This window comes from Adiantum capillus-veneris, chromosome 2 (assembly GCF_014529385.1).
Source record: "Adiantum capillus-veneris isolate H3 chromosome 2, ASM1452938v2, whole genome shotgun sequence".
In the NCBI taxonomy this organism is placed as follows: domain Eukaryota; kingdom Viridiplantae; phylum Streptophyta; class Polypodiopsida; order Polypodiales; family Pteridaceae; genus Adiantum; species Adiantum capillus-veneris.
In genome coordinates, this window is record NC_140932.1 from 66,481,102 (window position 1) to 66,553,190 (window position 72,089).

General features: G+C 41.6%; 1 protein-coding gene across 1 annotated transcript; it reads left to right on the forward strand.

The window, feature by feature from the left end:
- The first annotated feature begins 34,249 nt into the window (after positions 1 to 34,249).
- LOC147462907 (linoleate 9S-lipoxygenase-like) lies at positions 34,250 to 44,754 on the forward strand. The gene is made up of 9 exons (XM_086485998.1): positions 34,250 to 34,868; positions 36,126 to 36,406; positions 37,593 to 37,833; positions 38,995 to 39,285; positions 40,980 to 41,065; positions 41,158 to 41,265; positions 42,383 to 42,687; positions 42,941 to 43,204; positions 43,388 to 44,754. Exons 1-9 carry the CDS (start codon positions 34,511 to 34,513, stop codon positions 44,148 to 44,150), a joined length of 2,697 nt encoding a protein of 898 aa, XP_086342124.1. The 5' UTR covers positions 34,250 to 34,510; the 3' UTR covers positions 44,151 to 44,754.
- Positions 44,755 to 72,089: the final 27,335 nt, after the last annotated feature.

Consider the following 72,089-nt stretch of genomic DNA (forward strand, 5'->3'; position numbering starts at 1 on the left):
CCTAACCAAATTTTTGATCCACTTTTGAAGACTAAGGATTACTATGGAAGTGATCCCATAGATCAGAATGGGAAATTTTTGATAGGTGGAGTGGATCAAAATCAGATGTCTACACTTGTTGATTCAAATTTTAGCATTCAACAAGAATTTTGCAGAGGGCAAACTTCAATATCGGTCAAAGAGGCTTTGTAGATCTCTGACTTGATTTCAAAACATCTTTCAACTATTCAGGGAAACTGTTTCAAAGAGGAAGATGATCCAAAAACAATGTCTGAAGGACTTGATTTAAATTTTGATGTGATGCAACAAACTCCAAGGTTTCTTCATTTTGCAATGCAAGGTCCAATTAGTAAGCCAGATGAAGGTATGTTCACTGATTTTGAAGCTTATTTATCTCAAATGGAAGATCAAACATGTTTTCTTGAATGCAAAAAGGAGCATACTGAGGTGCAAGGTGTTGATTCAGACTTTTTTGAAGTGTTTATGGAGTTCCTAGCAACTGAAAATGATTGTGAAAGTACTCAGATTGAGGAGGAGTTTATTGATTTATTTGTTTTGCCTCCAAATTCAGATTTATATGATGTTTTTGTGGAAGAACTTGAGCAAACTAATGTGGGTTTGCCAAATTTGAGTGAAGATGATGTTGATATTTAGTTTTATAGTTCTGAATCAATTCAGATTGAGCCACAAGAAGATCAGATTGGCTATTTACTGAATCTGAAAATTCAAGAAAATGGGTTTTTGGCGCCTAACGCAATTTTTTAGCAATGTATCCGTGTTCTATGGTGCTGCAGATGATGAAAAAGCATTGTTTGATGATTGCAAGATGTTTTTTCACCTTGAGCCAATTTTAGGTCACTATGAAATAAAATCTGATTTGTTGGATGTATTATTTGCTGCAAATTGGTGGCTAAAGTAGATTATGGAGATGTATCTCAGTTGTTTGAGCTTGTTCTCAAAGTTAGATTTTGCAGATATTCAGTATTTTGGAGATTTTCAAGATCAGATTTCTATGTCTGAAGTGCATATTGCTTATTTTCTCAATGCGGAAGTTGCAAATCAAATTTTACAAATGCCAGATATTGAGGGTGATGACTCAATGATCTATATTTCATATTGTTCACATCAAATTTTGCAAATTGATGATCAGATTCAAAGAGGAGAGGATATTCAGGTTTTGAAGCCTAAATTGTAAAACTTTGATTTTGAAGAATGCTCGATGAAGATGGTGTCTACTCGTTTCTCGTTGAGTAGCAATGTGCTTGTTTCTTTGTGGTTTTACAAGTATATTTTTTATGATTTGGGATGGTTGTATCTCTTTATGATGTTCTCTCAACCTTGGCACTATGCTATATATTGGCTCACATATACCTCATTTACCTATGTACTCCAAAGTTTCATGAAATCGCACATTGATGTAATCCATTGGGGAAATTTTCGGCGGTGTTTATTTTTTCTTTGTGATGTATTTTGTGTACCTTGGTTTAAGTACCAGGCACTACACTTCATATCATATGAAGATGCTAGCACTGAGTTTGTCATGGTGCTATATGGTGTATTTGTATATCTTGGATTAGGTTCCAGGCACTATACTTTATGCTATGTAGTACCTAGGGATTTTCAAGAAAATGGGATAAGGCATTTGACTTTGATCAAAGGATGTGTGGATCCAAGTCGGATTTCTGAGAAATCCACCACCGGGACATGCCATGTGTTGATAGGCACACTAGTATGTCAGTTATTTGGTCAATCGAATATAGTTTGTTGGTTAGTCGGATGTTACTTAATCAGATGTTGGTCAGTCGGATGTTACTCAGTCAAATGTTGGTAGGTCGGATGTTGGTTTGTCAGATTATGGTGAGCCGGATTCCAGTTTACTGTTGAATCAGATACTGCTAAATCAGATATTGCTGATGAATCACATATTGTTGAGTCTGATATTTACTGAGTCAAATTTGTTGCTAAGTCTGATATTTGTCTGAAGTCAGATTTCTGTTGAATCGGATTTGTGATTAGTCAGATCTATACTGAGTCGGATTTGTGCTGAGTCAGATATTTTGCCAAGAACTTCTTTTGGGTAGTTACTACTGTTTCAAGTTGGATACTTTAGAGGAAGAGGCTACACCTTGGAAAGGGGGATTTGTGGTCATGTAGCTATGTGTATTCTGGTGATGAATCAATCAATCAATGCTCAATCTGACATCATATGTGTGAGTTCTGATATGCTTGAAGTGTTTCTTGAGTTGTTTCTCTATGAGCAATGGTTTTTTTGAACTACTTTCTTCATGTGTTGCTGAACCCCAACACATTCGCTGACAAAAACCTAGGATCCATCATCTTTGCCCAACCCTTTAGTTGAGCATTCATGCTCCAAAAAACACCATTTGTGAGTTAAAAGCATGATAAAAAAACATGGTCCAAACTGACTTTACTTGAGGACAAAAATATCTACAAAGCTATGTACAAAAACCAGTCAAACGCATCCCATCATGGAGACCCTACTGGATCAAATGGGAACTTGCTGGACTCCCAAAGCTTGGAGGGTCCTCCTCTTGGATCACAGGACACCAGTACCCAAAATAAAAGCAATAACCTGCCATTAGGAAGAGAATGGGGTCTAGGAGGGCCTCTTTATTTGGCAGTTTAACGTTACTTTTGTAATTGGACACTCAAATGTTTTGAGACACTAAAGTGTCCTGTTTTTCTAGCAACTTGTCATAATTATTTGGTGAATCTAGAAAAAAATTCATAGGTCACGTTCATATCTTAGGTCAACTATGAGGTGAAGGACATAGCCAAATTTTACTTTTGCCAAAATTAATACCAAATTAAGATTATATTGATAAGTTTTAAGATGAAAAATCATAGAAATTTAGTGCAATTTTAACAAAATTTTCGTAAATTGAATATAACTTCTCATCAAAATAAGATTTTGCATAGATTTCAAGGTGTATGGATAGGAAAAAACTTATTATAGCAAGAAATTGAGCTTCATAACTTAGTTATGAGACTAGTTTTTTGTTATAATCAAAAGACCAATATCTTGAAAATGCTGACAAAGAGAAAAATTTTGGTTTTTCAAGGCCTCTTTCATTAACATGATGAGGTTATGGGACAAAACCTAAGGTGTATAATGTATCTATAGGTCAATACCCATCAACTAAGCATTTTTCAAGGGTTCAAACTCATAGGCATTTTGTAATTAAGGGCATTAAAAAAAAAATGTAGTGCACAATTTCTTGCAAAAAAACCATTGCTATAAAAAACTAATGAAAGTGTGTATATAAATCTCCCAATTGTGTCCATATGAGGTATTTGTATACAAATAAGTCAGATGAACGAAAAAATCCAAAAGTGCACTTTATTTTAAGGCTTATCTTTGATAAATATAAAATCATAATTACAACATGCACAATTTTTTGGAAACGCCATTAATCACCAAATGTGGATTGCATAACCATTAAAAATTATCACCTTATGTAATGGAGTCATAGATCTCGTATATATGCATCATAAAACATTGTAAATTTAGATGAACTAAATGTTTTTTGTGATCGTTAATTGAATTTGTGAACGTTGCATATTTGACCCACGGGACTTTCTATATTTAATTCTAGTCACAAAGGATTTTTTTCTCACATGACAATTGCAAAAATATCAAACACATATATAAGTAGTTACCATGGATTATTGCATGTACCCTGTTCATTTTTTTCTTAGGCGAGAGTACGAGTTTTAATGAAACATTGAATGCTATTTTGCGTAGTTTCTTTTCATGAGTGTAGTTACTATTGAGGTTATGATCAAAAGTGAGGGATTATAATTTCTATGAGTACTTTGAATAACATTATATAAGTTTGCAAAAGCATTTCTTGAGATGTGTTCTAGATTTCATGTACCATTTTATTTAAATTCACAAAAAAAGGACACTAACTGTCCTTTTTGGTACCAAACTAGTGTTAAGGAAGTCAAACCTTTAGTAGTAAGAAAGTAATCAAAGGATAGTTTTTGAATTCAAACATGCAAAACGACTAGTTTATTTGAATTCAAACTTTTGATCTCCCAAAATGGAATTTAAAATCTAGCAGGTAAAACCATATCATGTAGCATATCGACGTCATAAAATCGTCCACCTCCTTTTGGGGGGGCGAAAAGTGCACCCTTTGACCATTCTTACACATCTCTTACACACCCACCATTCTTGTACACATGGCATACACCTATTCATCAAAATTATAATCACCTCCATAAGCTCATGAAAAATAAAGAGGCCCTCCTTCACCCCATCCTCTTCCTAATGATCCACTGCGATCCCAAATAGTAGGCACATGCTTTTTCGAAGTACATCTACCAATAAAAGGCTGGCAACAAAAGCACGTCAACAAAGAAGAACTTTTGTCCACCTCAACTTTAAAACCTGTAGTTAAAAGGCCATAATAAGTTGAAGGAGTACGAGCGGAAGTGTGACGCGAGAGAGAGTGCTAACAGAAGAGCACAACGATATGGTGAACTCGCTCTACTGTAATGTGTAGAGCATAGTAAGTTCTTATTAGGTTTTTACAAACGAATATGTGTACATACCTGGCGGCCCACCCACTTACCTGGGCGACCACATTGGGCTTTATACCCCAACAACCTCCCACTTAAAGTCCAATGTGGTACTTTAAGTGTGAGAGAAGCTACTATACAAGCTAATATACAAGAGATGTAGAGAAGTGATGTACTACCCTACACCTAACTGCTTGCGAAAATGCGCAAAGCTCTCTGAGGGAAGTCCTTTTGTAAGTAGATCAGCAGGATTTTCTGTGGTGTGAACTTTGACAAGCTGAAGTTGCTTATCCTCGAGCATTTCCCTGATGAAATGATACTTCACATCCACATGCTTTGTCTTTGAGTGATAAACTGGATTGCGAGCCAATTGTATAGCACTTTGACTATCACAATATAACACAGGCATCTCTTCTTTGATTCCCAAATTTGTTACTAGTCGATTAAGCCAAATTGATTCTTTGCATGCCTCTGATGATGCAACATATTCAGCCTCTGTATTAGACTGAGTAACACAATATTGTAATCTAGAATGCCATGATACTGCTCCACCAGCCAATGTAAAGACATACCCTGACATAGACCTTCGGTTGTCTAAGTCACCTGCATAATCTGAGTTTGTAAAACCCTTTACACTTAGCTCCTGACTCCCATAGCATATACGCATACTCTTTGTAGCTTTCAGGTATCTCAATATGCCTTTCACTGCCTCCCAATGTTTCTTGCTTGGGTTTGACATGTATCGACTTACTACTCCCACTGCAAATGCAATGTCTGGGCGAGTAGCAATCATTGGATACATTAAACTACCCACTGCAGACGCATATGGAATCTTATCCATTTCAGCCTGTTTTTCCTCAGACACGGGACAATCTTGTTTGCTAAGTTTCACATATGGTGGCAATGGAACACTCGATGACTTTCCCTTCTCCATATTGAAACGTTGCAAAACCTTGTCAATATACTCTGTTTGAGATAACCAAATCAACTTCTTTGATCTGTCTCTCTCAATGCGCATACCAAGTATATGACTTGCCTCACCCATGTCTTTCATGTCAAACGATTTTGCCATCTTTGACTTCAAAGCTAAAATTTCTTCCAAGTGCTTGCCAGCAATCAACATGTCATCCACATACAAAATAAGGATCAGCCAACTGCCATCCTTAGCCTTCTTTGTATATAGACAGTGATCGAACTCACTACGTTTGTAGCCTTGAGAAAGCATAAACTTGTGGAACTTATGGTACCATGCCCTCGGTGATTGTTTTAAGCCATAAAGACTCTTTAACAACTGGCATACCAAATCTTCCTTGCCTTTCTCAACAAACCCTTCTGGCTGCTGCATGTAAATTTCCACATCTAAATCACCATGCAAGAACACTGTCTTGACTTCCATTTGGTGCAACACCAAATCTAATATGGCAACCAATGCAAGAAAGCATCTCAATGTAGTCATCTTGACCACTAGAGAGAAGACTTCATCAAAGTCAATGCCTTGTTCTTGCTTAAAGCCCTTGGCAACAAGCCTTGCTTTGTACGTTGGCTGACTATCATGAGCGGTGATCTTATACCTGTAAACCCATTTACAAGGTAGAGCCTTTTTTCCCTGTGGTAATTTAACTAGCTTCCATGTCTGGTTTTTATGCAGAGTTGTCATCTCTGACTACATGGCCAAGTGCCAATTCCCGGAGTCCTTCATTTTCACTGCTTCCTTGTAACATGAAGGCTCATTGCAATCAGTCAACATGACATAGTTCATAGATGGAACAAACCTATCAGGAGGTCATGTGATACGTCCAGATCTACGCACAATAGGTGGCTCATGCTCAACCACAACCTGTGGTTCCAATCTATCCTGTCCTTGCTCCTCTTGAGCCTTGACATTTTGTCTTGCATGTGCAGGTCCATCTTCTTGGAAGACAACTCTTCTAATCTCCTCAACCCTCTCTGGTTTAGAATGATATTTGGATTCATTAAAGTGAACATCATTGCTGCGGACAACCTTTCTGGATTCGGGATCCCAAAGTCTGTACCCCATCTCACCAGAATTACCATAGCCTAGAAAGATGCACTTTCTACTCTTTGGCTCAAGTTTGTTCCTAAATTCCTTTGGAACGTGAGTATATGCCTCACAGCCAAAGACTCTGAGATGCTTGTATGAGGGAATTTTTCCTGACCATACCATCTCTGGCACTGAATCCTTCTGCAAAACCTTGCTAGGAGATCTATTTACAAGATGAACAGCTGTTGATACAGCTTCAGCCCAAAACCCATTTGGCAGCTGTGCATTAGACAACATACTTATGACCTTCTCTTGTATGGTCCTATTCATCCTCTCAGCAACACCATTTTGAGGAGGATTGTAAGGAGCAGTAAGTTCACATTTTATACCTTTTGACTCACAAAAGTCCTGAAAGGCCTTTGAAACATACTCTCCACCATTGTCAGTGCGTAAGCATTTAAGCTTCTTGCCACTCTCATTCTCCACAAGTGTCACAAACGTTTTGAAAACACTAAACGCTTCATCCTTGTGCTTGAGAAAGTAAACCCATACTTTCCTCGAGTAATCATCTATAAATGTCTTAAAGTAAGAAGCTCCCCCTAGAGATAGGTTAGGCATAGGTCCACACAAATCACTATGAACAAGTGCCAACTATGTATCTCTTCTACTGCTTCTATGCTTATGTGGCTGCTGTGTTTGCTTACCATACAGACAATGTTCACAGAATTCAAAATCATTAAATGAAAATCCAGGCAAATAACCAGAACGAGACAAGATTTCCATTCCCTTCTTGGACATATGTCCTAACCGGCTATGCCACAAAGAAACGTTCGGCTACTCGGTTACATTGATTACATTTTTAGAGACATTTGATACATAAATCATGTAAAGTCCTCCAGACTTTACTCCATGTGCTACTGTCATAGAACCCTTGGATATCTTCCACATGTTCTGTCCAAAAGTGGTGACGTAGCCAGCATCATCAAGTAAACCTGTGCTGATCAAGCTCTTTGTAATTGCGGGAACATGTCTCACATTCTTTAGCGTGAAAGAAGAGCCATTCTGAAACTTCAATTGAACATCTCCAATACCTAAGATCTCACATGTCTGCCCATTGCCTAACCGAACATGATCTTTAGTGGTCACATAAGAAGTAAACCACTCCTTGTTTGGAGACACATGAAGTGATGCCCCTGAGTCTATAATCCAGTCACTCAGTGGATTTTCATCAGATGCTATAAGAAGAGCTGAGTCCATTGTATTCTTCAAGAAGTAGATGTCTCCTGACATTAGACTGTCATCCTCTGCAACAATGTTTCACATTTATTTCTTGAATATTCACTAAGGACTTGTTCTTCTCACCATGGTCTTCAGCTTTCTCTTTGCCTTTTTCTGCTTTCCATTCTCTGTAGTCTCTTTTCATGTGACCCTTCTTGCCACAATGGTAGCATTCTATGTCACTCTTGCCTTTAGCACTGCGGGACTTGCTACGAGACTGATTCCTCTTTCCACCTTTGTACTTTTCTTTGGTCCTTCCCCTGACAACTAAGGCTGTTCCTTTGCCTTTGTCCATTGTCTTTCTATTGGTTTCTTCAGTAAGCAAACTTCCTTCTACACCTGCTATGTTCAAACCATCTGGAGGTGCAGAATTACTCAAAGCTGTGCGAAAAGTGTCCCAACTTTCCGGCAATGTGATCAACAGGAACATAGCTCTAACAGGTTCATCAAACTTGACACCTTGAGCTGACAACTGACTATAGATTGTGTTGAATTCATTCAGATGATTGGACATAGGTGTCTCTTCTTTCATCTTCAAGTCAACAAGCTTCTTAAGCCAGTATACCTGTGAAGCTGCACTCTGCTTCTCATAAAGATCACTCAGCTTTAACCATGCTTGATAAGCCGACATCTCGTCTGCTACATTGAAGTAAACGCTTTCTGCCAAAGTCAGCATAATGGTAGAAAGTGCCAATTCATCCATTTCGCTCCATTCATCTTCGTCCATATCTTCTGGTTTTATCCCCTTGAGCTTTATAGGTTTTATCTGCTTCTTTTGTACCAACACGGGCCAAATTTGCTGCTTCCACAATGGGAAATTGGTTCCATCCAGCTTCTTGATATTGTAAAGAGCAGTGTCCTATGATCCACCAGCCATAGCTACGCTTCACAGTAGTTTACTTTCCTGGGAAAAATTCGGCAGAATTTCCCCTGTAAACTGACCTCTGAACCAATATCAACCTGTCAAATGAACCAAGAAAGCTTCAGATTCTGCATAAATTTCGGCAGAGTCTCCTTTGTAAAATTGCTCTGGTGTACTAAAAATAGACAAAAAAAAAGCTCAAAAAACACTGTCTCTCTGACACTGTAAGTTGCAGGTAAACCTGTCCTGCACCTGTACTGTCTCTGACTGTCCTGTCACTGTCCTATAAGCATAGATTGTGACAATGCCTCAACGGCAGTAAAGCAAAGATGCAATCCCAACTGTCTAACTCACAGTCAATACATCCTAGCTGCCTATCTAAGGGTGCTCAAGGGATCGCTCCAAGACCTGTATCACCGAAAGGATCTCAACATTCAAGAATTCCCGAGCTCAATAAAACCTCACTCGACCCTCAACAAAGGTTGCAGTAAATCTCACAGTACATAGACTTCCCACAAAGTCATACATCCACAAATTTTCCACTATATGCTGTAACCGCTACGGCGGTTGTTTGCTGCGTGACTCACAGCCAGCAAACCCTCAACAGACATACATCATCTCTGACAATACATCCCATGTGGAAGTACCTGTAATGTCAGGATGAAATCTGGAATCTCAAGCAGCAAACACAAGCTACCTGATGAACTAGTGGATGTCGCCTAGAGTTTGTGTGTAGATGCGCCTGTGTCGTATGTGACACGCCTCCAAGAACTGTGAACCGTCCTTCGATGTGTAGACAGCCACAAATCAACACTCTAGGAGTGTCGATATCCTGAGCACCTGCAGTCGTAGGCAGAAAACCCCAAATTTGCACAGTCGGATCTGCATCCGTCGAGACCACGTAGTCGAAAATGGCCTGCGCAGAACTTTGTCAAAGCCGAATGGTAACCGAGATGACCTCAGAATGAAATTCTGAGCACACCAAGCTCCCACGAGATTTGGGGCCATGTCTTCGCCTGTCGAGTTTCACTCCAATCTGAGTTGGTGACTCTAGCCTCCTGCAGTGTTGCCCCGAGCCTCGATCTGAGCTCTGATACCAGTTGAAGGAGTACGAGCGGAAGTGCGACGCGAGAGAGAGTGAGAGAAGAAGAGCACGACGATATGGTGAACTCGCTCTACTGTAATGTGTAGAGCATAGTGAGTTCTTATTAGGTTTTTACAAAAGAATATGTGTACATACCTGGCGGCCCGCCCACTTACCTGGGCGACCACATTGGGCTTTATACCCCAACAACCCCACCCCTTGCATAGATAAATCACTTCGATATGCCACAAATTTTGCTTCTATCTCTTGCAAGTCATCCTCAAAAACTTGCTCTCTAATCAAAATTGATGCACAATCCAACCATACCTCTTCCTCCAATAGGGACTCACCATCACAAGTAAACCTGTGCTGATCAAGTAAACCTGTGCTGATCAAGCTCTTTGTAATTTCGGGAACATGTCTCACATTCTTCAGCGTGAAAGAAGAGCCATCTGAAACTTCAATTGAACATCTCCAACACCTAAGATCTCACATGTCTGCCCATTGCCTAGCCGAACATGATCTTTAGTGGTCACATAAGAGGTAAACCACTCCTTGTTTGGAGACACATGAAGTGATGCCCCTGAGTCTATAATCCAGTCACTCATTGCATTTCCATCAGATGCTGTAAGAAGAGCTGAGTCCATTGTATTCTTCAAGAAGTAGATGTCTCCTGACACTAGACTGTAATCCTCTGCAACAGTTTTTGTCATATTTATTTCTTGAATCTTCACTGAGGACTTGTTCTTCTCAGCATGGTCTTCAGCTTTCTCTTTGCCTTTTTCTGCATTCCATTCTCTGCAGTCTCTTTTCATGTTACCCTTCTTGCCACAATGGTAGCATTCTATGTCACTCTTGCCTTTAGCACTGCGGGACTTGCTACGAGACTGATTCCTCTTTCCACCTTTGTACTTTTCTTTGGTCCTTCCCTTGACAACTAAGGCTGTTCCTTTGCCTTTGTCCATTGTCTTTCTATTGGTTTCTTTAGTAAGCAGACTTCCTTCTACACCTGCTATGGTCAAACCATCTGGAGGTGTAGAATTACTCAAAGCTGTGCGAAAAGTGTCCCAACTTTCCAGCAATGTGATCAACACGAACATAGCTCTAACAGGTTCACCAAACTTGACACCTTGAAATGACAACTAACTGTAGATGGTGTTGAATTCATTCAGATGATTGGACATAGGTGTCCCTTCTTTCATCTTCAAGTCAACGAGCTTCTTAAGCCAGTATACCTATGAAGCTGCACTCTGCTTCTCATAAAGATCACTCAGCTTTAACCATGCTTGATAAGCCGACATCTCGTCTGCTACATTGAAGTAAACGCTTTCTGCCAAAGTCAGCATAATGGTAGAAAGTGCCAATTCATCCATTTCGCTCCATTCATCTTCGTCCATATCTTCTGGTTTTATCCCCTTGAGCTTTATAGGTTTTATCTTCTTCTTTTGTACCAACACGTGCCAAATCTGCTTCTTCCACAATGGGAAATTGGTTCCATCCAGCTTCTTGATATTGTAAAGAGCAGTGTCTTGTGATCCATCCATAGCTACGCTTCACAGTAGTTTACTTTCCTAGGAAAAATTCGGCAGAGTTTCCCCTGTAAACTGACCTCTGAACCAATATCAACCTGTCAAATGAACCAAGAAAGCTTCAGATTATGCATAAATTTTGGCAGAGTCTCCTTTGTAAAATGGCTCTGGTGTACTCAAAAAACAGCTCAAAAAACCAGAGTCTCTCTAACACTGTGAGCTGTGGGTAAACTTGTCCTGCACCTGTACTATCTCTCACTGTCCTGTAAGCATAGACTGCGACAATGCCTCAACGGCAGTAAAGCAAAGATGCAATCCCAATTGTCTAACTCACAGTCAATACATCCTAACTGCCTATCTAAGGGTGCTCGAGGGATCGCTCCAAGACCTGTATCACCGAAAGGATCTCAACATTCGAGAATCCCTCAGCTCAATAAAACCTCACTCGACCCTCAACAAAGGCTGCAGTAAATATGACAGTACATAGACTTCCCACAAAGTCATACATCCACAAATTTCCCACTATATGTTGTAACCGCTGCGTCGGTTGTTTGCTGCGTGACTCACAGCCAGCAAACCCTCAACAGACATACATCATCTCTTACAATACATCCCATGTGGAAGTACCTGCAATGTCAGGATGAAATCTGGAATATCAATTAGCAAACACAAGCTACCTGATGAACTAGTGGATGTCGCCTACAGTCTGTGTGTAGATGCGCCCGTGTCGTATGTGACACGCCTCCAAGAACTGTGAGCCGTCCTTCGATGTGTAGACAACCACAAATCAGCACTCTGGGAGTGCCAATATCCTTAGCACCTGCAATCATAGGCCGAAAACCCCAAATTTGCAGAGTCGGATCTGCACCCGCCAAGACCACGTAGTCAAAAATGGCCTGCGCAGAACTTTGTCGAAGCCGAACGGTGGTCGAGATGATCTCAGAATGAAATTCTGAGAACACCACGCCCTTTGGGCTCTCACACAGGAATTGGGGCCGTGTCTTCGCCTGTCGAATCTCACTCCAATCTGAGCAGGTGACTCTGGCTACCTGCAAATGCTGCCTCGAGCCTCGATCTGAGCTCTGATACTAGTTGAAGGAGTACGAGCGGAAGTGTGACGCAAGAGAGAGTGCGAACAGAAGAGCACGACGATATGGTGAACTCGCTCTACTGAATGTGTAGAGCATAGTGAGTTATTATTAGGTTTTTACAAAAGAATATGTGTACCTACCTGGCGGCCCGCCCACTTACCTGGGCGACCACATTGGGCTTTATACCCCAACATAAGTTTTTTCAGAAGCACTATCCCCCTTGAAACATACCATATGTATCAGAGAGACCTCTTTTCGATTGATTACCTTGACTTCATCAGTGTCTAGAGAGGTGTCTTTTAAAATTGGCTACTGCATCGCTTGTTCCTCTGATCCAAGGACACTAGACAAGCCTCTCATAGCTCTGATCGTGTCAAGAGCCTTGTTGACATAAACCTTTTGGGAAGGGTCAATTGGAACATCTAGATCATCAAAACCCCATTCATCATCCAAACACTGGTTCTCCTCAGCATCGAACACATTTAGAGCTTTTGAATCTGCACCAAGAGTGACCAAGTACTCATCCAGCAAGATCATCAACAAACACCACATCCTCCTAGGTAGAGATTTATTCATTATAGCTTCAATATCTATCACCACCTGATCCTCGCCAACGGATGATTGCCCAACCCTTTGCGCTGGAAGAGCTTATACCACCGGGCAAACCAATGCTTCCTCTCCTAGGTGCACTTGCTCGTACATCACATCATCAACAGCGTAAGACATGAAATCATCCCATACCTTCTCAGACTCCAAGTCAGCATCGCCATCACACAGAGGGAAACTTTTCTCGTTCTTGACACATGACAATCCACACTCCAAAGCTGCATCTCCATCTGTTCCCCCAGAGTCTGCTACGGGAGACACCTCTCCATGGCAAGATGTCGACTCTAGAACCTGATACACCTCTGCATGCTGCTCATGGCAAGGTTGCCCACCCTCTTGTTCTATCAAACCAGCACCCATCACCCAATACCACTTTGAAGTCTTCACGTGAATTGGGTACACTATTTGGATATATACCCTCCTGTGCATTGTCTTCCTCTTCTACAGTGTGCACTCCATTGATGCCGGGTGCATCTAGAAGCTCATCGGAGATTTCAAACTCATCAGCACTAACGGAGCTTCTGTCACTTCAATTAGTCATTGCAGATTCACTTGCATATCCGATGTTGCTCGTAGAACTCACAATTAAAGATATACTCTGCAGAGGTGGTCGATCCCATGAACCTCTTTTGATCTTCACAAAAGGCTATAAGTAGAGCCAACTTTATCTTGTAGTGGAATTGGAGCTAATCTCTTTAGAGAGTTGATTCCAGTGTTAGAATGTAGAGCTATTGGTAAGTCATCCGTTCAGTCAGTGAAACTGGAATAGAGAGTGGAGACTGGACTAAAATAGTTATCTGAACTGAAATAGTATACTGAGTTGAGAAACAGACTGAACATGGTTATTGAAGGTGCCGTGGAAAGCATGTGCGAGTGCAAGTGTGAGAACAGAGAGAGAGAGACCTACTTTGGGTGGAGAAAAGAGCAACGTTATCGTATTGCAGCTCCTTATTATGTTGTGTATTAAAGAATAAGTGTATAATGGTTAAGTTAGTAGATGGGTTAGTAGTAAGTGGGATGTCCGGCCAGTTGGCCTGAATCTCAACAAACTCCCACTTGAAGGCCAACGCAGCCCAAGTGACCTGGTATATACAACCGTGAAGCAATCTAGTGGCTTCAACCTATACCCATCAACTCACTGCAATGTGTAAACCACTCTAGAGCTAAGCCTTTTGTTAAAGCATCTGTTGGGTTGTCGTCAGTGTGTACCTTGACCAAATCAATGAGCTTTTTGGCCAAGAAATCTCTCACGAGATGATACCTGACTTCAATGTGCTCCGATTTGGAGTGAAACACGGGATTCCTTGCCAATGCAAGAGCACTCTGACTATCACAATATATCACTGGAGTCTCATCAATGCCAAGATTTTTGACCAAGCGAGATAACCATACAGCCTCTTTACTTGCATCCGACAATGCAACGTACTCTGCTTCTTGATCGTTTCGACATGCAGAAGGGGAAGGCTTTCAGTACTCCATTGCCTGCATATTTGAAACTTAGCAAGAACCACTATCCCAAATCTATTGAGGAAAAAGCTACAATGGCTAATATTCCTTATGCTTTAGCTTGTGGTAGGCTCATGTATGTCATGGTGGCTACAAGACCTGACATTGCACATGCAGTGGGAGTTGTCAACAGATTTATGTCTAACCCTGGTAAAAAGAATTGGGATGTTGTCAACTCGATTCTCAGATACTTGTGTGGCACTAGAGATAGACAATTATGCTATGGTCGTGCAGTGTCATCCACTCAAGAATTTGTAGATAGTGATTATGCAGGCTGTGTTGATAGTCGTAAATCAACAACATATTGGATTTACACATTTGCTCGTTCTACTATTTCTTGGAGATCCAGGCTTCAAGACTGTACATCTATTTATACCCCAGAGGCAGAGTATGTTGCATTGAGTGATGCATGCAAATAAGCTATTTGGCTTGCTCGCCTAGTGAAAGATCTTGGATTGGAGTAGCATACACCAATTTTTCATTGTGATAGTCAGAGTGCTATTGCCTTGGCTAGCAGTCCATCGAAACACATTGATGTGCGTTATCACTTCAGTCGTGAATGCCTGGCAAACAAGACCCTTGATCTACTGAAGATTCCTACGTCAAAGAACACATCGGATGCACTCACTAAAAGTCTCTCCAACCATCAATTTTAGCACCGTCGTGAAATGATGGGCATTGGGTGAACAATGGTTCTCTTCCATTCTTGTGGTCTCCCACATTGGCCATCAAGTGGGAGAATGTTAGGTTTAATGGCCATGTGACCGACTGGCCATCACTAACTGCTACTAACCCTAACTGTACAGCTATACACTTGTATGAGCCACTAACACTAAGTACAATATTAATTGTGCTTTATTGTATAAAATATAGAAGAAAGAATGGGGGCACAGAGTGTGTGTCGACTCTCCCCCTCTAACCTATGTGTGTGTGTGTGTCTATGGTGGTGTGTGTGTGAGTGTGTGCGTGTATTCTCCTTCCTCTTCCACTGTGCTCCCAGATCCTCTCCTTCATTCCTTGCCCACCTTCAAACTTCAGTAAAGAGACCACATTCACCAAAGGATCACCAAGCGCGGTTACAACAACCTCGTCCACTGGCTCCACCTCCAAATATTGTAGAAGTGCAAGAAACATATTCACGAACTTCAAAGCCGCACACACGAGCAAATTATGTACTGACAATCATCTTTGGAGGAGACTAGGCACATGATCTAACCCTTGGAGCCCCAATCGAGATGCTATTTCGAAAGGCTTGTGTAGAGTTAATTTTGAGCACGCTCTATCATTCACAACACACTGAAAATGAGATTCCGGTTGGAGCTTTAGAAGAGGTGAGAGCGCTTTTGCGCTTTCCACCAATAAGATTTTATCCCTCGGTGGAAGCATCACCATCTTGGTGACTCGCTCACTTGTAGGCTAAAAATGATCTACATGACTGCCACCTTTAACACTCAGAGAACAATCCCGAGCATGCTCAATCTTTGAAGCTTCCAATTGGATGCACCTTGAAGCTACTTTTATACCTACATGGACATTACATATGTAGCCAAGTATAAGATTGTCTAGCTCTCATATGAACTGGCTGACAAAAACCTAGGATCTATCAATGTATTTTTATTGGCCCACCATGAAAGTGGACATACAAGAGTATGTCAAAAGTGGACATACAAGAGAATGTGTGGTATGACAAAAGACAAGATATGATAGAGGGAAGTAACCTGGATTACTCCAGCCATTGCCAATCCCTAATTCGTCATGGGAGAGTATATCCATGGATTTTGTCTTTGGATTACCCAAGTATATCCCTGGGAATACAGGAATATGGACAATAGGTGACAGGTTTAGTAAGCAAGCACATTTTATTCTTGTCAAAAAGATTATTAAGGCACACCAAATGGAAACCCTATTCATATCACAAATTTTCAAACACCATGGATTGACAACATCCCTCGTGTTAGATAGAGATCCTAGAATGACCAGTAAATTTTGGAAATTTCTCTTTGAAAATCTAGGTACAATGTTGAATTTGTCTTCGGCCTATCACCCACAAACGGATGGCCAAAGTGAGATAGCTAACCTTACAATTCTCGATCTATTAAAGATATATGTAACAAAAGTAGATCAATGCTGACAATGGGAGAAGTACCTACCCCTTGTAGATTATGAATACAATAAAACTATCCATACTACTACAGAAAGGCACCTTTTGAGATCATAGAGGGAAGACCAAAAATTCCCTTGTTACTTAAAGTACATGGAAAGATCTTTGTTGTCGATGAGTATAGCCGAGACCTACAAGAATCTTTCCAAAAGATTAAGGAGGCTATATCCATCTATCAACAAAGGCAAAAGTATGTTGCTAACAAGCACAAATGGGCCTTAATGTACAAAGAAAACTATTGGGTCTTACTTAAAATTCTCAAGGCTCAATTGAGGAAAACTATGGGCAAAAATCCTACGGGCCACCAAAAGTATTATGGTAAATTAGCAAGAAGATACTATGGTCCTTTCCAAATTTTAAAACCAATTAAAGATATGGCCTATCGACTCATGTTGCCCAATGATTGGCTCATACAATGCTTTTCATGTGAGCCTACTCAAGCCTTACAAAGGAGAGCCACCAAGAGAACCAATTATTGAAGACCCCCCCGAGATAGAAGATCAAGAAGAGGTGCTACAACCCAAAGCTATCCTTCAACATGAGGACAAGGTACTACACCAAGGTAATATTATTCGATAATATCTTATTAAGTTCAAAAATTATGCTTTTGAAGATGCTAGATGTATGCAAGGAATACATCTTAAGGATAGTATGAACCTTGTCAATGCTTACAATGCTACATTAGAGTAAGAAAATGTAAATGTTTCTTTTAAATGATCATTGTTTTTGTCTTATAAGACTAGATCTCTATTTTTATTGTGCACAAATTTAAGTAGTATGGATGCTTAGAATCATGTTTGTGTTGATGGCGTCTCTCAAACACCAAGTAGAATGTGTTACTCTACTTTGGAACTATGATATGAACTAAAGAGAAGACATGCTTGCGGCAGCTAAGTCTCCCAAGCACCAAGGACTATCGTTTCAAGGGAAAGGTAATGTCATAAAATATAATGTCTATCTTTATCCAAATGATTTTCTCATGTTGAACTGATCATTTAATATGGGAAGGTAAAAGGGAAACAAGAGCTAGAACATAGAAATGTGTTTTTAGACGAGGCTCAGCACGGGGTCCAAAGGGAGATGGTTACATCTCTGCAAGTGCTCAAAAGGAGATGGTCCAATGAAGAAAAATGTGTTAATAATGGAGCTTAAAAGACCTTAGGGTTAGCTCCATTAAAGACCTCCAAAGGTTAGTGTTAAAAATCCTTAGACCTAGAACCTTCAGGTTTGGCAAGCTAGGCATGTGCTTGAGGTGTTCAAGTCAAAGATGAGCCCTAATTAGGGGCATGAGAGAAAACACACACACACACACACACACACACACTTAAAGCAATCCCACGACTCAAGAGGCATTAAGGCCACATGTCAGGCCCCTAGCAATATTGCCCTCATAAGGTGCCTGAACCCTATTGAATGACCTATAGGAAGGTCCAATGAGAATTTAGATTCACTTAAAAAATTAAGATCTTTCTCTTAAAAATGGAAAAGGAGGACATTTGTCCAAATGCTAGAATTTGAAAAGTTAAGGTCTTTCTCTTAAAAATGGAAAAGGAGGATATTTGTCCAAATGCTACAATTTAAAAAGTTAATGTCTTTCTCTAAAAAAGGAAAAGCACACATTTGTCTAAATTCTACAATTAACTAAACTAAGGTCTTTCTCTTTTTTCTTCTTTTTTTCAAAATTCACAATTGTCACTAAATTATATTGATCAACCCAAAAAATTACAAGATCTTGCCATGCTCGTGCCGAGCCATGACATCATCGAGAGATCATAATTACATCGGCTCTATCAGGGGAGCCACCCCTAACAGCCCGCCCCCTTATCCTTGATACAGGGCATAGGTAATCCTAGACCAATCATCCAAGTTTTGCTTGCACCTGAGCGTCCATATAATTAGCACTTTGCTTTCTTGTAGAATTTAAGCTTGCCACCTCAGGATCTCCTTCAAACACACGGCGGTTCCTTGTCTGCCATATATTATGTAAGAAGAAGTATCTGACAATTTGAGTGCTAGTAACGAGGGCAGGACTTCCCAAATTCTTACCTCCAAGGAATAAATTAATCATGAAAAAACCAATTTTCCATGTCCTTTGGGCCCACTTGTATATTTTCCCTGCAAGGCCTGTGATAGTAGTTGGGCATTCCATGAATAGGGGAGCCAGATCTTGCTAGCCAACCTGCACCCCAAGCATCGATATGTACCAATCCCTCTCTCCCGAATCTTCACCCCCGTCAGTAGAGCACCCCAAATTACCTTCCACAAAAATAGCTTCATGTGTTGCGGAACCTTTGGTTTCCCGATGTTCTCCATTACTTTCTCCCACCTTTGCTCCGACCATTGTTTTTTCCATATCTTGTTACGGGGGCCATACCAATTTTTCTGGTGCACCATTGTATGATATATGCCTTTAGAATGGGGTTTCCATAAGAGACTACTTCCGGGCCATTTCCAGGCATTCTAGTCAAACTGCGATTCACAGATTGGCATCACTACATTGTCAAGCTCTTTCATCACTTAGTTGATGAGCAAACCCTCCAAGCCATTAATTTGGTACTGGGTTACCAAAAGGTCAATAGTTTTCCAACTCTTGCTGTCACTATCCCAAAAGAGTCCAAGTCGATTCAAACCCTTATTATTCAGTTTCCTGGCTTTTTCTATCCAATAGGAACTTTGTGGCGGATCTACAACTTTGGAAAGCCATGGGGACCAATGCAAAATGGAGTTCTTGAAGTATCTGGTTTCTTCCCCCCACTTTAGGACTCCTGCTGGTCTATTGCCTTTCCTTACCAATTTCCCTGAGCTGTCCCCCAGACTTACGGTAGACCACATCGGGCCTAATAGTTTGTCATGGACCTCTACCCCTCTCCACTTTCCACCTTTAGACCCAAGTTTAGTTGCCAGATTCATACCAGACTTTTGCTAGTACTTGGAGACTGATGACCCAAGGAAATCCTAAAGTTGTCATGTTTGATGCATTATGCACATTGCTGTTGCAAGAGTCACTTTCCAGAAAAAACAGGACTAGGTAGCGTGCAGTTGAACAAGCTTTTATTCCTTCTCAAAGAAAGGGTGGTAACAGCAATGCAGCACTTCTTATGGTTCTGCTGCGAGTGGCAAAACTTATGTTCCTAATGCTTCTGCTAGCAGCAATTTGTCTAGAAATTCTGGTGATAAGGGAAAAAAGAAGATGCGTTGCCATTATTGTAAAGCTAATGATCATTTGATCAAGCAGTATCCTAAGCTGAAGGCCAAAGAGGCTAAGAAGAAAGAGGGTGGTTCCACTACAAATGCTGGCTCCACTACATATGTAGCCATTGTTGAGTCTTCTGTGAAAGGAGATTGTGATGCTGATGTTGATGCAGAATGGGCTTTTAACGTAGAGTGCACTTACAATCTTGTTGTCCATGATGCATGCTTGTCAATTGCTGCAGATTCACATGTCTGGTATTTCGACAGTGGTGATACAAAGCACATTACCTCACATCGTAAATTGTTCACCTCTCTTGAGTCTGTCCCTCATGGGAATTTAGTCACTTGTGCCAACAATTCCTCTTATCCAATTCAAGGAGTTGGAAAGATTGTGCTTACTGCAGCAAATGGCAGTTCTTTCACACTTGTTGATGCACTTTATGTACCTGGGATCAAGAAGAATCTTTTGTCTATATCTGGTGACTTGTTAGACTTGGACTTGTAGTCAAATTTGTGGATGACAGATGTACAGTTCATGATCTCAATTTTGGTGATGAAATTGTTGCATCTGGCCTTTCGTGCAGTGGGCTGTATAATCTCACTTTGTATGACAAGTGTGGACAAAATTTTGCAAATGCATTTGCAGATTCAAGGGCTATTTCAGATGCAAAACTTTGGCATGCACGTTTTGGTCATCTGAATTTTGCCAGTTTGTTGCGTTTGCAGAAATCTGATATGTTGCTTCTTTGCCGCCTCTTGAAGCACATGTCAAACATGTTTGTGAAGGTTGTATTTTGGGTAAAATACAGCATTCTAAGTTTCCAAAGGATGGTTCAGTTAGGGCCACATGCAAGTTGTAGCTTGTGCATAGTGATGTTTGTGGGCCCATGCAAACTCCGTCCTTGGGCAATTACTTGTGCTTTGTGACTTTCATTGATGATTACTCCAGGCATGCATGGGTATTTTCGCTTAAATCAAAGTCCAAAGTCGTTATGTGCTTCAAACAGTTTCTGGCTATGGCTGAAAATGTATCCAAATGTACTATGGGAACCCACCCATTCCGATCAAGGGGGGGAGTATATGTCTCATGAATTTAATGCATTTCTGTCTAGTCATGGGATAAAACACCAATGTACAGTGCGTTATACACCTTAGCAGAATGGTGTTGTTGAGAGGAAAAACAGGTCACTTACGGAAATGATACGATGTATGGTCAAAAGTCAAGCTTTGCCGCATTCTTTTTGGCTTGAGGCCATCATGTGTTCCACTTATGTACTTAACAGGGTTTCCTATGAAAGCTTTGCAGTCTATTACTCCATATGAAGCATGGCATGATAGAAAGCTTGCTATTGAGCACATGCGTGTTTTTGGCTGTTTGGCATATGCTTTGGTGCCACAAACATAGCGCAGAAAATTGGATGATAAGGCTATCAAATGTATTTTTGTTGGTTATAGTGCTAAAAGCAAAGGTTATAGGTTGTATCATCCGCAAACAAAGCCTATTTTGGTTGCACAAGATGTAGTGTTTGTGGAAGATTCTGTTCAGCCCTTGATGTCATGTAGTAGAGACGGTAATGTAAGCTCACAAGACATTTATGATACTTGTTGCCTCTTTTCAGTGGTGAACATACGAATGTAAATTCCAATAAGGCAAATGTACAGCCTATGGGGTCTCATAAAATTCTATAGATGAGCTTATTACTGATGTAGATGAACATTATGTACTTGATGAGGAAAGGGCTGAAAATGAGCAGGCTAGAGGTATGCCAAAATGGCTGGTGCATACATTGCGTGACAGTAAATTGGATGCACCTTTGTCTAGTCGTACTCGTTCAGGCTCTTGCCATGCATCTTATGCATCAAATTGTTATGCTTTGGTTGTGTCTAGCTTCCATGATGTTGAGGAACCTCTGTCTTTTGATGAAGCACAAAATTCAGAAAATTGGATGGCTGCCATGCAATCAAAATATGATGCACTTATAGAAAATGACACATGGACTTTATGTGATTTGCCTCTTGGCAAAAAGGCCATTGGTACAAAGTGGGTTTACAAGTTGAAGCGCAATCCGGATGGTGAGATCGATCGCCATAAGGCTTGACTTGTTGCAAAGGGTTATGCACAGCAAAAAGGCATAAATTATGAAGAGAATTTTTCTCCCACTTGTCGTATGACTACTGTGCGTTTTCTATGTGCATTGGCAGCTCATTTTGGTTAGGATATATATCAATCAGACATTGTTACTGCTTTCTTGAATGGTGACATATTTGAGGAAGTTTATGTAACGTAGCCTCACGGTTTTGTTAAGAAAGGACAAGAGGACAAAGTGTGCAGATGTAAGAAGGTTTTGTATGGGTTGAAGCAATCTCCTCGTGCTTGGTATGAGAAAGCTGACACTTATTTGGTCAAACAAGGCTTTTGTAACAATCCAACAGAAAGCACATTGTATGCATGAGGGTGATGTACTTCTTATTGTGGTTCTTTATGTCAATGATTTGCTAATCACTGGACCAAATGAGAGACATATTGCTGAATTTAAGGCTGATTTGAATGCTACTTTCAAGATGAAAGATTTGGGGTTATTGCATCATTACTTGGGTTTACAGTTTAAGCAGTGTGATGGTGGTATTGCCTTGTTTCAGAAAAGTTACATAGAGACATTGCTATGTAAGTTTGGACTTGAGGATTGCAAACCTATTGCCACTCCCATGAAAACAGGTTTGAAGTTGAGTCTACATGATGCTGGTGATCCTGTTGATGTCACTCTTTACCATACTACTATTGGCTGCTTCATTTATGTATGCAACACGAGGCCGGATATTCAGTTTGCAGTCTCACAGGTCAGCAGATTATGCATAGCCCAGGGTCTCAGCATTGGCAGGCTGTCAAGAGGATTTTCCGCTACCTTAGTGGCACTTTACATCTTGGATTTTTTTATTCCAAGGGTGGATCATTGCTACCAGACGAGTGTCCACAAGCGGTTTTTGTTTCATGCTTGGTAGTTCATGTATATCATGGTTGAGCAAAAAGCAACCTACTGTGGCCACTTAGAGTTGTGACTACAAGGCAATCTTTGCAGCTACGATTGAGTGTGTATGGCTCAGCCGCCTTATGGCTAATTTGAGTGTTGGACAGGACACTGCCAACACTATCTACACTGACAGTCAGAGCGCATTGGCAGTTGTGAGGAACCCAGTTTTTCATGCTCGCATAAAGAAAATTGAGGTGCATTACCACTATGTCAGGGAGAGGCTCTCAGTAGGAGAGATCACCTTGGCTTATGTGCCAACACAGGACAACCTTGCAGATCTTTTCACAAAGGCATTGTCTCGTGAGAAGCTCGAAGCTTTCCGCAAAGCTTTAGGCTTACTCCTCTTTGTGGACTGATGATGTTCTTAGGGCATGGCACTTCCCTTTACTCATTTGCCAGCTCTCGTTCACTGCATCACTCTAGGGGGGATTTGTTACCATATACATGTGGTAGTGATGTGTGTGAACACACTAGTACCACCGAGGTATTTTTTCCCTCTTTAGGAGGTTTTTTCCCCCGTGCATTGTATATACGCCCATCACTCTAGGGCTATCTATCTTTCCATTACACACTAAGTAACACACTCTCTATTGTATGTCTTGATCTTCCTTCGTCTTGTCTAAGCGGTGTGCGTTTCTCTGCAACCCTAATTCCAATAGTGCTCGGTGTTCTTTACGGCTCAAAATGCGAAGTAGAGCCACCTTTACAAAAACAAAAGTAATCACCCTTCAAATTGAAGGCTAGAGTGAAACTCCATAACCTTGCTAGAGAGTTTAGATAATATAAATATAGATATAGTACTAAGTATTGTGACTTTTACCAGACTAGAAGTCAAAACTAATTCTTTTCATTTTCTACCATCATAGTACTTGCTACTTACCCTTCACTTTTACATTTCAAACCAAATGTTTCTTGAGGTTCTTGAAATGAAGGAGAGAGTGACACATGGATGCCCTCTCCTTCCTTGAAAATTTTAAGCTCAATTATATATAGTATATATTTTCCAAATTTTCTTGTATCTTTTTGACATGCTAAAAAGAGTCTTTAGCGAAGAACAAAGGATTAAAGAGTATTTATAGGAGTTTGATCAGAGTGTGAAGTATTGATATTCCAATTTGTAAAGAGTCCTTTGGTTTAAAAACTTCACAAAGGTTCATGTCATCAAATTGTTTTATTATTCTCCATGCTTATATAATGTATCTTTTTGGACTACATAAGTAGTCCTTAGTAAAGGGTTGAATTTTGGGTGCATCTCTAGACCATTGGATAAAGTTGTGGATTAGCACCACATGGCAAGATAATAATAATAATTTTTGGCTGTCTAAAAGAAGCCTTAATGTTGAGTTGGGTTAGCCTCAGCACTAAAGGACACGGGCCATTTAATGAAGCCCAAGCGGTGGGATCCACGGCAGCGAAGTTCAGACACGAAGATCGAAACGCGCGCAGCCGTAGGATGTCGAAGTAAACTAGGACATGGAAAAGTAAACTTGGACAAGCAGTGGGACATGTCCAAGTTTATTTATCATTATATAGTTTGCCCATATGTCAACTTCCATGCGCGAGCGTAGCAGTTAGTGCATTGGGCTCTGATGGTGGTGGCGAGGGTTCAAGTCTCCGTGCCCGCAATGGTCGCCCATTTTTTTCCGCCCTCAATCTTCCTCGAGATCCCCCGTTTCAACCTCAGCCGCCGATCCCATCTCTTTCTACCCGTGCCCTTTAGTGCCGTGGTTGGGTTAGGCATACTTTCATTGTTTTCAGTGCCATGATGGAGACTTACTTTAAATGTAATTTTCATTTTAAAATATTAAATCAACCTTTCTATTTCACCTTTTATTTCACATCCTTACACGACTTGACTTCACTTGCATTCTATTCTTTTAGAATGCTAAAGTGAAGCTTCACTTTGCATAATTAAAATAAATTCTATACGTATACATACATATATTTATTTATTTTTCACATACACACACACACACACACACACACTAAATGAGTAAACCATGGTAAAGGGAAGAAAAATTGGTGAAATATGTGAGAACTTAGTTCAAAAATGCAAATTCAAAAATTTGACTATTATTTTCGGTTTGCTTCTTTGCAAGGAGGAAACTCAGTCCCTTAATAAAAGAGATATTCCTGAACAATGCTTTACCTTATATAATTCTAGTTAAACTCAACCTAATGATTTTATCATTTTCTTATTGTTTTAGAAAGCCACCATGACCCTTTTACTTGTTTTTTATTATTTCTTTTAGGCTGTTGTGAGAGGGTGTTGATATTTGCATACCTCTCTCTTTAAAGAGGGACATTGAGTATTATGTCAAATATTATTTTATATACTTTTGAAATATATTGTAATCTTAATAGTTCATTGTTTCAAATTTTTCAAGAAAACGTAATATTTTATTGTGATATTACATGTTTCAAAATACTAGTGTCACTTTCTATTCTTCCCTCTCACAAAGAAACCTCTTAATATGAAATTCTTCTCTTCTTATCGGCCTTATGTAGGCCAGAATGAATTTTCACCTTGTTTTATGAAGGCATTAAAATATTCTATTGTTTTGTCAAAAAACAAGGTGAAAGTTTACTATGGCCCATATATAATGTTAAGAGGAATTTAATAATAAGAGGGTTCTTTGTTTGAGGAAAAATGAGAAAGTGACACTAGCAATTTTTTTGGCTTTCTTAAAGAAGCTTAGAGAAGTTGGGTAGCCATACTTTCAATGTTTTAGTGATGATTGAGACTTACCTTAAATGTTGGTTTTAAAATATTAAATGGATATCTTCATTTTACCTTTCATTTTACTTCCTCACATGGCTTTACTTCTCATGCATTCTATTCTTTTAGAATGATAAAGTGAAGCTTCACCTTGCATAATTCTAGTAAGTTCCATATATACATAATACATATATATATATATATATATATATATATATATATATATATATATATATACACACACACACACACACACACACACACACACACACATATATATACACACACACACACAATATATAAATAAGTAAATAAATAATATATGTAATGAGTTCTTTTTATTATATATATAAATTTATTTATTTTTTAATCTATTTATATACACACACACATACAAACATATATATATATTATTGAACAAACTATGGTAAAGAGAAGAAAAACTGGTGAAATGATGTCAAAAACTTAGTTCAAAAATCTTACAAATTTCAAAAAAATTGCCACTATTTTTGGTTTCCTTCTTTGCGAGGAGGACATTGGATCGCTTAATAAAAGAGACATTTTTGAACCCTTAATAAAAGAAATTTTTTTGAAAAGTGCTTCACCTTATATAATTCTAGTTAAACTCAACCTAATGATTTTATCACTTTCTTATTGTTTTAAAAAGCCCTCGTGACCCTTACACTCACTTGTTTTCGCAATAAAGTATTACACTTTTTGGAAACAAGTGTAACAATAACTTATTTAGATTACAATATATTCCAAGAGCATAAAAAATAATGATGGAAGGCTTAGCTATGGCAACTTAGCTACTAACCCGAATGCATGTATTGTACCACTCGCGTCCAATCTCCTTATCACGCTCTCGATTCACGAGCCACCTTTCACTGCTATTGTACTAGCCACCTCCCCCTCGGGGAAAGGAATGGCCCTCCACGACGCCATCAGGGATGGCTTTGTCCGTCCTGTGTCATCCCCACCGCCTGCACCACAGATTGGTGGAAACACCAGTACACCAGGTCTCCTACCCCCCACGTCATTCTACACTCAACAGCTCTTAGGCCTTTCACAACTTCTGGTCCTCTTGTCCAGTTCTTGGACACCCACCCAGGCAACAAAGGTCATCCTCCCTCCGTTCAGTTGCAACAGGCGTGGAATTTGACTCATGTAAATCCTACCTTTGACACCTCTGGACCTCTCCCACCTCATCAGATTGGCCCTCAACCTCATTCATCCTATGCGGGAGTTGTAGCTGGACACTCTGCAAGGCCTCCCCTTTCCAACTTCCCGCTTACTGTGGGTATACACCGTCTCCCCAATGCGCAAGTGACGCCAGGCGTTTCCCCCTTGTGGATTCAAGGTGAACAGTCCCCTTTGGCCCATCAACTAGACTCTCCAGTTAAAGCTCTTGGGAATCAATCTCCCATTACTGTTACTCAGGCCACCCCAAAGCCTGGGCCAGTCGCTTCTGCTTTCAATTTCTCAAGAGGTCAATCTCCATCTCATTCTACCTTTGGTGAGTCCCCTGCCTCTCCTAATGTCCAAAATCTTAACACTCTGGTTATAGAGATGGATGAACTTCAGAGCTGGTATGGGCAACTCCAGGAAAGAGTGGTTATTGGGCTATGCCATGGGGCAAGACCCCTGTCGAAATTCTCAAGCAATGGATGAATCAACACTGGGGGAGTCGAAACATCAGGCCAAATATTGTCCAATATCTCCCCAATAACTATTTTTTGTTTTTCTTTGACCGACCTAATGATGCTCTAGAGGTTATTAGTCAGGGACAATGGATTATAAAAAATACTCCCCTTTCTGTCTTCAAATGGTATGCTGGCTTTAACCCTAGGAGAAACAAACCATCCAAAGTGCCTGTCTGGGTGGACTTCCCTGATCTCCAAGTGGATTTCTACCCCTGGTTGGAGAGACTGGGTTCTCAGCTGGGGGTGGTTCTGGGTCAAAAAATGCGAGGGGGTATAAACCCCAAATGGGACCCTCAATTGCTAATAGAGCTTGACACCTCTGCTGATCTTACTTATGAAATCACCATCAAAGATTCTCTTGGTCATTGGCTCCATACCTAGAAAATCCTCTATCGTAACCTTCCCAATGCATGCTTTCATTGCATGAAACAGGGGCATTTGATAAAAGACTGTCCTGATTTATCCCCTAGAGAGCCTGAGAAGAATACCCCTGGGACTAAAGAAAAACCCTTTCAGCACGTCCAGAGGAAGAATGCCAATAAGGCAGGAAAAGAAAAAAACAAACTGGCTCCAGAAACCATAACAAATTTGCATATCTGCAAAAGGTCTACGACCCTTTTAATTGTGAAGTTTCTGAAGATGGTTCAGATCAAGAGGATGATTCAAAAGATCAACCTGGCCCTAGCCAAGCTCAACCTCCTGACCATTACTCTACTGAAGAAACCCCCAAGAAACCTTTCTTTGATCCTCAGAAGAGATCCTTGGTAGCTGAAGACAGTCCTTCAACTAATTGTGCCCCTGATCACCACATGCTCCACTGTCCCACTAGTCCGAATGATCTTACAAGGGGTACCTCCACTAACTCTTCAGGTTCTGACAGTGACGAATAAGGGAATACTATCCCCAACACTCAAGTTCCCATCATACAAGTAGAAGACACTCAAGCTTATTTTGATGAGGAGTTAGCCATTGAGGATCAAAGGACAAAGCTCAAGTTTGCTACCCCCCCTGAAGTCACTAATGATGTGTCAATGCTTTCAGCAGAGGAAGAAGCTCTACCCACCCAGACAACTAAATACAAAAGGAAAAAGGAGAAGAACATTGACCCTAACAGAGCTTCAATAATCCTCTCCAAACCAGCCAAATCTAGTAAAAAATGAAAGCTCCTAAAATCACTATTTTGAGCTTCAACTGCAGAGGTCTAACAGATCCAGTCAAGACCTCATGTATAAAAACTTGGATGTTGAACATCTCTCTGTCTGCTGATATTGTATGTCTACAGAAATTGAAGTGCACAGGTTCTGTCCTAGAGATTAACCTAAAGCGGTTAGGCTCCAATTTCACACGGTACTTCACTGATCACCCTTCAGGGAAAGGAGGAGCTGCCATTGGGATAGATGCTAAAATGCAGGGATTTGTTCAAGAAATTCTTCAGTCCAAAAATGGGTCCTGGGCTGGAGTCAAGTTGGAAAATCCTTTTGATTATTCTATTTTGAGTCTTTATGCATCCAATTCTATTGCAGGCATGTCCTCCACATGGGCAGAATTGAACTCTCTTGATACTAACATCATTTTGGCAGGAGACTTCAATAATGTAGAAACTCTTCAAGATAGATATAAAGGAAAGGGTCAAACACTGGCAGGGATAGAGAAGGCTAAATGGGATGACATGTCTGAGAAGCTTAACCTCTTTGATGTATCTGATGCTACAGGCTTTACCTGGTCCAACAAGCAAGCAGGTGGCTGTTACAGGGCAGCTTGTCTAGATAGAGTGTACATGTCAATTGATCTTGTTCATTTTCATAAGTTCATTGAATGCAAGGCAGACACTTCACTTCTTATTTTTTATCACATGCCTGTTGTCATTACACTTGATCAATCAAATGGTATTTTTAAGTCAGGCTGGCCTCATTTGGATAAGTCTCTTCTCAACCTTAAGTTTGTCAGGGTAAAGGTGAAGTCCATCTTTAAAGATTGCTTTCAAGAGAATATCTCTCCCTTCAGAGCTTGGGATATGGCTGTCAAGAAAATTTAGAAACTCTTCACTGACCTCAGGATAAGGGCTAGAGAGATTAGATCTCATAGAAGAGTGATGATCAGGGAGCAAATCTCTAAACTAGAGAACTCCTCATCATCTTTAGAACCTCCTTCTCAGGAATTAATGGACCTTAAAGAATCTCTCAGGTAGGAGGAGCTCCTAGATGCTTACAGCGCCCTAGCTTGGACAAGGGAATTCTAGGCTGGCAGAATTGATAAGCCCACCAAAGAGATGTTTAATCTTCTCAGGAAAAAGAAAGCTAGAGATTTTATCCCCTTTTTGAAAAAACCTGATGGAACTGTGGCCCTTGATCACAAGGACAACCTTAAGGTTGACCATTCCTTCTACACTAATGTTTTCTCTACTCCCCCTTCCAGATCTTCCCCCTCTAGGGAAGCCAGAGCTCAAATTGCTCTTATCAAGAAACCTACTTTGTCCAAAGAACTGGCTAAGACCTTGGATCAGAATCTCACTAAGGGGGAGATAAGAGAATCCATTAATGCTATGAAGGATGGGAAGACCCCTGGCATTGATGGGATTCCTAATGAGTTCTTTAAGGCTTACCAGGACTTCCTCACTCCTTACATCCTCAAAGTCTGGCTAGAAGCTGTAAGACTAGGAGCTCTCTCCACCTCTATTAATACTGGTGTCATCAAACTTATCCACAAGAGAGGTTCTAAAGATGATCTTGGTAACTGGAGACCCATCTCCTGTCTGACTTCAATTTATAAGATCTTTTCTCTCTCCCTCTCCAGGAGGATCAGCCCCATTATGGACAGGATCATTCTCCAGGAACAAAAGGGATTTATTAGGGGTAGATTCATTCTTGATGCTATCATCACCATGTGGGAATCCATAGAACATGCCATAGAAACAGATCAAGATTTTATCTTTTTCAAAATTGACTTTGACAAAGCCTATGACATGATGGAATGGGAGTTTATTCTCCAATCTCTTGAAGATATTGGATTCGGAAAAAGGTTCATAAGATTTGTTCACATTCTGTTTGGAAATGCAGTGGCACAACTTTCCATCAATGGAGAGCTTACTGAGAGAATTGTTCTTACCAGATCCATAAGGCAGGGCTGTCCCTTAGCTCCTTTGCTATTTGCTATCACTTCTAACTCACCGGGCTGGTTAGTGCTTGACAGGATGAATAAAAAACAAATCCAGGGGATCAAGGTACCAGGGCTCGATAAGGAGTTGTGCCTGCAGCAGTTTGCTGATGACACTAATAGTCTGCTCAGTAATCAGGATGCTACAATCTCACACTTTTGGAACTACCTTGAACTGTTCTTCTTGGCCAGTGGGTCTCAGATTAACCACTCAAAGACTGGTTTCAAAACTAGGGACTCCACTCAACCAGTCCTAGTAACCACTGCAGATTGTCAGGAACTAAAAGATGGAGTCATCTGCAGGCTTCTAGGCATCCCTATGGGCTTCAAGGTCACCCTTACTCAAAGGTTTGATTGGGTTCTAAATAAATTCAGATCCAAACTATTTTTATGGAATAATATGCAACCTAACCTACCTGCCAGACTTTTTTTCTTGAACCACTTTCTTTTATCTTCACTAGTGTACTTTTTTGCATGTTGGAAACCCTCAAAAATACAGATAAACAAAGTTTTGTGCTGGCTAGAAGATTTCTGTGGGGGGGAAATGAAGATACATTTAAAGTTCCTAAAGTAAACTGGAACACTTGCTGTCTTCCTAAGGATGCAGGTGGTCTTGGGGTTCTCAACATTGAACACTTAGCTACTAAGCTAGCTGCCAAGTGGATCATGAGGTCTACAACCATCACTGACTATTGGGCCTGCTTCCTTCACAAACAGTTGGACATGTTATGCATTCAGAAGTATAAAGCCTAGCACAACTTGTCCTTGAGGGAAGTACTTCTTTCTCAGCACAAGATAAAATTTAAAGGTTCTTCCATTGGTTCTAGATTTTGGAGCTCTTGGGCCACTCTTCAATCTTCTAGCATGCTTCCTGACCCTATTGTGCAAGATTTTCATTTCATCCTTCAGGACTCTATCTAGCTTGGCCCCATTAGCTCCAAGCTCAAGATTCCTTTGTCCACGAGATCCCACCATTGTTTTATCAAGGGACTAAAGACCTGGGGGGACCTCTACTCACATGGTAAGTGGCTCTCCAGAGATGGGATCAAGCTGAAGTTCAACCTTTCCAACCCTTCTGCCAGCTGGGTTGACAACATTCTGAAACAGTTTCTGGCTAACACTTCTTGTTCTCCTATTAGATGTATCAAAGCTCAAACTTTGGGTGGAATTGCCTCTGTTATCTACTCTGGCTTTGTGCAGGTTAAAGCAGTCAGTAGCCAGCTCAAGATCAAGCTCAATAAGAGGTGGCATGTGGAGTGGAGCTCCAAGCAATGGAGATACAGATTTAGGTGTCTCTGGGCCTTTCCCACTCCTATCAAACAATCTATTCTTTTGTGGCTCATTCTCCACAATGGAATCTAGTCTGGAGCCAAGGCTAATAAAATCAGGCACACCATGGACTTGTGCTTTAGATGCTCCACAGAAGAAGAAACTCTGTCTCATCTCTTCATCACTTGTCCAAGGAACCAGAAGCTTCTTCACATCCTTCATGAAGATTTGATTGCCATCCATCCTCAGAAGTTCACTTATGAGGAGCTACTGTTGGGAACATGTAAACACATGGACATCAACTTATGGAATCAAATCAGAGCTTCATACATCTGGTATACCTGGCTAGACAGGACTGCACTTCTTCATGGGAAGCCCGAGGATCTCTCTTACTCTTTTAGTTTTGACATCCATAGGCTGGCTAAATGCAGCATCAAAACAATGAGTGATGTCTTAATGGCTTCTCAATATGAAATTCAGAAACATTAGCCCTGGCAGAGATGGAAATCTGTAATGGAAAGTTCTCATTCTAGCATTAGGCTTGGCATGGTTTATGCCATCTATTCCCATGTATGATCACTTTTTTCTTTCTATGGGACATCCCTCATCCCCACCTTGAGGGAACAGTACTTCATTCTCTGCTTTTTTAATACATTTCAACTTTCCTCAAAAAAAAAAAACACTTCTCACAAAGACCTTAAAAAATTAATTTTTTTAAAAGTATTTTGCCATGTGACATTAACATGAAAGCTTTAGCCAATGGTCCACAATTGCACCAAAAATCCAACCTTTACTAAAGACTCCTTATGTAGTCCCAACCAAGATCAGGTAACTTCCTTTTCATTTTAGTGTTGTAGAATGCCAACGTGAGTGTTCACCTATTGATTCCACTATTTCACATGACCACTCGATCACTACTTTGGAGGTGAGAAATGGTATGGTCAATGTCGACCTTTCTTCAGTAGGCTATGACAATCGCGTCTAATTATGTTGTCTAAGGACGCATTTGCAATTGTGGGATAGAACCCTTGGTCGTCATCAAATTTGGAATTTTCTTATTTACAACCAACATTCACTCTACGCACATGAATTGCGAAGCATTCCAAAAGGTGGGGCCCAGGCAGTGTTAGAAAAAAACCGCGGTGCAGTGTAGTTTAACCGGCTAAGATCATAAAATCCTCATTAGATTTTGAGCTTGCCTTGAAGAAAATCAGCAAATTTACACAAGTTTTAGTGTAAATTCTGACGAAAGCTTCAAATTTTGACCAAAAAATCGGTAGAATTTCAAGTGTGCCCTTATTTCCTTCCGTTAGGAAAAATGTATTTTTCTAGCCTTGGGCCCGGGGGTTGAAGACGGGGTTTGTGAACTGCTCTGAAATTTGAATGCCTTAGCAAAGGGAGGAGAATCGAGATAAGGAGATAACGATGGTGTCAAATAATTTCTCATTCTGTACGGGAGACGTTGAGATTTGGAAAATTGTAGTATAAAACCACACGTCCGGCCAAGCGTAGCGTGATAATAAAATCGGACGTAGACGAGGTAAGGCCACAGTGGCGTCACAGTGTCACACTCCTTTTTGGACCCAGCCTCCCAGGACGCCACCTCGATCAGCTAGCTGGAGCATGGTACCACACTGTGCGTCTCTCAGTACAGACACTGTGACCTGTGATAGCTGGTGCAGCGGGGCTCGCGAGTCGCGAGTCATTTCCCCCCAAAAAAAAAAAAAAAAAAAAAAAAAAACACTTGTGGTCACGCGGTGGCCTTTTTGGCCATGATGATTTGTATTTGTATTTTTATTTTGTCGTAAAAGGCGAGAGAGAGTTTATATTAGAAAGAGGACAAAATTCCATTTATCTTATCTATTATTATTATTCTCTTATAGTATCTCCAACCTAACAATGATGATTTGTATTGCAATTTTATTCCACATGATTGACTTTACTCTCATGTCCTGGCTTAAGCGTACGAGCGCCTGTCCAGTGCCCCTAATGCCCCTATGTAGTCGTAACCTTCACTGACTGTTCCTACTGTCTAGTTTCGTAGGCATTATATTTTAGTCTTGGAGGGGCCCTGAGGCCCTCCACTGTCCACTTCAGACACGACAGCAGCTGCACATTTTCCTCGGCAGTGACTCCAGATCCAGCTGCTTTTGTGTGTGTGTGTGTGTGTGTGTGTGTGTGTGTGTGTGAGAGAGAGAGAGAGAGAGAGAGAGAGTCGCGAATCGCGAATAGCCAAAGAGGTAGTGAGCCACATCGGACGGACGCAAACATTGGTGTAGTGTAAGTTACTGCGAGGGGCCATACCGCGGTATTACCGCCATATGCAGTTTTACCCATGCAGACTCCTCTAATCCACCCTCGGCGGTCTCGGACAGAGTAGTCTAAACACCTTCAATAAATTAGGAGGTCCTTCCTTTATTGAGCAGACTTTGAAAGGGACAGGAAAGGCCGGCTAAGCAAAAAAATCCACAGCCATATTGGTGCATAAATAGCTCGTGTCTGCTGCGTGCAGAAGCAACGTGGGCTGGGCACGGTGCACCTGTGTACAGTGTGTATTCAAGCCCTAGGAGGTTTTTATGTGTGAAACAGGGGATCTACTCTAGCCAGCTCTCAGCTGCTCACTGATTCTGAACTAGCTTCCACTAGTTGCCAGCTAGCAGCAGTGCTCAGTTCTCATTGCCCTTGCTGCAATTCTGCTGTATTTACACTGCTCGGGCGACGGCGCGCCCGCATCAGCATAGCCTGACCTAGGCGCATTTCTTACCATTCGAAGTCACTATGGCAGCCACATCCACCAGATCGGCCGTCTTTGCGGCGCCATCTGCCACATCATCCGCCCGTGGGCCGACCCGACAGCTTACGACATGCCCTCTCCCAGCTCGCGTGGGCAAGCGCCAGCCAGTAGGCGGCCAGCATGGCATGTCTGTAAGCGGGGTGCCGCGCCAGCTGCTGGCGGTGCGCTGCCAGGCGTTCCCTTCCTTGACTAAGCAAGCGGCGGCGAAGGCTGACGTGGAGGACTGGGTGGCAACTGTGCAGGTTCTGAAGGAGGGGGCGTTCGATGTGGCCTCTCACGCGCTGAGCGATCTGCTTGGTCAGAAGCTGAAGATGTTTTTGGTCAGCTCCGAAATTGACCCAGGTCCGTGCTGGCTATGTTGCTCTGTTGCAAGTTGTAAGGTCAAATTGAGGATATTTGTCTAAATTGTCTCCTCCAATTTGGTAGGTTTTGTCACCTCCTCCTGGAAACCCCAATTGATTCGGTGGAATTGAAGGGTTTCAATTCCATGTAGAAAGGCCTATAAAGGGACAAGGAAGAAAGGGGGTTATTTCCCTATGCGTTTTTTGGTTTGTTTGGGCTCCTTGATGGCTATGGCCCAGAGGTGACCTTCAGGGAGGGCCTCGTGAAGTTTCAATAGGGGTCTACCTCTTCCTAACCTTACTTCTTGCAAGGTGGATGTGGTATGGTAATTGAAGTCTTAAGAGGATCTATGTGCCTTATGAGAACTATGGTAGAGTCTACTTTGACGAATGTGGACCATAGAACCTACACAACAATTTTTTCTCATAAAGACCCTGCAAGTTTTTAAGATTTCCCACTTAGGCTTGAAATCAAATACACAAAAGATTGTGACGGAGGGTTGAGTTGGATTTTAATTTGAGAGTTTAAGAGTGACTCCACCATTTAAGAGTTTAAGAGTGACTCCTCATTTCCCTAGCTTGGGAGGAGCGATGAGAATAGCTCCTCGAGAAGACCAGGTCTGTTACAGGTAACCACAAAAATGACTCTTGACATGAGATCCCATCGATCGGACTAGCAGGTCTTGAATGCTAACACGAGACTCTCTGATTGAAATGAAATAATCTAATGACTCCATACGTGCCCCCCCACCCCCAAAAAAAACACAATTCTTGCTTACATTTTTATGTTTTGTATCCCAAAATTTTGATGCCATAATATTTGATAGTCAATTGAACTAGCAAGTTTTGAACTTAAGACCCTATCATCTATGCTTAATTCAATAGAAATGATGTAGCCACTAATATAAATACATCTCTCTCTCTCTCTCTCTCTCTCTCTCTCTCTCTCAAGTGCCACCCAAGAGTTTCCTCTAGAGTAATAGGTCTTGTGCTCAACAAGACTCATCGGATAGATCTTTGAGGTCTCTTGGGATTGTTCCCTTAACATTATAATCTCTTTTCTTGTTCTAATTCATATCTCTCTCTCTCTCTCTCTCTCTCTCTCTCTCTCTCTCTCCTTGCTTTTGCTCTTAACATGTATCCCAATCTTTGATGTCTTAATCATTATATATGATGACATGGTGAAAGATCTTTTATATTATGTCATGAGTAGGAAATTGCGTTTTTTGATCAATTCAATGGATTGTTCATATCGCAGAGACAAAGAAGCCAAAGATGAGTCCAGAAGCAGATGTGGATTTCAACAAAAAATACTCCAAGGATGTGGGGAAGGACTCATGGATTAAGGTTCTATTCCCGAAGGTACCCAAGGACTTCGGCAAGCCTGGAGCATTATTGGTGGAAAGCTATCATGATAATGAGTTCTTTTTGAAGTCCCTCACCATAGAGACCGGTAGTCCTGTACAATTTCCTTGCCACTCATGGATTACACATTGTAGTCACAATTCAAATCGTCCACGTGTCTTCTTTGCCAATCAAGTAAGTTATCAAGATCGTCAATCAATTACTATCGCACCATTTTTCTCTAAATTGTTTTGAATGTCTCAATGAGCTAATTTGATGGTGAAGGATGTAAACATAGCAAACGCTCAATGCATTTGCTCAAGGGTTTGTGTTAACATGAATCCATTCGACTCAAAAAGTGCACTCCAAGAATTCTTTTCCAAGATAGTTGACTGTTACTGAGGGTTTTTGCATTCTTCTTGAAGGTGTAACAATTTCCATAGTTTCATTTTCTAATCCGCCTGTAAGTGTAGTTTAATAACTCCTTGATAGTAGCAAAAAACCTCGAAGTGCAATCTTGTGCTACACTCGCACATTTTGATCTAGGTGGGGGATCTCCAGATGCATTTATTTATTTTGTGTGTGTGCGTGCGCGTGTGTGTGTGTGTGTGTGTGTGTGTGTGTGTGTCTTTTTTAAGAATTGATGAAGCATTCTAGATCATGGAAGAGGTCATATAATTGGTAGCAAATATACTAGCTCAATTGGCAAGAAAGAGGTTGTTTTAATTTGGATTTTCAAGAGCTTGTTCATTAGGAAATAAGCTCGAGTGGTAAAAACAAGCTCATCTAAAACTCAAAGACTAAGACATCAACTGCATGGGGAGTAAGACTTTGCTGACAAAAACTATGCTTAATGCCACAAAACATTGAACTAAATCAAATTAAATCACAAGGTACATGCCCTTCTTTGTGTCACATTACTAAAAGTGAGCAATGTTGAATTAGGCTATTAAGTGCCCGGGGTGCCAACTACGAAATATGTAAGATAGCACGTGCGAACAAAATAAGAGATTTATAATTAGGTACATTTTTTAAAAAAATGTATTTAGATAAAGGGTTTTTTAATTGAGAATGTGAAAATTTTCATACATAAGGGGTACATATAATACCTAAAAATATACAGGTAAGGGATTGTTTAAATACCTCTTGTTCGCGTGTTATATGCAATTCAACACACTCTCCTTTTGATTTTTGTTTAAAATTGAAGATTTGAGTTCGTGTGCTTTGCTTGTTGCCGGTTCGAACCCAATAACAAGATGAGCAAACATGTCTATTCTTGGGTGTAATTCATGTGGGTTTAATAGTGTTAGCGTCTACATGTGATAAAAAATTGAGGTCCATACTCATTGAACACATAATGTATTTTCCTTCAATTGAGTAGGCTCTTCTACCAAAGGACACGCCAGAGGCATTAAAGAAACTCAGAGGGGAAGACCTTTCATTATTGCGAGGTAATGGAACTGGACAAAGGACGAATCCTGAAAGAATATATGATTATGATGTCTACAATGACTTGGGTAGCCCAGACAAAGACATTACGCATGCAAGGCCTACCCTCGGTGGTTCTTCCGAGCTTCCTTATCCACGGAGGTGTAGGACAGGGCGAAAGCGATGCGTCTCTGGTAAGCTAGCCTTTTCAACCCAAAAGTCTTCACATATGCTTCTTCAAACAAGGCAAGAGAAATTAAATGAATTCTGCCAAATCTTTCAATTTGATACTCTCACTATTCTTTTGTCTCTTCTTTTGTAGGTTAGTGTGCATGATTACATGCCATTGTTCAATCATATTGTTGGTATACATGTTTAAAAGCTAATTTGACTCTATTGCAATGCATGTATCCATAAAGATAAATGCATATTTATTTGTACGTAAATGTATGTACATATGTAAAGTGGATGCATGACAGGTTTAGATGTGATTGCATGCGCATAGGCTCTCCCCCAACCCTGCCCTCAAAGGTGGGGACACACCCACCCAATCCCAGACACATGAGACACACAATATACGCTCTCTTCTTTCATTTTGTTTCTTTTCTCGCATACATGGATATTTTTTCTTGTACTCGTTATGCATTTTAAAATGTACAAATATATGCATTGGAATGATGTTTGTGTGTGCATGTGTGTTGTGCCTATGTATGTATTCACAGATGTTATGAGAGCAGAGAGAGAGGGCATGATATCCATGCCTTTATACCTCAACCCTCAAGCCTGTACACAAGGTGGTACCTACATACTGAATCTTCACCATCTAGCTTCTTATATTGCCGAGCCCTACCCGTTAAATAATATAGGATGATTATAGGATCCCTTGCCATGTGTGCATGCATCCCTTGGGATATCTACTCTTTATTCTCCTAGGATAGGCCCTAGCCCATGCTTAGAAACCACATGCCACACCCCAAGACATGTGCCTTGACATGTATGTATGCATGCATGTTTACTTTGAAATTTGTTGACAGCTTATGTGAATAAATGTGAAGTGCTATTTTGAACAGACGTGTCCTTAATGTATATTGTACGAATATGTAAGAATGTGCTTATATGTTGGCAACATGTCTATGCATTCACATATATACATCACCATGTAAACCTGTGTTTATGTGTGCACATGTGCACACACTCACACGCTTAAATGTGCATGTGTGTGGCATGCACGCATGCACACACACACACACACACACACACACATGTAAGATTTTAGAGAGAACTATGTTGTAGGATGATGGCTAATCAAAAGGAAGTTGTTGTAGACTGCTCATCAAGAAGTTTAATGCCTACAGTTCCAGATGCTGAGGAGCCCGTGTTTTTTAATGATGGATATGTTCCAAGAGATGAAAGATTCAGTCCTTGGAAGATGGCCTTGTTCATACAAGCTGCAATCAAATCCTTTGGGCAAGAGATTTTGCCTACTTTGCGAGATCTTGTGGATTATGGTGACCATTATGAAGCCTTCAACGAGATCCATGAGCTCTATGAGGGATCGCTTCGTTCGGTGAAAACCATCAAGCAAATGTTCAAGAACCCTATAAGTGGATCCGCTGTTCAATTCCCACCTCCTGGGGTTGTGCAAGGTCTCTCTCTCTCTCTCTCTCTCTCTCTCTCTCTCTCTCACTCATGTTTGAATATGCATGCACATAAACATCTTCCCACACTCCCTCATCGATGCACCGACATTGACTCAGGTGTAAGGGATTAAACATGCTAGACATACTAAGCATATTACTCAATACTTGAATTGCAAGTCACCCTTGCTCCCCAAGAAGCGGAACTCTTTAGTAGTCCACATCCTTAAGGATTTAAGGCTCTTATCTAATCAATCCATGGCTATGGAGAAAAGTCAAATTTTAGTTGTCTGAAATTTACCAATTTAGTACAGCACAAAAAATCCTTGCAATAGTCACTAAAAGATTGTAACAAATCAATTCTATCAAACTTTGCCTAAAAAGAATCAAATTACTCGTTTTGGGCTAGACTTGATGAACAAGATCTACTTAGCAACATGCATAGCAATGGGTGAGCAAGTCCAAGCTAAACTGTTAATTTTCTACGACCCCTCGGTACTAACACGTGTGTGTACAATAGGGGTTCTAAAAGGCAAATTGCAAAAGAGGGTCCCACATAAAGGGGTGAAAAACACAATTTTGGTGTACGTAGGTGATGCCTCCCTACTACTAGTGAATCCTTCGGGTTTGCAACTACAACACTTTATTCTCTGAAAATAAAAAGGAATATGATATATAGTAATGTAAATTCAAATGGTATAAAAAGCCTAATTTGACATTAAACAAGAGACCCCTTCCAATACACACACTTCATATGAATCCAAGAAAATACCAAAAACTCCTATGATGAAATTGAAAGCTCTATACCCATGGTGGTCATTCTCAACACGTCAAGCTATGTCAACCATGTGCATGAAACATACTTCTATGAACTGATTACATCCACTGTAAATAAACATGCCCTTTCGTATCCATGGCTCTTAAGCACACTTTTGCAAGGAATGGCTTGCTACTTGGCAAACCGGTGCTTTGGAATGGTTCACATGTCATGGTGAATTTCAAAGGGTGGGTGGGAAGGGTTGCAATGTTTGTGCCTACATATGAACTCTCAAACTCATACTCCTTTTGGTCTTACAATTAGCTTTGTGAGTACGAGCAAATTCCATTGTACTCTCTCTCTCTCTCTCTCTCTCTCTCTCTCTCTCTCTCTCACACACACACACACACACACACACAAATAGTAAGGCATACCACCTCTGGGATCAAAGAGTGACTGATGTGGTCACTTATTGAGCAAGAGTTGCCCCTAGAAAAGTAAAATATTTTGCTAGTAGCAAGATTACGTTGTCAATCTAGTATTATAGATCACAATCTACACCCCATGTTAAACATAGTCTCCAATTCATGTACACATTGAGCAATATTTTGAACTATATTTCTAGTTCTAGATTCACCGACACAAAGCAACATTTTAAACTATTTTGCTAATTTGAGAGAACTTTATTTATTGTAGATGTTGTGGGGTGTGGCGCCCTTCTATTATTTTCACTCATTGTTTTTGTTTTATTGATTGGGCAATGACACATAGAGAGTGTGTTGTGACTTGTAAGTCATTGCACTGGGTCTTGTTTGTGTGGGTAGCCTAAGAGCGGAAAAAGATAGCTTGGATGTCTAGCTAGGCTATCCACTTTGTGCCGAAAGAAGTCTTCATTTATTCAAAAGGTGGGCTTCTCTAATTATGAGCATCTTTTTGTTTGTTCTAGCAAGCAAGGATGCATGGTTACATGATGTAGAGTTTGGGAGGCAAAGGCTCGCTGGCTCAAACCCACTTGTTATAGAGCTTTTGAAAGTGAGTTTTGAAAACCATCACTGGATACTCTCTACTTACTTTCATTGTTTGTGATGAGAATCTCTCATTTGGTGTGTCTAATTCTGTTTTAGGAGTTTCCACCCACTAGTAAACTTGATCCTAAAGAGTATGGCTCACAAAAATCGACCATCACTCATAAAGACCTTGAGGTCTACATGGAAGGTCTAACTGTGGAAGAGGTAATCATTTTCAACTATATATAGGTAGTGTTCTTTCGATGGGTGTGTGGATTTAACCTTGGTTGCAAAACTATAAGATGCATGAATTTTGAGTCTAGTTGCAAAACTATAGGATGCATGAATTTTGAATCTTGTGTGGTTCAACCCTTGTTGCAAAATTGTAAGATGCATGAGTCCAAATCTTAGCATTTTGGTCTTTTTTGGCAAGCTGATGCTTCACATCAACTAGTTTTACGCTCATTTTATCACATTGTGCCCACATCCCCACACCCTAATATTATCACAAATTTAACACTTTGATAGAAACACTTGCTCGAAAAGAAAACGAGCATTGTGTCAAAGGATTGCATGCCAAGGTGCACTATTTTCTTTCTTCTTTTTTACCGGCTCAAATAGTATATTGGTGAAAGCACTCCCACATTCATGAAGTTGAATCACCTAAAAGTATTTCAAACAACTGTTATCTGCTTCTTAATTCGTAGTACCTTTGCCAATGTACTCTCTAATGATATGAGGGGAAGGGAGACTTAAGAATTGATTCAACAAAAGTGTAATACCAAGGTGTTCAAAGCTAATATCTTTCCATGTGAATTTGTGGTCCCTACATGCTTCATGTGTACAAAGCTTGAATGGCATGTATGAAGTTAGCAATATATGCATGTATATGCTCAACAATGCCAGGACCGTGGTATTTAATGCCGAGGTGATCACTTTTCAAAACATGTATCATATCACTTGAGTTATATCGAAGAGGATCATTAATAGTCACAAACGTATATATTAGAGAGGGTTGGGGGTTTTCTAAATAGACTCGGAGTGTTAAGTATAACATGTATACTTGGGTATTATTAAATAATCTCTTGAACACACTTGATATAGGGAGCTTTTGTTGAATGACTTTCCGAGGTATTAAACATAGTGGAGTCCCAAGACAACATAGGTTAGATTCAAGGAACACACCTGTATAATCTAGGCAATAGGTGAGAATTCGAAATGTTTAAAAGTTTGTCCATATTTAAATAGTAGCAATTTATCTCTAAGAGGAGTTCCTCCACAAGAAGCTTCAATTGTAGTTGAGTTGTCACCACTAACTTTGGCTAACATGAGATGCATGCAGGCCATCAAGAGCAAGAGGATGTACATTTTGGACTATCATGATTGCATAATGCCTTACGTGAAGAGGATAAATGAGGATACAAAGGGAAAAATCTATGCCTCAAGGACCCTTTTCTTTTTGACGCGTAGAAATGTGCTAGTGCCGATAGTTATCGAGCTGAGTCTGCCTCCGACCCAGCGGGGCCAGCGGGGGTCGAGCAGAGTCTTCAGAGCTCCGCCACCCGGCATCACCATGTGGACGTGGCGTCTTGCCAAAGCTCATGTTGCTACCGTCGACAGTGGCGTCCATCAACTCGTCAGCCATTGGTAAGTCTCTCCCATGCGAGAGAGAGAGAGAGAGAGAGAGACCTCAAAGATCTATTCAATGAGTCTTGAACTCAAGACCTCTCTTATTTGATCAAGAGGGAACTGGGATAACCAATCGATCAGACTTGGGTGATAAAATGGTTGTTGCAATTTTGTGTGTGTGTGTGTGTGTGTGTGTGTGAGAGAGAGAGAGAGAGAGAGAGGGGGATTGCTTAGGCTACTTAAATTACTTATGGACTTATTCTTGATGCAGGTTGAGGACACATGCCTGTGTTGAGCCATTTATCATTGCCACCCATCGCCAATTGAGCATGATGCATCCTCTGCATGTGTTGCTCCATCCACACTTCAAGGACACTATGAACATCAATTCAATGGCTCGTACATCCCTTATCGACTCACTCGGCATAATAGAGAATGGTTTCACCCCGGGGAAATATTGCTTGGAGATTTCATCTGTCTTCTACAAAAGTTGGCGCTTTGATGAGCAAGCTCTACCTAATGACCTGTTAAAGAGGTAATTTTTTATGATGTGCTTGTATGATAATGTACATCAGTTTCAATTTCTTTGGTGTTTGCACGTAATGCTTAATAAGTGATGCATGAGTTCAACATTGTATGTGTACATCCATTAGGTAAACAGTTGTTTAAGGACAAATATTATTAATGAAATGACGCCCATTTTTGTAACTTGTTCCAGGGGAATGGCAGTGCCTGACCCCACATCAAAGCATGGAGTAAAGCTTGTGTTGGAGGATTACCCCTTTGCAAAAGATGGCCTAGATCTATGGGGAGCAATCAAAGATTGGGTGAGCGATTATGTTGGGATCTACTACAAGAGCGATGCGGACGTGGAGGGAGATGCGGAGCTACAAGGATGGTGGAAGGAGATAACAGAATTGGGGCATGGGGATCATAAGGGAGCAAAATGGTGGGGGGAAATGAAGAAGGTTGAGGAGCTAGTACAGGCTTTGACCACAATTATGTGGGTAACATCCGGACACCATTCGGCGGTCAATTTCGGGCAATATGCCTATTCAGGGTTCATGCCCAATTCTCCAACAATATGCCAGAAGTTGATCCCAGAGCAGGACACCGCCAAGTTTGAGACGTTTTTGTCCGACCCCGAGAAGTATTATCTATCGATGGTGCCATCACAAGGGCAAGCCACACTCATAATGGCAACAGTAGAGATTTTAGCTCAACATTTGGAAGATGAGCAATATTTGGGGCAAAGGAGTGACCCTCAATGGACCTCCGACCCTCGTGCTCTTGAGGCATTTGAGAAATTTTCGGCCACTCTTTCTCAAGTTGAAAATGAAGTGCAAAAGCGGAATATGCAGGCCACTGGTCCGCTCTTCCATCGTGCCGGCCCCGCCCTTCTTCCCTACACCCTGCTCTCTCCCCTTCCTGGTGGTGTCGGCCTCACCTTCCGCGGAGTCCCCAATAGCATTTCCATTTGAGGAGATCGCTATTCGTTGTCGGAGTCTTGCTGAGAGTAGAATGCCTAGGTAGTGCACACACATTCAACAATGTGAGTGGTGTTTTTCCCTTCTGTACTTGGCTGCAATCTGTTGTCAAAGTTCCATCATGAGAGAGAGAGAGAGAGAGAGATGAAAAACCGCTTGAGACTAGTCAACCGCCGCACTATTTGGCACGGGTGGTTCCAAATGGGATTGACAGTGGGTGTCATTCGGGTCATCGGATACGTTTTTTGTAAATTTGGGCTGCCGTGTAAATTCGGGGCGAAAAGTAAATTGGGGCGAACACGTAAATTTGGGTTTGCACCTTGAGCTTCGAACCCATGACCTCCTTGTGCAGTGCATTTGCTCTAACCACCATGCCCGTACGCGTTCACTGAAGTATGTGTCAATGCCACATATGTATATGCGGGCTGATTTGAAAATTCGGGCCGCCCGATCATGACCTACAATGCACGTGCCTCACCATTTTCACCTCCACCCTTGATCCCATTTGAACGCTCCCGTGCATATAGTGTTGAGCACTTGTAAAGCGTTGTACTATTCAAGGTCATGAATTTTGCAAACTGGGAAGTTTGAAGGTCTATCAATGTAGTGTATGGGGGGGAGAGGTCCGGTGAGCAAGGTGGCCAAGGGCCAAAAAGTCAACCGCTCCTTTTGGGGTCCGTCCCCCCTCTTCCACTGTTTTAAAAACTTTAGAGAGCGGTTTTCTTGGTGTTTTCCTTAAAGATTGTAGGCCCTCTCTCTCTACGGTTTCTTGGGATAGTTTCCTACTACGTTAAAATACTCATCTTCTTGTGTGTCTATGTGTGTGCGCGTGTGCGTACGCGTGCAAATGTGTGTGTGTGTTGTAGGGGGGGGGGGGGGGGGGGGGGGGGGGGATAATTTTCTACATACCTACTTTGTCATGAATTATGTTCAAGAAATTTTTCCACCATCAATTAGAGCCCATGGTAATCTCTACTTCAACCATACTCTGAATGACACCACACAAAATTGCATAGCCTGATCTTCTATCTTGTCGGAATAAGGTGATATTTAACTTTGATAATTGAACCCCCCAACATTCCATCCATCTTGAGATTATCATGGCTACAAGGAAAGCAGCGAGATTGTTCTCAAAGATTTGCTTAGCCTAGCGTTTGCTACAAAGGATTATGGATAAAAGAGTAGATAAGGGATATATCACAAGAAGTTTTGGACAAATTCTCACAATGATTCCCACATTGTGACTTACCTCAACATCATGAGCTTCTGCGAGGGAGGCACCGCATACCAGCTCATGATGTTATGCATTGTATGAAAAACATTGAAAAAGACTCTGTTTTCCTTCATGAGAAAATTTCTAAATCTTCTTGTGATATATGTAGCTCGAACAATTCTTTATCTAACATGGATGGGCAATCCTTGTAATGCCAAGGTACAATTTTGATCACTTGGGATTCTCCCTAGTACCCATTGACATTTTGTTTCTGAGTGACATCAACTCCTAGTGGATATCTTAGATGCTTGAAAGTGTGGCCTCTAGGAAGCCTCTTCTCAACCCAAACAAGAGACTCAAATACCTCACCTCAGATATCAATAATTGGTGGTTTAGCAAGATTAAGGTCCAAGCTTGTAGCAAGAGAACATAATAAATAATCCATTTCCTCATACTAGTATCGGTATTTAGAAGCAAAGTAATAGTACCACTTGCTCTAAAATGTCACCCCCAAAAACGTAAGTATAGCATGTGACTTAAGGAGTCTTTTATTGGCAAAATTTTTAAAATTAACATAATTACATTTACAAAAGCTTTTTGTTGCATTTTTGTGAGAAAACCATAACTCCCCCCCCCCCAAAAAAAAAAAAGACCATCTGCAAACTCTAATCCGTGACAAACCAAAAAGGAGAAGTGGAAATCTGATACAATAGAGAAAAGTAGAGAAGTGACGGGACAACCCTACCTAATAGATTCTAGATAAAGCTCCTTCCTCAAGCAAATAAATACACCAAGATATTCAAGATCGATTAAAAGACATTTTATGCATAATGCAACAATAAATTGACGTAAGAAAAGTCTAATTGACGTAAGAAAAGTTTCGTTTAGAGATTTGTGTGTAATCCATACCCATCGGTCACTATCAAGATGTTGTCACATATAGACCTATCACCAATAATTTCAGAATGAACAGTGCGTACATGCTTTCTCAAGAAGATAATAATTTGTCAGCCAATGATCTTAGCCAAAATTTTGTACACAAGTCCCATCATTGTTATGGGCCTCCAATGAGACAAGAAGCTATTTGGGGATCATCTTAATGGGACCCTTTTTTTAACGAGGGATCAAGGTATTGTGATATTAACATGTAATTAATCAAGCTATTCACCAATATTTCCATAATATGCCAAGACACAAAATCTTTTGATAGGCCACAAATTCCTAGAATCCTGTCGTTGGGAATTTTCTTGTATGTCATGAAAATTAATTTCTAACCTCTAAAAATATTTTTTCATCTTAACTTGATCATTTAAGTTTGGAAAAAAAAAAGAACAAGTGAAATTGGTTAAAGTGCTTATAGATTTAGTTCGGTCAAAAGCTTGGGATCAAAGAAAAGAAGTCTATAAAAGAGCAAGGATAATTTCTATTTAATCATCTTAGGTCAAATATAAATGTCAAAAAGGGATTAATATATCCCGAGCAACCTTGATAAAAGATACACGACAAAAGAAATTAGTTAGAGCAATTATAGGAGTAAAAATAGAAATCAATCATGTAAATTTAAAATAATCAAATTTACTCATTAGACTCCAAGTATAAAGTCTTACACATCCAAAGGTCTTGCACATGAGCTAGTTAGATTAAAGATAAACCTATCGTTTAATGCAAGGGAAAAGAAAAAGTCTCAGGTTAGCTTCACCCCCACCATTTTTAGAAAGTTGCCACTAGTCCTTCTATTCCAAGTTTGGCTAGGCCACATGTCCAAAGTAGCTCACGCTTGCTTTATGGGAAGTTGGATAAATATGTATGTTTTTACACTTTCCAAAGACAAGTCAAAAGGAGGAGGGGCAGGTGTTTCTCAAGATAGCAAGTGGGAGACATATGTAAGCCCATGCATTAGTTGCACTTTCAGCTTTTACTTGTCATTGGTCCATGTAGCTCTAGTATTCTACATTGAGAATTTTGGCAAGTGTGGAAGAGGAAAAATAGGGGGGCTGGTGGGATTTTTGCTTCGTCCCTCCCTCTCTATCTCTCTCTCTCTCTCACACACACACACACACACACACATTCTCTTATGTGCCCTTTTCTGACTATGCAAGTCCTCTCTCTCTCTCTCTCTCTCTCTCTCTCTCTCTCTCACACACACACACACACACACACACACACACATATGGGAGCTCAAGAGATGGTCTCTATGCTCAAATACTTGGCTATGGATGCAAATCTAAGCACGTAAGTTCATCTCCTTCATATACTTCTTCTCTATTATTCGAGCTTTGCTAAGATCTTGTTCATGGGGTAAGCATATAAGAGATTACTACTTCTTTGCTTGAAAAAAAATTGTGTTCCCCCTAATCTCCCTCCATCCTCGCAGTTATTTCTCCCCACTGGGGTGTTTAGGGCTTAGGAAGGAGGGTTACACCATAAATTCATGAAGCTCATCATCTTCCTTAGTTCAAGGCAACTCTGCAAGAGCACAATCTCGTATTGTAATTAGAGCTCTCATTGAGAGAATTATTATGCGAATGTTGGACTTAGGGTTGCATAGAAATGCACACAGCTTGGAGAAGTCGAAGGAAGCTCAAGGCACACAATAGAGAGTGTGTTACTTAGTGTGCAATGGAAAGATAGATAGGGCCTAGAGTGATGGGCGTATATACAACCTCCTAAAGAGGGAAAAAATGCCCCGGCGGTCCTAGTGTGTTCAGACACATCACTATCACATGTATATGGTAACAAATCCCCCCTCAAGTGATGTGGTGAACGAGAGCTGCCACATGAGTAAAGGGAAGTGCCATGCCCTGAGGACATGATCAGTCCACAAAGGGGAGGAATCCCAAGGCTTTGCGGAAAGCTTCGAGCTTCTCACGAGACAATGCCTTTGTGAAAAGATCTACAATGTTGTCCTATGTTGGCACATAAGCCAAGATGATCTCTCTTGCTGAGAGCCTCTCCCTTACATAGTGGTAATGCACGTCAATGTGCTTTGTGCGAGCATGAAAAATTGGGTTCCTCGCAACTGCCAATGCGCTCTGACTGTCAGTGTAGATAGTGTTGGCAGTGTCCTGTCCAACACCCAAATCAACCATAAGGCGTCTGAGCCATACACACTCAATCATAGCTATGAAGACTGCCAGCCTCACAACTCGAAGTGGCCACAATAGGTTTCTTCTTGCTCAATCATGATATACATGAATTGCCAAGCATGAAACAAAAACCACTTGTGGACACTCGCATGTCAAAACAACCAGCCCAATCTGAGTCCGAAAAAGGATGTAAGTCTGGCGGCAATGATCCCCCATTGAGATAAAACAAGCAAAGATGTAAAGTGACACTAAGGTAGCGAAAAAACCTCTTGACAGCCTACGAATGCTTAGACCCTGGGCTACGCATAAATCTGCTGACTTGTGAGACTGCAACCGGAATATCCTGCCTCATGTTGCATACATAAATGAGGCATCCAACAGCAGTTTGGTAAAGAGTGACATCTACAGGATCGCCAGCATCATGTAGACTCAACTTCAAACCTGTTTCCATAGGAGTGGCAATAGGTTTGCAATCCTCAAGTCCAAACTTACATAGCAATGTCTCTATGTAACTTTTCTAACACAAGGCAATTCCACCATCACACTGCTTAAACTGTATACCCAAGTAATGATGCAACAGTCCCGAATCTTTCATCTTGAAGTAGCATTCAAATCAACCTTGAATTCAGTAATATGTCTCTTATTTGGTCCAATGATCAGCAAATCACCTACATAAAGAACTACAATGAGAAGTACATCACCCTCACGCTTTACATACAATGTGCTTTCTGTTGGACTGTTACAAAAGCCTTGTTTGACCAAATGAGTGTCAGCTTTCTCATACCAAGCACGAGGAGATTGCTTCAACCCATACAAAGCCTTCTTACACCTGCACACTTTGTCCTCTTGTCTATTCTTGAGACAAAACCGCGAGGTTGCATTACATAAACTTCCTCAAATATGTCACCATTCAAAAAAGCAGTAACAATGTCTGATTGATGTACATCCCAACCAAAATGAGCTGCCAATGCAAATAGAAAATGCACACTAGTCATACGACATGTGGGAGCAAAAGTCCCTTCATAATCTATGAAATTTTTATGTGCATAACCCTTTGCAACAAGTCGAGCCTTATGGCGATCGATCTCACCATCCGGCTTGTGTTTCAACTTGTAAACCCACTTCGTACCAATGACCTTTTTGCCAGGAGGAAAATCACATAAATTCCATGTGTCATTTTATATAAGTGCATCATATTCTGATTGCATGGCAATCATCCAATTTTCTGAATTATGTGCTTCATCAAAAGACAGAGGTTCCTCAACATCATGTAAGCTAGACACTACCCAAGCATAACAAGTGATGCATAAGATGCATGGCGAGAGCCTGAACGAGTACGACTAGACAAAGGTGCATCCAATTTACTGTCACGTAATGTATGCACCAGCCATTTTGTCATACCTCTAGCCTGCTCATTTTCAGCCCTTTCCTCATCAATTACATCATGTACATCTGCATCAGTAATAGGATGATCTGTAACATTTTTGAAAACCCCCATAGGCTGTTCATTTGCCTCATTGGAATTTACATTCGAACTTCAACCACTGAACAGAGGCAACAAAGTGTCATAAATGTCCTATGAGCTTACATTACTGTCTCTAGTACATGACAGCAAGGGCTGAACAGAATCTTCCACAAACACTACATCCCGTGAAATCAGAATTCGCTTTGTTTGCGGATGATACAACCTGTAACCTTTGCTTTCAGCACTATAACCAACAAAAATACATTTGACAGCCTTATCATCCAATTTTATGCGCTGTGTTTGTGGCACCAAAGCATATGCCAAACAAGGAAAAACATGCATGTGCTCAATAGAAGGCTTTCTATCATGCCATGCTTCATATGGAGTAATAGACTGCAAAGCTTTTGTAGGACTCTTGTTAAGTACATAAGTGGCACACATGATGGCCTCAAGCCAAAAAGAATGCGGCAAAGCTTGACTTTTGACCATACATCGTGCCATTTCCGTAAGTGATCTGTTTTTCCTCTCAGCAACACCATTTTGCTAAGGCGTATAAGGCACTGTACATTGGTGTTTTATCCCACGACTAGCTAGAAATGCATTAAGTTCATGAGACATATACTCCCCGCCTCTATTGGAACGGAGGGTGGCCATAGTACATTTTGAGACATTTTGAGTCATAGCCAGAAATTGTTTGAAGCACATAAAAACTTCGGACTTCGCTTTAAGCGGAAATACCCATGCATGCCTGGAATAATCATCAATGAAAGTCACAAAGTAAAGTAATTGCCCAAGGACGGAGTTTGCATGGGCCCAAAAACATCACTATGCACAAGCTGCAACCTGCACATGGCTCTAACTGTGAACCATCCTTTGGAAACTTCGAACGCTGCATCTTACCCAAAATAGAGCGTTCACAAACATGTTTGACAGGTGCTTCAAGAGGCGGCAAAGAAGCAACCATATCAGATTTTTGCAAATGCAACAAACTGGCAAAATTCAGATGACCAAAACGTGCATGAAAGTTTTGCATCTGAAATAGCCCTTGAATTTGATACTGCATTTGCAAAATTTTGCCCACACTTGTCATACAAAGTGAGCTTATACAGCCCATGGCACAAAAGGCCAGATGAACAATTTCATCACCAAAATTGAGATCATGAATTGTACATCTGTCAACCACAAATTTGACTACAAGTCCAAGTCTAGCAAGTGCAGATACAGACAAAAGATTCTTCTTGATCCTAGGTACATAAAGTGCATCAACAAGTGTGAAAGAACTGTCATTTGCAGCAGTAAGCACAATCTTTCTAACTCCTTGAACCGGATAAGAGGCATTGTTGGCACAAGTGACTCAATTCCCATGAGGGACAGACTCAAGAGAGTTGAACAATTCACGATTTGAGGTAATGTGCTTTGTAGCACCACTATCGGAAAACAACACATGTAAATCTGCAGCAATTGACATGCATGCATCATGGACAACAGGATTGTAAGTGCACTCTACACTAAAAGCCCATTCTGCATCAACATCAGCATCACAATCTCCTTTCACAGATGACTCAACAATGGATGCATTTGTAGTGGAACCAACATTTGCAGTGGAACCACCCTCTTTCTTCTTAGCCTCTTTGGCCTTCAACTTAGGACATTTCTTGATCAAGTGATCATTAGCTTTACAATAATGGCAAGGCATCTTCTTTTTTCCCTTATCACCAGAATTGCCAGGCAAAGTTGTATCAGAATGGAATCATAGCGACGGAACCATGGAAAAAATTTTGAGATAAGCAGTGGGGGGTAGGGTGGTACAACAGCAATTTAAAATGAAATCGTATCACCCAGATCTTGGGAAAGAGGATAGAGATAAAGGAGATGGGGGATGGGGTGGTAGAGCAAACAGTTTCACACCAAACGCGTTTCTCTTTCATTAGCTCATTAGTGGTGTAAACAAAAGGGAGGATATGGAGGGGGTATAAATAGTGAAGTGTGGTGTGGCTCAAAAAACTGTAGTGGTACCCATAGGGAAGTGTGGTGTGGCTCCAAAAAACTACAGTGGTACCATATTTTGAAGAGGGAGAGGCTATCTTAAAGACAGGTGATGGCTCATCTTAAGTGGGTACTTGCAAAAAAAAAAGGGGAGGGGGATGAAATGGATAGTTATTAGGGCATTTAAAGGAGTGGATAAAATTGTACAAGAAAGGGACTAGTCAACAAATGTACTTGACTTAGCCTAGGGAATGGGTGGAGTTTAGAGGGGTTGCATATATACATGAGGCCGAAGTTAGCTGAGGTGAGGTGAGGTCGAATAAGGGCGGAATTTTATGGGGGGGGGAGAGAGGAGAGGGGGGGGGGGGGGGGGGGGGGGGGGAGGGGGGGGGAAGCGGGGGTTTTTTTGGAGCGGGAAAAGTAGAAGTGTTTTTAGAAAGAAGGGTTCCGAGATTGGGCACATTCATCCAACATATCAAAGGTCTAGGTAGGTGCGCGAGGTCCGTGTTGGTTTTAAGTAGATTAGTGAGGGGTTGGTTAATGGAACGAGATAAGTTTAGATGGCGGATTTGAGGTGAGAAGGGAATCTTGATGATGGTAGGGGAAGTTTTGGTTATGAACAATTTTTGAAGGAGAGAGGGTCTTAGATCGTAGGACAAGTAGAGAAAGCAAGCTTTTAACAGGGGAGAGGGATATCCTTTTGCTCTAAGCCTAGCATAAAAGAGGTTACGTATAGAGATAAAGCCTGAAAGAGAGCTTTCCCTGATAATGTACCTCTTAAGCTCTAAGAGAATAAAAGAAATTTTTTGGTGAGTAGGGTGTCAAGATTGCCAAGGGATATAATTGTAGGAGTTAAGGTTTTTTTGGTGACAATGGGTATCAAGGATCCCAGAAGTGAAAAAAGAGGGTCCTTTGAAATGGATAGTTATTAGGGCATTTAAAGGAGTGGATAAAATTGTACAAGAAAGGGACTAGTCGACAAATGTACCTGACTTAGCCTAGGGAATGGGTGGAGTTTAGAGGGGTTGCATATATACATGAGGCCGAAGTTAGCTAAGGTGAGGTTTGGTCGAGTAAGGGCGGACTTTTATGGGGGGGAGAGAGGAGAGGAGGGGGGGGGGGGGGGGGGATGGATAGTTATTAGGGCATTTAAAGGAGTGGATAAAATTGTACAAGAAAGGGACTAGTCAACAAATGTACCTGACTTAGCCTAGGGAATGGGTGGAGTTTAGAGGGGTTGCATATATACATGAGGCCGAAGTTAGCTGAGGTGAGGTTTGGTCAAATAAGGGCGGAATTTTATGGGGGGAGAGAGAGGGGGGGGGGGGGGGGGGGGGGGGGGGGGGGGGGGGGGGGGGGGGGAAAGTGGGAGTTTTTTTGGAGCGGGAAAAGTAGAAGTGTTTTTAGAAAGAAGGGTTCCGATATTGGGCACATTCATCCAACATATCAAAGGTCTAGGTAGGTGCGCGAGGTCCGTGTTGGTTTTAAGTAGATTAGTGAGGGGTTGGTTAATGGAACGAGATAAGTTTAGATGGAGGATTTGAGGTGAGAAGGGAATCTTGATGATGGTAGGAGAAGTTTTGGTTATGAACAATTTTTGAAGGAGAGAGGGTCTTAGATCGTAGGACAGGTAGAGAAAGCAAGCTTTTAACAGGGGAGAGGGATATCCTTTTGCTCTAAGCCTAGCATAAAAGAGGTTACGTATAGAGATAAAGCCTGAAAGAGAGCTTTCCCTGATAATGTACCTCTTAAGCTCTGAGAGAATAAAAGCAATTTTTTGGTGAGTAGAGTGTCAAGATTGCCAAGGGATATAATTGTAGGAGTTAAGGTTTTTTTGGGGACAATGGGTATCAAGGATCCCAGAAGTGAAAAAAGAGGGTCCTTTGAAAAAGTGGATATCCAAAATAAAAGATTCTTGAGATGAGATTGAAAGAGAAATTTTGATATGTTCTTGGAGTGGGTGTCCATATTTTTGGAGGAGCTTGCTTAAGCTAGAGCGAGGACCATTCCAAATTCCAAAGGCATCATCTATAAATCGCTTGAAGTAGAGGAAGGGGAAGATATGAGATCCATGCCTTCTTCCAAAAAGCAAAGGAAAAGACAAGCATACACAACTGCAAAATTTGACCCCATGGAGGTGCCTATAATTTGGTGCCAAAACTCTCCATTGAAAGAGAGATAATGGTGGTTGAGGATAAGAGAGGCTAAGGACAAGATGAAGTTAACTTTAGGGGGAGAAAAAAACCCCTGGATGGAACTTTTAAGGGCAAAGAGGCCTTCGCGGATGGGGATACTCGGGTAGAGAGATTCAACATCAAAGGTGAAGAGGATAATATTGGGAGGAAAAGACGTAGAAGCTAAGTCTAAAACAAGAGAGTGAGAGTCTTTAAGGTGCCGTGTTTTAGACAAGAGAATGGGGTATAGTTGTGTATGGAGCCACTTCGAGGCCTTCTCCAAGATGTAACCTTTGTAAGAGCAGATAGGTCGGCCTACGAGGATGGGTTTGTGGATCTTAGGTAAAAGGAAGAACGGGCATGGCTTGGGGTTTTCAAGTGAGGAGGAGAGGATAAACACTTTTTCGTTGTAGGGAAGAAGAGAGTAATTGGTGACGATGGAGGAAAGGAGGGATTGCACAAAGGGTAGAGGAGTTGTGGAGATTTTGGAGTAAGTGAGGGGGTCCATAAGGTGACGTAAAGCTTCATTATAGTACCAAGACTTAGAAAGGATAACAGGTCCTAGATTTTTATCTGCTTGTTTGATAATGATGTTGCGATCATTTCTTAAGGATAAGATGGAATTCATTAAAAGAGTGAGTGAAAAGGAGGAAGAGAGGATAGAAGGGGTTTTAGAAGAGAAGAGATAAGACCAAAGGTTTGGTTAAGAGTTGTGGAGGGAGAAGGAGGATTCCAAAGAGGATTCAGGATAGAAAAAGGAGAGGGAGGAAGAGAGGGTTTTTTATTAAAAAACATTTTAAGTTGCAAACCTCTTTCTAAATTAGAATAAGCTTGAAGAATAGAGGATGGGGGGGTGGGGGAGAGGGGGGAATATAATTGAGCCCAAGGCCGACAAGCCTTTGTTCGGAGGGAGAGAGAGAACGATTAGAAAGGTTATGGAAAGAGAGGTTGGTAACTTTGTGCTCAAGGGAAAACGTGGTAATTTTGCTAAGAGTCAAAATCTTAAAAAGGTAGGGGTTAGTGAGGGGTAGCCAAAATTTACAACGTTTTCTTCCTATGTAGGGGGGATGGGCAAGAAGAGGGAACAAACATGGAGGAGGGATCCAAATATGCGAAAAGAGAGGGGCACAAGAGAAGAGCAAATGGACCCAAGTGGTAGGGTGCTCTTTCCCTACTTCTCTCTCCTCCATTGCAAGTTTTTTGAAGCTTTAGGTAGGCTATACTTAGGATGCACAGGCTTGGGTTGCGGTGCGGATGAGTTGAGGGGGTAATGGGGAGTTTTGAGTAAAGTGGGTAAGGGGGTGATGCTTGATGAGGAAGGAGAAGGGCATGAATTTTTTGGAGAGGTTAACATGGGAGGATTGAAGGTGGGGGTAGTATTGCAAGGGTGGCCTAATGGGGGAGAGAGCTTGGGCTTTTTAAAGCGTTGATAGGTGAAATTTTCATGGGAAAATTTATTTAAAGGGAGAGGCTTCTTGAAAGGTTGTCGAGTGTTATGCGAGAAAACTTTTGGAGGAGAGGGCTTGTGGGAGGTTGCGTGGGATTGGTTAGAAGGCTTCTTTCGGGGGGGTGAAAGAAGCTTTTTCATTTGGGTGGTCACTTTGTGAAGTACCAATTCACCCACTGTCTCTTCCTTGGGTAGAGACTCTATCTCTTCCAAGATGGAAGATTGGGACCTCTTCCTAGCATTGTGCGCCGCTAAGCTTAATGAAGAGGCTAAATGAGCTTGGAGTATCTCATTTTGAAGATGTGTATCAAATTCATTTAGGGAGGTTTGTTTCCAAAGAGAAAGTTGATTCTCCCAAGTGGTGGGTAGCACCCTCGGGAAAGAAATGGGCGCAAGTTTTTTGGTAAGGTTTGAAAGCCTCTCTTCCACTAGATCGCGGTACTCATCAAAGGTTTTCTGGAGGTTATTGACAAGCAAATCTTGGGCTTGGATGTAAGCTTTAGTGCAATCTAATTGGAATTGGATATTGAAAGCGTTAAGCTTGGCGCTTAAGAGTGCTTGAGCTTGAGAGTCCTCCAAGGTGAGACGAGGAGGCTTCATACAAAGGCTACGCGGGGATTTTTGAACGGAGTGAAGATTTTGCAAATGAGAAAGATGTGATTTGGCTTTGCTAAGCTTATGATTGAGGGCTTTAAACTCCAACAAGGAGAGGGAAACAATTTTAATTGAATTCCAAGGGCTTTTCTGTTTGGGGTAGAATGGGAGAGGGAAAAACCGTATGGGAGGAAGAACTTGCGGAGAGAGAACCAAAAGAGGAGGGGAAGGCAAGGGGAGGACTTGTGAGGAGGCCGCCTTGAGAGGTGTTGGGGAAGACTCCACCATGCATGTTTTGTGGAGAGTACGTAAGGCCGGGATGATGTGAGAGAGAGGGGTTAGCAATGCCGACGTTTTTTGTTACGGGAAGGGAGAGTTGATCAAGATATTCCAATGGAAGGTTAGCGGTGAGGCTGAAGATTTCTTCCGAGCTAAAAAGGGTCTTTTTCGAGGCGGTAGGAAGAGATGACGTTGGAGAGGGTACTTTGATGAGGTTAGCCGCCGAGGTAAAGCCGGGAAAGGTAGATTTACCCTTAGAAAGGGTGTTGGGTTTCAAGGGATTTACAATGGTCGGGGAAGCGGAAGTGGGCGTTAGAAGATTTGTGGTGTGGGTCGCCATATTGGAGCTAGGGGAGGCCGAAATGGAGGGAGCCGGAAGCAAAGGAGCCGAAAGTGATGTATTGGAATTACCCCCTATTGTCATAGGGGTAGGATTTGATCCCGACGCTGATGTCGAAGTGGGGGAAGGAGTCGCCATAAGGAGGAAAGGCTTGGTAGGGAGATTGCCTTGTTACGGGTGTGAGATTGGAGTGTTCGGGTGGGAACGCGACCCCGTTTAAGGGTGCTCAAAGAAAGCTGGGTTGTCTGTTATTGAGATGCGAGAAGATGCGAGAAGATCTTGCTTGCTGGTGGGAACGCAACCTTGCTTAGGGCGCTCAACAAAAAGCGGGATGACCTTGCTGGTGGGAATGCGACCTTGATTAGGGCGCTCAACAAAAAGCGGGATGACCTTGCTTAAGGTTGCATGCGGGACGACATCTCAGAGAAACAGCTGCAGATGACCGTGTAGGTGCGACAAAAAACGCCGGGATGACAACGCCTTAGGAAACTGCCAGTCCCGTCTGCAGTTTAGTGCTATGGTGGAGCAGCTCGAGACAGTCAGGCCTTTGCACCAAGACAGCAGGCCCTTGCAGCTCGAAACAACAGGCCCTTGCACCGTGGAAGCTCGCAGCCCGAGACAGCAAGCCTTTGCACCGAGACAGCAGGCCCTTGAGACTCGAGACAGCAGGCCCTTGCACCGTGGAAGCTTGCAGCTCAAGACAGCAGGCCTTTGCACCGTGGAAGCTCGCTCCGTGGAGGTGAGTAGCACTAGAGCTCGCAGCTATGCCAAGGAGACGAGTAATAGCAAGAGAAGCCACGAACCAGCAATATTAGAACCGTGGCAGTGGAAGTGCAGGGATGTTGAGAAGCCGCAGGCAGACGCCGAGATAATGGAAGTGCTGGGATGCTGAGAAGCCAGAGACAAACGCCGAGAGCAGGGATGTTGAGAGGCCGTAGGCAAACGCCAAGAGCAAACGGCTGGTGCAGACGTTGACGTGGTCGGTGTGTTGTCGAGGAGGGTGCGACCGCCGCCACATTGTCGAGGATGGTGCGACCGCTACAGCGTAGAGTTGTCGAGGAGGTGGTTGCGACCTACGCCGCGTAGAGGTGACGACCCGTGAGGGGTATGTGCTACGATGTCAAGGATGTATTAAAGGTGCTAGCGTGAGGTGGGAGATGCGTGAGCTGAGGGCGAATTGTGAGCAAAGGCTAGCTATGGGGGAGAAACTACGCAGAGTGAAGGGGGAAAGGAGAATAGGTGGCGAGCAGTATCCATTTCACCCCCCCCCCCCCCCCCCCCCCCCCCCTTTTTTTTTGCAAGTACCCACTTAAGATGAGCCATCACCTGTCTTTAAGATAGCCTCTCCCTCTTCAAAATATGGTACCACTACAGTTTTTTGGAGCCACACCACACTTCCCTATGGGTACCACTACAGTTTTTTGAGCCACACCACACTTCACTATTTATACCCCCTCCATATCCTCCCTTTTGTTTACACCACTGATGAGCTAATGAAAGCGAAACGCGTTTGGTGTGAAACTGTTTGCTCTACCACCCCATCCCCCATCTCCTTTATCTCTATCCTCTTTTGCAAGATCAGGGTGATACGATTTCATTTTAAATTGCTATTGTACCACCATACCCCCCACTGCTTATCTCAAAAAATTTTGCAAGATTCGCTCGCTATGATTCCATTCAGATACAAGAATGCAGCAAAGCTTGACTTTTGACCATACATCGTGCCATTTCCGTAAGTGATCTGTTTTTCCTCTCAGCAACACCATTTTGCTAAGGCGTATAAGGCATTGTACATTGGTGTTTTATCCCACGACTAGCTAGAAATGTATTAAGTTCATGAGACATATACTCCCCGCCTCTATTGGAACGGAGGGTGGCCATAGTACATTTTGAGACATTTTCAGTCATAGCCAGAAATTGTTTGAAGCACATAAACACTTCGGACTTCGCTTTAAGCGGAAATACCCATGCATGCCTGGAATAATCATCAATTAAAGTCACAAAGTAAAGTAATTGCCCAAGGACGGAGTTTCCATGGGCCCACAAACATCACTGTGCACAAGCTACAACCTGCACGTGGCTCTAACTGAACCATCCTTTGGAAACTTTGAACGCTGCATCTTACCCAAAATAGAGCGTTCACAAACATGTTTGACAGGTGCTTCAAGAGGCGGCAAAGAAGCAACCATATCAGATTTTTGCAAATGCAACAAACTGGCAAAATTCAGATGACCAAAACGTGCATGAAAGTTTTGCATCTGAAATAGCCCTTGAATTTGATACTGCATTTGCAAAATTTTGCCCACACTTGTCATACAAAGTGAGCTTATACAGCCCATGGCACAAAAGGCCAGATGAACAATTTCATCACCAAAATTGAGATCATGAATTGTACATCTGTCAACCACAAATTTGACTACAAGTCCAAGTCTAGCAAGTCCAGATACAGACAAAAGATTCTTCTTGATCCTAGGTACATAAAGTGCATCAACAAGTGTGAAAGAACTGTCATTTGCAGCAGTAAGCACAATCTTTCTAACTCCTTGAACCGGATAAGAGGCATTGTTGGCACAAGTGACTCAATTCCCATGAGGGACAGACTCAAGAGAGGTGAACAATTCACGATTTGAGGTAATGTGCTTTGTAGCACCACTATCGGAAAACAACACATGTAAATCTGCAGCAATTGACATGCATGCATCATGGACAACAAGATTGTAAGTGCACTCTACACTAAAAGCCCATTCTGCATCAACATCAGCATCACAATCTCCTTTCACAGATGACTCAACAATGGATGCATTTGTAGTGGAACCAACATTTGCAGTGGAACCACCCTCTTTCTTCTTAGCCTCTTTGGCCTTCAACTTAGGACATTTCTTGATCAAGTGATCATTAGCTTTACAATAATGGCAAGGCATCTTCTTTTTTCCCTTATCACTAGAATTGCCAGGCAAAGTGTCGCAAGCAGAAGCATTGGGAACAAAAGTTTCGTCACTCGTAGTAGAACCATAAGAAGTGGTTGCATTGCTGTTACCACCCTTTCTTTAAGAAGCAATAAAAGCTTGTTCAACTGCACGCTGTCTAGTCCTGTTTTTTCTAGAAAGTGACTCTTACAATAGCAATGTGCATAATGCATCAAACTTGACAACTTCAGGATTTCCTTAGGTCATAAGTCTCCAAGTACTAGCAAAAGTCTGATAAGAATCTAGTAAGGCATCAAGAACAGTCTACACAAGGGAACTGTTTGAAATGACTTCACTTGCAAAAATAAGTTGCTCATTGATATCCTTGACACCAGCAAGGAAAGTATCCATATCATCTTCCTCATGCATAATCTTCGACTCCAACTCTTTACACAGCAAAGCAATTTTAGCCTCATTGTGACTTGCATAAAGACCAACCAAAATATCCCAAGCCTGTTTTGCAGATTTTTCTGGAACAAATTTGAGGAACAATGTGCACTTCACAGACAACACAATCAATGCATGAGCATGCGCATCCTTTACATCCCAACGAGATTGTTCTGCCGTAGGCAAAACAACTCTAATAGCAGCAATCCTTGCAGCAAGACCTGCCACATCCTCAACATCGCCTACATCCTCAGAACCAGGACGTACATCAATGCCCTGCACAATATTCCAGACGCCCTTTGACACAAGAACATGTTGCATCATGTAAGCCCACATAGGGTAATTGTCCCCATCCAATCTGTCCTCAGCAGCAAACATCTTGAACACATCTGTGTTGTTGTCAGCCATGGTAAATGTTGCACCTGATGTGAAAACTGCCCAAAAAGAGTTGATATGTAGGGGGAACAACACGTGCTATATAGTACAAACCGTAGAAGACTGTAAGGCACCTGTTATGCAAAAAACGGAACTAACAAAAATTTTGTACAAAATGACGAAATAGTCTATGCAGTACTTCTTGTAGTTAAAACGGAGGCCGAATTGAGCTCAAATCAGAAATCTGAGCAGACGTAGCTCTATGAGCTTACTCGAAATTTTTGTCGACCTGCGAACGCTCGCCAAAGCTCACTGAAATCGAAGAAAATGAGCAGGCGTGTGCTGGAGCTGCTGACAACTAAGCCCTGGAGGACGCAACCTGCTCTAATACCAATTTTTGGAAGTAGGATTGTAGAGAAATGCACACAACTTGGAGAAGACAAAGGAAGCTCAAGGCACACAATAGAGAGTGTGTACTTAGTGTGCAATGGAAAGATAGATAGCCCTAGAGTGATGGGCGTATATACAATGCACGGGGGAAAAAACCTCCTAAGAGCGAAAAGTGCCCTGGCGGTCCTAGTGTGTTCACACCTATCACTACCACATGTATATGGTAACAGCGAAGTCCTTTTGGAGGGGGGACGAGGTCCAAACAAATGCGGTCCTTAACAAGCTATCAATCTTAATGTGTTGCTCCCTTCAAGTTATGTGCATGATTTAATGTTCTGATGTGTACATGATGAATTGAAATTAGCCTTGCACTACCTACGGTTCTTCTTTAAAGAATCCCCTTCAAAAAAAAACTCTCCTTTTATAAATTAATTCCACTGTGATTGCAAGAAAATTCTACATACTTTATTGGTATTAGAGAAACTTTATGTTTGTTCATGAACATGTTGTATTGTTGGCACCTAGATGTGACTAATTTTCACATTCTATTATGGTGCAACTAAGTTAGCAAGACTTTCACGTAATTGCAGGGACAATATTTATCTCTTTCCCAATGGGTTGTGAGCATAATATTATCCATAAACATTGGCAAGTATGGTTATGGATATGTAGATTTAGATCTATTTTTGAATGCTTGCACACACTGTGTTATGGGCCCTAGTGTTTAGCAAAAGCTAATTTGGAGCGGCATGCCCATTCATGACACATAGATTCTAAAGTTTTTCGCACTCTATGTGCAATATCTCTATGAGATTAATTGTAGCTATATCAAGCACCAATAGAGGGCATGGCTCTGTTTGGGTGCTTATAGATCAGCTCACTACAATCCCTAAGGATTCACTGTGTTTTTCCGTGGTCGTGCAACTCCGCTTCCATGACAATAAAATGAGCAAAGGGATTCCAATCAGGTTTATTTGAATCCTACATGATTATTCAGCAGTAATAAGGGCTTGCTAGCAAGCCAATTTTAAGTTAAAAGTGTGTCAAATGCGGCTCTAAGGGTCAAAAGATGTCTTGGTAATGCTAACAGTGAGTATGCTTGAAGTGGTCATAGTTGGGATTTTATTGATCAAAGTTGAAGTACTTGAAGTGCTCTACAGGCTTTTCTTTACGGCTCATCAATTGGAGCTACAGATAGGAAGTTATACCAGTTTGAAGTTGAGGCAGTAGCAGATCCGTACCGGATTGGGTAGATGCTGATAAAGGGTCAAAGATGATATGAATGCATGGGCTTGAACTGCTCACTTTGTGGAGCATGTCGGACGTTTTGGATCAGTGATTGGAGTTTCAGTCGCCAAGATATTAGCCGTTAAAGATTCACCGGGGGTTGGTTCCGTTCCGGTCCGATCAGCTCGGTTGGTGTCTCCGCTGGGAGTTTTTGTCTTCCGTCCAGGTTTTGCTATGCAATGATTGCGGGGAAAAGCCAACATGGCTGCAGCTTGGTGAAGAAAAATGATATGCTTGGCATTTCTTTACTCGGCATGTATGCTAGTACCGCCTAATGTGGCCGCCCACTGAAGGATGCCAGGCATTGCTCAGGTCGGCATGTATGCCAAAAATAACACCCTTGCAAGGCATTGCTACGGTCGATATGTATGCCCAAATGTGGTGCTCTTGAAGTAAGACGCCACCTAAGGTTGAAAGGGCATGGCCAATGGCCGCCCATTAAAGCAATCAAAGGCTTAGTTATAAGGGGGAAACCCATGGCGGGCAGAGCAGCAAACGGCAGCACATGAGAGGGAACAAGTGCTCGCGCAGAGCGGCTCGCACCTTGGATGGCTTGGCCCATGAAGCAAAAAATGCTCAGAAGGCAGGGGCGATGCGATCCGGTGCCATTCGCGACGCATTTGAAGCAGGTGTCCGAGTCCGGGCTGCCACGTTAGCAAGGGGTACTACCCATTAGCGACATCGCTAATGGGTTGGTCGTATGTTAGAAGCTGGACACACCCTACAAAAATTGACTTCTCGGCAGATTATCATTTTTTTTGTAATTATTCATTTATTGAGAAAACTTGACAGTTCACCTTGTAAATATTGGGTTTTACAGAAGTTTCCAGATTGTATCCCAATTTTGATAGATAGATTGAGTAGATGGTTGATTTGGAACTTTAGGGTTTGAGAATTGTAAGGTATATATACCACTTTTTGACCTTAATGAAAGGACCTTTTGTCATTTTTAAAAAGAAAAGTTTTAAAGTCTGTGAGTGAGCGTACTATGTACGAGAGAGAGTGTGAACTTCACCTTGAGGCTACATGTCTACCGGTGGTCGGAATCGAGTGCGGAGAAGTGCAGCGTGTTGCCCCCCACGAGAGCTACGCACCGATACCTACATTGCGCGCGTACAGTCCGGTTTTGTGAGCTCCTTCTATGAGCTTCGTCTGGTGATTTGGTGAGTATACGTTGTCCGATTTTGCATTGCAGCATATCCACGCGTTCACATTGAGTAGAGATACACATTAGGCACTTTAGATTTTGAAAACGAAGACCTACAAATTTCGGCCAGACATCCTACGTGATTTTGCACCGGGTGTTTTGGGTTGGGATGACCTTAGGGAGAGAGACCTATTGGTGTTAGTAGGGTCTCCTTCATGTTCAGTGGTGTTTCGAAATTGTTTGATGGGTGTTCGGCTCTAGAAAGCGTCGTAGGAAGTTTCCTCTTATGCACTCTTGAAAGCTGTGATTTAGACATTGGGTAGAGACCTATGTAGGAATTAGTTAGGAGTCGGTCGAGTGTAGGTTGACACCTTATACTTGCTTCCACGCGCCTGCGGGTCGAGCTTCGTCCTTAGCTGACAAATCTTGTTAGGTGAGTTCTCGCTGTGCCGACGTCCGTCGCGGCGTATCCGCCCAACATTGGCTCCATTGCTGGGGACGAAAACCTTAGGTAGGTGACCGAGACTAGTCCTTGAGGATAGGGATTTTTGGCTTGCCAAGAGTCTCATTTTACATTTAGATAGGATCATAAGATAGTTTTAGGTATTAGTTGAGTTCTTGAGTAGGAGTTGGAGTGGTAGAAGCGGTGAGAGGAGAGCTTGAGAGTCCAGAGAGGCCAGAAAGCAACCAAAACACCATTATCACCATTTCACATGATGAGTAGGACGAGAGTAAGTAGGGCATCATGATTCAAGATCTAGAGCACGCCATGCATGTATACTTGCTTCGTAAATTCATCACAAGTTTGTAAAAGACGCAAAAGGGTGTTTGATAGCTTAAGTGAAGTCCAAAAGTTACTGTGAGTGTTTCTGATAGAGCTACAGAGCATCAGGAGCATTTCTGTCAGGAAAAAATTTAATTTCAAGCCAGGAGACATCCTACGCGTAGGATTTCTATAGGCTAATCTGGTGGGAATTTTGGGATTTTGAGTTGACCAGTGTGTTCAGAAGGTGGGGTTTACCCTATTTTCAACTGGAAAGTGGTAATTTGACCATATCTTGACAGGATAAGGCCAGATAGACTGAAATTGCCAGATATCCTACCCAAATTGTGCCAAAGCATTATTTTAAGACCAAAACCATAAGATGGTTGCATGAGCATGACTTGCATGATATATTGAGTGGCTGAGAGGGGTTTCATCTCATTTGGGTGAGAAAATTTAGGTTCAAAGCGGACTTTAGCACTTTTGACTGAAAAAGGCAAGAACAGCTAAAATTGGGGACTTTTGAAATCCAAACCAAAATCTAAGCATACCACTGGGTTTCTGACATCAAGGGGAAGCTGTGGGTCAAGTAAAAAGACATCCTACGCGTAGGATGTCTTCTGTGTGATTTTTCACTCCAAACCAAATTTTGAGCATACCAAAGTGATCAGCAACTCAAGGGGAGCCTGTGCTTTGAATTTGAAGCCATTCTGATGAAAAAGACATCCTGCGTGTAGGATGTCTAAAGCAAGAAATTAAAGCCAGATACTGACAGTGGGAATAGCAAGGTGTTGTATAGCCTGAGGCAAGCCCCCTAGTCAATTTTGGTCCAAATTGGAGTTGATTAGACTAATCAAGATCAGCAACAAGCTGTCGGAACAGATTTCTGATCCATTGACCAGCTTATAGGTGTCCAAATCAAAAAGTAAAAACAGTTGTGGACTCAACACATCAAGGGGAATCCATAGTGCAAAAATCCAGGCAAAACAAAGCAGGAGACATCCTACGCGTAGGATGTCTATTGGGGCCTACTGAAGATAAAATTTAAATGGGCTTAGACAGTGAGATTCCATTTGGCTTAAGGGTTCCAGAACTTCTTTCAGAAGTGAATTTGGACCTTGTTTGTCCATTTGACAGAGCAAAGACTGAATTCAGACTTTTTCACGTAAATTGAGCAACATCCAAAGAAAGTACAGGTCCATATTAGCAGACCTAATCCAGAACATCAGTAATGTATAAAATACACTAGTGGTTGAGATTAACTCTCCAGTTATATCAATCATTACTAAGATAACCTCTAGCAGATAAATTCTTTGATTCGATTGCCGAAATTAAACGTTTGTGTATAGGTATATTCAGCAGACAGCAAAGCAAGAAGTTGTGCGGAGACTGATCCTTTGCCAGGTGAGTGGTTTGATTTGTGATAAGTTGCATTGATAGGTTTGACGAATTTAAGATCAGGAAGATACATTTTTAAAGAACAGAAGGTGGCATTTGACCAAAGTAGCTTAGTGTCCACCGAGGAGAGTGTAACTCAGGCAAGGCTAGATCTACTAGCACCGATTATTGAGGAAGGTAGTGATACTGACACTTCGTCAGACAAATCTTTCTTCATGATGGGTAGTCAACAGCCACGAGGTTTCACCTATGACGGACCAATGCCAGGAGAAAGCACCTCCCTAAATCCTTTGAATGATTCCAAGCTCATTGTGATCTTCTTCAAGGGAACAAACTCGAGGGGAGCCCTAGTCTATTCTGACTATCGAGGACGCAAGTGCATTTGTATCGAAGAGAGGTCGGCTCAGAGAATGGAGATAATTCAAGTCTATGATGATGGAGATAGATTCCGAGACGAAAAGGGGAACCACTATCTGATAGTCAGTAACCCTGAAGATTACAAACAGATATGGAGATAATGTGGCAAAAGGGAAAATGGTTTCAGAAGCTCAAGAACCGCCACCAAATATTGATCGACCTGGAGCAATTTTTATGTATGATAAGAAAACAACCAGGGTTCCAACTTATAATGAGAGCGTGGGAATCTACAAGCATGAGAGTGAGGGTATAGTCGCTTACTTTTGCAGCAAAGAACCATACTTAAACGAATTGAGCAGAGACAAGGTTCTTTACTTATTCTCTTATGAAACTGCTATGGGGAAGGGTATAGTTTTTGTTGATAGATACGCGCGAGAATACCAACGTATTCTCCCAGAGGAGGTAGAAAAGGCAATAGGTCCAGGAGCATCAGCATATGCCCCTGAGAAAGTGCCAAGAGCCACCTACACCCCAAGCAAGTCGACAAATCCCTTTTCTGAAGATTATGACGCCACCTCACATTCTACCCGACCGCAGGTGTTCAACAACCAAAACCAACCAGCAACTCAGCCATCATTGCAGGCATGGCTTCGACAATTGACAACAATGGAGCAAGACCGAAACCAAGATGGTTATCAAGCCGCATGAGGGCTAAGGGATTTGCAAGAACCACCACTCTATTCAAGGTATCAAGAAGAAAGTAAGCCAAAGACTCAAGGGTCAACAGAGCCTGGAGGACCGCCCATAGAACGAGTTCGAAGAGATGAACCATCTCTGGCGAGAACTGTTAGAAATTATGGCTTAGGAGCACCACTGGGAGAGGAACCAGCCTACTACAGAAGACCTGAGGAGGTATATCGATTAGGACGTGGAGATCCAATGATGAGGTTTGTAGACCATCGTAGAATTAGACCTTCTCAAGTGCAAAAATGGGTAAACAAGAAATACACAGGAAACAGAGACCCAAGAGATCATGTAGCAGCCTTTGTGCATGTAATTAGAGCTGAAGAAGTGCTAGACTTCCCTACCCAATTTGCAGGGTTTGGACTAACCCTAGAGGATGATGCTGCTACTTGGTTTGACTCTGTAGAGCGTAGAGACTTTGAGTCTATGGAGGAAGTGTTTGACGAGTTTATCGAGGAATTCTCACAAAGGGGGATAGCTCATAATATTGTCTCACAAATCCATAAATTCAAATAGAAAGATGGGGAATCTGTACGGAAGGCAGCCGTAAGACTAAAAAGATATGTTAAGTTATGTTCTGTGGAAGAACTGTCAACTCAGTCCAGACTTATGCTGATATTCATCCAAGGACTAAGGAATGTGGATCTCCAGAAAGACTTACATATGAAGAGGAGCACGACGTTGAATGAATTGACCAAGGAGGCTCTTTACCTTGTGGACAATTGTGCGTTCTACAAAGAGGGGGAGTTCAAGGACCTTGACGATGATTCATCTTCACAACAAAGTGGAAGCAAGTCTTCTAAGACAGCACCAAAAGGAGAAGTAGCTGTAAACCAAGAGCTGCTTGTAGATGAAGTGCTAAAAAAGATTAACTTGTATGCCAAACCCCAGGCTAAACAGCCAAAGTGATGTGCTATTGAACAAAAATGGACAAACCATGGGACCGAGGAATGTTATTATAACAAGGGATATGTGAGAGAGAGACCTTACGCTCCCCAAGCTCAGGTAGCTTCTCCTCAAGTTCCACCGATGCCTAGGTATCAAGCAGGCAACCTACCAGGACCTGTAGGTGTAGAAAGACCACAACCGGTGTTGGGGCAACAACCACCCCTACCAAGATTACGACCAGTCAGTGTAAGATACACACCAACCGTAACCGAATCAGAGGAAAAGGCTTTGGTGCCAATGCATGCATATTATAAAGATCCCAATGGATATGTGGCAAACTCTGTCTATTATCCACAGGAAGAACCCTCGACACCAGAACCATGGAGCATGATAGGAAGTACAGGACCACCAACAGCTGCACAAGCAGCAGGAGAAGGAAGATATAGCTTAGATGAACGAACATTGTTGTTCATAGCCAACGGAGGCATGGGCGGACAGAGACATGCATACCAACAAAGGGGAGCTCAAGGAGCACCTTAACAACCCAAGGGACCCTGCTGCAAGTGTGGTGGAGACCATTGGCTAAGAGACTGTCCTCATGATGAAATCATTAGAGTCAACGCATATTGCACCGAGTGTGGAGTTACTCATCTGATTCCCGATTGCCCTAAAAACCCGAGCAAAGGAGCAAAAACCACCTTGAACATGCTAGAAATAGTACCTTCCAGTGGAGGGTCAGAAAATAAAACAATCATACCTATTCATGCATTTACACGAGCCTAAGCTCAAAGAATGATGAACGAACCCATAATAGAAGAGACAAAAACTGATGCCCAAAGTTCAGAAACAAAAAATCAGAGAAGCACTTGGAAAGCTAGAAAGGCGCGTATGAAATCCAAGAAAGAACGAGAGCAAACAGCTCTATCCGAGGAGTTGAAACATACAAAGGATAGATTAGAGCGGTTAAAGGATCTAGCTAGCTTAAGTTCACACACCACGGCAACCATAGCACCCAAGGAAATAGCAGAGCCCAAAAGTGCAGGATCAGGAGGATCTGTACTTGCTGACAAGTTAAATGAGCAGTTGGATGCGCTTCTAAAAGCTTATGAAGCCAGACTCAAAAAGAACCAAACCCAAGAGCAAAGTTGGATGACTTATCCATATGCGAAAATAGAAAAACAAAGGTTGGAAATGTGTAAAAAGATTATTGAAACAGCTCAATCATTGATGGAAGACCCGCTAGGTAAACCTGCAAATTGGCATGAAGCACCAGCTCCAAACCCTATCCAACCAACTTTAGAGGAACTAGTAGAAACAAAGGAAAGACTCACGAATGCCTATGAGTCCAAAGGAGAGCCTATCATAGTGCCAAATACAACAGATGAGGTGACGGGTTCCAGCCTAAAACATTGACAGAAATGGGTAAGGACTGTAATGGTCTAAACGATCTGTGGAAGCAAATCCGTGAGGCCAACGAGGCTAACAGGATGAGTAACCACATGAATAGCACAAGAAAAGAGAAGAATGTGATCTTACCTCCTATTGAAGAATTTGAGGCAAGGTCACAAATGAACTTTGAGATACATTTACAAGGGGGAGACCAATTGAGATATGTTCACCAGGGGTCAATTAGTTCAGGGCACAGCCAACCAGACTCGCTGAAAACTTTACCCTCTTACCAAGGAGAGTATGAATCCAAGTCTGAAGTGAGAGCAATCCCATCTCAAAGGCTTTCTTCTAACAAAGTGATGGATTCACAAGGATTGATTGAATTATTGTCCACCCCGGTGCCATGCACAATCACATTAGCCGAACTCCTAAGGGTACGACCAAACATGTGGACCACAGTAGGTAAATGCCTAGAAAAATTTGGAGTGAGAGACCCCACCTTGAGGCTACAGGAAGGGATCAGAGAGTTGGACAGGCCTCAACTAAACACTAGGCCAGTACCATTAAACAAGGTTGGAGAGTATTGTGAGGGAGAAGATGGAAACACCACGCTACCAGTAGAATTCCAAGGAGTAGTTTCCAAAGCTATTCTTGACAGTGGAGCGGGAGTTTCTATCGCCACCAAGGAAATCTGGAAAAAATGGGGAAAACCATCTTTAAGAGCTACCAGAATGAAATTGCAATTGGCAGATGGGTTCACGGAGAAGCCTCTAGGACTCTTAGAAAAAGTAATTGTCACTTCGTGTGGAATCGAGTATGAGCATACATTTGCAATAGTCGATTTCGACAAAAAGAACAATTATGAGATCATCTTGGGAAGACCATTCGTGCGAAAATTGAAGATGGTCCAAGATTGGGGTTACGACCACATATACCTCAGACATGGCAAGACAACAACTAAAATACACCCGAAAGACAATAGTTACAAAGATGTGAACCAAACACCTGTGGAAGAGTTTGATTCAGCTATAGTAGCAGGATCGGAACTCCCAGCATGGTTAGGGCAACAAAAAGAGCTATGGATGTGCGGAGCTTCACATTGTGGAAGCTTAAGAAGGGAGGAATGTGTCTGAGAAAGAGCGATTGAGGACAAGGAGTATATTCCGGAACCTTTCCCTGAAGATGCCTTGGAACCTCTAGAATGGGAACACATACTAGCAACATTGGATGTCTATACCATTACAAATAGTCCAATAATAAAATTTTGCGATAAGGATAGCTATGATGTGCTACCCTACTACATGGTAAGCATTATACTCGGAGAAGATGGGATGATAGAACCACCAGAACAAGAAGAGTTTTATAACTCCTCCGAACATCTGGAAGTAAATGATGATGCAGATAATGAGTGTTTAGACACCTCAAGTGAGCATGGAAGGAAAACCGGGAATATCAAGTTTTATGCTTTTGCTAATCAGCACCCTAGACGCCAGGAACGCTATAGGAGGAAACGAGCAGGAAACAAAGTGAGAGAGAACCTGATTCCCAGGAGAAAAGGTAAAACTCACTATTTGATGCTTGTAAAAGCAGAGGATTGTGTAAAAGATCAAATATCAGGAAGATTCTCAAAAGATCGAAGGGAAAGAACACGAAGGAAATAAAACAGGTACGAAAAGCTAAAACAGAAACAAAATCATAAAAATCAAAAAAATCAAAAAAAGAAACAACAAAAGACCAAGAGTGGACCAAACTGGAGCGTAAACAGAAATACCAAGAACTGAAACGGTCTTTACACGAGATATGGACTACTGAAGAAGATAGTGATGGTAAAGGGGAGTCAGAGAAAGGAAACATAAATGTACCATCACACTATCAGAAATTTATCACCCAGAACAGAAAAATAATCATGACTCCACTAGTTAGGAAAAGAACCAACCAAGAATCTTACGATGGGCCAAAAAATGCAAAAAGGATAGACCTCGCGGAACCAGGTGAAAAGCCTCAGCCGGTCTATATAGCAAACGATTTAGATCTTGAAGAAGAAGAACGACTTACACAACTTCTCAAGAAATATAAAGATGTGTTTGTATGGTCCTATAAAGACCTCAAAGGAGTTGATCCACCGATATGCCAACATACAATTCCTTTGAAATCGGATGCAAAACCTAGCAAACAACGTCCTTATACATACAATGATACATTTGCTAAACGAATCAAAGAGGAGATTGATAAGCTGATGGAAGCTGAATTCATCTATGAAATTGAACATACAAATTGGGTGTCACCCATTGTGGTGGTTCCCAAAAAGAATGGAAAACTGTGAGTGTGTGTAAACCTCAAAAAGGTAAATGCAGCCACCATAAGGGATAATTATCCCTTGCCAATCACAGAACATGTACTTGAGTGGATGGCCGAGAAACGGTCTTATTCCTTTCTGGACGGGTTTTCAGGATATAACCAACTGGCAATTTCAAGGGAGGATCAACACAAAATAGCGTTTGCCACAGAATGGGGAATTTATGCGTATCGAGTTATGCCATTTGGCTTAACTAATGCCCCAGCTACCTTCTAAAGGTTAATGACGTACACGTTCAAAGAATACCTGAGAATATTTTTAGAAATATACATGGATGATCTTTGTGTACACTCTCTACTACGAGAGGAACATATTGACCATTTGCAAAAGGTATTTGAAAAATGCAGGACATATTGAATCTGTCTTAACCTGGAAAAGTGTATCTTTATGGTTAAGCAAGGCCGCATCTTAGGACACATTGTCTCAAGAAATGGCATAACCATTGACCTAGAAAAAGTCAAAGTCATGGTAGACCTACCCAGGCCTACTAATGCTAAATAAGTGCAATCCTTCATGAGACATTGCGGATATTATCGAAGATTCATATACATGTATGCAGTCATTGCACAACCTCTGTATCGTTTGCTAGGCAATTTCGATTGGACCGAGGAGTGTGAAACTTCATTCCAAAAGCTGAAGGAAAACCTTATATCAGCACCTGTACTTAAAGCACCAGATTGGAAAAAGATATTCCATGTTCACATTGATGCTTCTGCATATGCAATCGGGAGTATTCTGGCTCAACCTGGAGACGGAACAATGGATTTTCCAGTTTGTTATGCAAGCCGATAGTTAAACAATGCGGAAAAGAACTACACAACCACCGAACGAGAAGGATTAGGAATGATTCATGCTGTGAAGAAATTTTGGCATTATTTGCTCGCAGACAAATTTGTGTTCTT

What these genes read in the sequence shown, in the direction of transcription:
- LOC147462907 (XM_086485998.1), top strand. Translation starts at nt 34,511, where the DNA reads ATGGCAGCCACATCCACCAGATCGGCCGTCTTTGCGGCGCCATCTGCC. An exon ending in GCGAAAGCGATGCGTCTCTG is followed by an intron (nt 37,834 to 38,994) that starts GTAAGCTAGCCT and finishes TAATGCCTACAG; the next exon opens with TTCCAGATGCTGAGGAGCCC. An exon ending in AAGGTCTAACTGTGGAAGAG is followed by an intron (nt 41,266 to 42,382) that starts GTAATCATTTTC and finishes AGATGCATGCAG; the next exon opens with GCCATCAAGAGCAAGAGGAT.